We start from the raw sequence: 72,089 nt of genomic DNA, 5'->3' as shown, positions 1-72,089 counted from the left end.
GAGCGGGGAGGAGACAGGGGCCGCAGGTAAACAGAACAACAAAATGGCGTTATGGTCGCGTGAACGAAGCAGGGGCACAGCCGGAGGGAGAGCAAAGGTACAGTGACACACAGATCAGCAACAAACAATATTCAGCCTGTAAATAAATCACCGCTATGCAGGGCCAATGAGCAGTAATAAATGCAATGCGAACGATACCACGCGCTATGTAGTGTGAGGTTCCGTGACGATTTGAACCCGTGTTTTCAAGTTTGTCGGAAATACATAATATTGGTATCAGCGAACCGCAAATGATCCATTTAGAATACCCTGGTGTTTTCGCTACGCTACAAGCAAGAGCACTCCTTTTATTAACACATTTCTGATCTACCCACGGCATCCATCTTAGATCATGGCAGCCATTTTGTGTTTCTTGCCCTCACATACGCAATAACCTCTGATCACTTCATTTCGATTAAGGACACGTAGCCTTAGCCGGAGATTCACCTCTTTCATGACACGTGCACCTTAAACCAGATCACGCTGTAGCTGCATGACTCGACAAAGGCTGCCTCCTCTGCCCGAGGCCAGTCCTGCTAAACTGGTCTTCGTGTCCATTGTCCTGATCACGATTAAGCGGCCGAAGCCGGTAGCCTTGCCCATTTACAACCCACAAGCATCTCTTATCCCGCTTTCCTATCTTCCACACCTGGCTCCGTTCCTTTCTTTCTGAAACTTTATTAGGGGGAGGTAACGAAATTTACGATGAGGCGGTCCGGCTCTTGAATGCAATATTGACAAGGGATTGTGATGAACTAGTGGGAACCCCTCTTCGTAGATGTTTCGTATCAGATTTTATCAACGGTTCCTGTGTACGCCAAATATTTATTGTTTATGACACAAAGGTTTTGGGAATGTACCAACATGTAAAGAATTCGCCTGAAGGCCAAAATGTAGTATATAAGGAGCAACCCACTTTGTACAATTTGAACAGGCTCCTAGAATCTGCCCATGTGTGGTTTCTGTGACTTCTGTGTCCCTGCAGTAATAAACCTTTGGTCTTTGACGCCACCATCGAGAAGCCCGTGTTTCTGTTTATCTGTGCACCAAGGCAGGTGGAACTCCGGGGTCTTTGGGTGTTGTTCCCTGACACCTCTGGACGGAACCAAAAAGTCCAGAACTCCAATTGGCGCCCAACGTGGGGCGACGTCATTCGGTACCGGTCCAAAAGCCTGAAGAGTTCGAGAAGCTTCGTGTGAAGATTCCTGAGGGAGGCGCCCCACTTCATCGATCCCGGCATATCGCAAAAGTGGCCCGAAGTTCTCTTCCACGAGGGTTCCCGTTCAGGACGGCTGCAGTGGGCCGTTGCCTTGACCGTCGCCCTGTCTTGGACCCGAGGTGCAGTCCTTAGTACGGCGAAACGTGACGGGTTTCTCCTTGGTGACGTCTTCAGTGACTCAGTTAAGTATTTGGTGATAGCTAGCTGGTTACTTTGTGAGGATTATTAAAATCCTTGATTGGTTCTTGGTTTGGTTTGGTTCTTGGTAGGATTATCACCGGTTGTTCTGGTTACGATAATCTATTTGGTTTAGTTTGGGTATCGATACAACAGTTCGTTTTGGTAGGCCTAAATTCTTGGTTTAAGTGCACATATCTGTTTTGTGTTTTGTTTGTTTTGTGTTCCGGACTGAAAAATAGTAAGTCGGAAAATGTTGTCTTGCTTTGGTTGCAACCGTGACTCACGATTGGAGGACTCCTGTCTGGTTCCTCCGATTGGGACTCCCCTATATGATTTATATTGTAAGCATGGTGTGGGTCCTATATCCTATAATGAGGTATGGGTCCGTTACACTGCGAAGGATGGTGTCCTTAGTTGGCCACTACATGGTAGTTTTGAACCCGAGATTCTCGACAATTTAGAGGCAAAATTGTTTAGGAAGAAAGCCCGGCCGGCAATGTTTGATTCTTTCCGTTACTGGCGAAAAGAATCCAAACAGAGAGAAATGAAAAGGTTGAAGAAAGAACAGAAAGAACAAGAAGAGTTGACTCTAGAGCAAGCGGCTAAGCAGTTGCAGGCTAACGAGTGTGAGAAGGCCATAGATGTGGCCATTAGAGAGCATAATTTAGCGATTGACAAGTGCTATCCTGCCTTGCCATCGAAAATGGCTAAGATACTGGAGGATTCCGAAAACGATCCTCTGTTGTCTTATCTGTTACGATCACCTCCACCGTACGCACAAGGTGCTACGGCTCCACTTGTCCCGAATGTTCAATTGCCGGTTGCTGGACAACCTGGTGTTCCTGCTCCTGTCCCTCCGAATCAAGTTCCCGTACCTCCTGTGATGAATGTGAATGTTCCTACAGCTCCTCCTCTTCCTGAATTGCCAACTTCGATACCTATATCTGTATCACTTGCACCTACTGTTCCACAAACTATTTTTCTCGATACTCCTACTGTTCCATTATCTATTCCTACCTCTACTGCGTTCTCTACGTCTGCGAGTGTGTTAACTCCACTTTCTGTTCGTCGAAGAATCACTGATTCTGTTACTAATATGCTGTCTCCTTTATATAAAACTTTAATTAAGACTCCTACTCCTGACTCTGTTCAGAGACGTAGTCAGCTTCCAAGTACTGAGGAACGGGGAATTTTAGATTCCACGGCTCTCAGATGGATTTCGAAGAGTAGAAGATATAGTACGAGAGATGTGCTAGATACATTTATGCAGTGGAAGGAACCAACGCAACGGTATGTCTTTGATGAGATGTGCTCGTTGCTACGTGAAGAAATAGAAGAAGATGATGTTGAATCAGATTTGGAAGATTTAATTAAAGTTCAGAAAGAGTTTGCTGCAGGAATGATAGTGGGTGATAATATAAAAGAAGCGATGGAACTTATTTTAAGTTTTAGGAATGATCCATCTCTTCGTTCGCCGAGAGATTTAGAAAAAGGTAAAACGAAGCTAAGTCGCCAATACCCTATGAGGGAGGTTCCTCCAATTTGGCGCGAAGCAGTGGCAGCTGATAATAATGCTGGTATTGCCGCTGTTCCAGCACAGTTCCAAAGAGTGTGGATACACATTCCATGGAAGCGAGCTGAAGTGCTAGCGGTGAAGCAGGCCTTGCCAGATCCACGTAAGAATCCTGCTGGATATTACAAGGAATTAACGCAGACAGTTGAGGCTTGTATAATGAACTTAGCGGACATCGATATGTTATTTGGCAATGTAGTTCCACAACCAATTTGGGCTAAAATTCGTAGAGAGGATCATCAAGCTGCCTTAGGTGGTGATTGGGCAGCTATCACTGCAGCAGATGGTCAGCAAATAGGTGGTGCAAAACCCGAACCCCTAATTGCTAATCTTCCAGGTAGAATAATTGATTTAATGAAGACTCTGATGCCAGCATTGCGTGTTAATTGGGACAAGTTGTCGCATGCAGGCAGAAGAAAGACGAAAGTGTCTCCGACTTCTTCACGAGGTTTGAAGAGACTTTTGTAGATCATAGTGGTCAGGACATGAGCACAGAAGGAGGACAAAGACTGTTTGTCGATAAATTTGTGCATAATTTGTTACCTGAATTATGCAATAAATTAAAAGACTCAGAAAGTGCGTGGGCTGTATCCACAACTGCGCAAATACTTGCGACTGCACAGTACTACGAAAATCGGGATAAAGAGGAAAAGGAGAAATCAGAGAAGAAAACGAAAGATTTAAAAACTAAAGTTCTTTTGCAGCAGGCGTATCCGCCTCGCACGAATCAATCTAATACGCAGCAAGGTTCGTACCACAGGACAGATTATAGTTCATCAAGACCTCAATATCAGTGGAATCAGTGTGCGTACTGTAAGAAAGAGGGTCACTATAAAAATGAATGTCCGATCTTAGCGCAAAATAATGCAGCAGCAGCTCAGAGAGGTCGTGGTGGTTTTGTGCAGAATTCTAGAGGTCGAGGACGAGGTACTATGCCTCCACAAACGAATGATCGTCCCTCCAATCACTTTGATCAACGAAATGGACAATCTACTCAGCAAAATAGATCTCAACAATATCTTGTTGAGGACTATTGTGAAATAGATGAGGGTTTTCAGCAAAATGGGTACTAGGACAGCCATGGACAGAGAGAGGGAGTAGTATCAGTTCCAGTGGATCAGAGTGGGCCTTATGTCGCAGTAGCAACATCAGGTGTAGTCGAACCGTTTCTGTTGGATACTGGTGCCGCAAAAAGTTCTATCATTCATGCGAAACTCCCTGGCGCACCTTTGTCCGGCTCAACAAATGTTTCCGTAGGTTTTTCAGGCGCCCCTGTTTACAACCCGATATCTGGTCCTTTGTCTATTTCTGTTGGACCGTGCCAATTGAAAGCACCCCTGATTTTAACGACAGGTTGTAATGAAAATCTGCTTGGTTTAGATTTGTTAAAACGACTATATGCGACATTGTACTGTTCTCCGGAAGGAGTACAACTCACGTTGGGTAAATATATCACCTCTCCGATGTACTTGTCAATGGATGCACTCCCGCCAGAGCTACGCTCACTCCCTGATTCTCTTTGGGCGACTGGTCCTAATGATGTAGGTCTCCTAGAAATTCCACCGTATGTGGTAACTTTGAAAGCAAATGTAAAATTTCCAAGAATTCCCCAATATAAAATATCTAGTGAAGGAGAGCGTGCACTTTTATTGATTGTGCAAGATTTGATTAAGAAAGATGTGATTGAAGAAACTAGAGGAAATGTCTGTAACAGTCCTGTACTACCGATTTTGAAACGAACTGATCCTACAAAACCTCCAGTGTACAGGTTTGTCATAGACCTCAGAGAAGTTAATAAGATTGTGGTTCCGCAGTTTCCTGTGGTTCCGGACATTACTGCCTTGCTAACATTGATTCCTGCTACAGCCACATGGTTCTCAGTTATCGACTTAAAGAATGCCTTTTTCAGCATTCCGATAGCCGAAGAAAGTAGAGATATTTTCGGCTTCTGTTTAGGAGGTCGAAGTTTCAGATTTAAACGAGCACCACAAGGCTATTGTGAAAGTCCATCTATTTATAGTCAAGCATTAAAAAGCCAGTTAGATTCCTTTGTCCTTCCTCCAGGTTCTGCCCTAGTACAGTACGTAGATGATCTTCTAGTGGCTGCCGATGACAAGGAAACTTGCAAAGCAGCTACAATTTCCTTATTGCATCATTTGTCTAATCTGAATCACAAGGTGTCGCCTTCCAAAATGCAATATTGCTGCCAAGAAGTGACCTACCTAGGTCATCTCTTGTCAAAGGAGGGAAGGAAGTTGACCCCAGAAAGAATAAAAGCAATTACACAGATGAGTGTTCCATGCACACAGAGAGAAGTACGTGCCTTTCTAGGTATTACCTCTTACTGTAGGCAGTGGATCCCAAATTTTTCTCTTTTAGCGAAACCATTGGTAGCCTTGACTGGGAAAAATGTTCCGAGTCCGGTGCCATGGTCTGATGAATGTCAAGAGAGTTTTACTGAGTTACGAAAAGCATTGTGTTCAGCTCCTGTATTGGGTACACCTGATTACAGTAAGCCATTCACGCTCTACGTTCACGAGAGAGACGGTTGCGCGTTGAGTGTTCTGACACAGAGGTTTGGTGATAAACAACGCCCTTGTGCGTATTTCTCATCAACATTAGATCCGGTAGCCAGAGCGTTGCCTAGTTGTTTGAGAGCTACAGCGGCAGCTGCGGCTTCCATTCGACAATCTGCTGGTTTGGTGATGAACAACATGCTAGTGGTCATGGTTCCTCATGCAGTGGATACACTCATGAACCGAACGAAGACACAACACCGTACCAGTGCGAGACTATCTGGTTACGAGCTGACATTACTAGCGAGTCATATTCAGATCAAAAGATGTAATGTATTGAATCCAGCAACACTGTTGCCGACTGATCAAGAGTCGAGTGATTCCGAGCCACATGATTGCTGTTTTAAAACGGAGGAAGAGACAAAAGGACGTATTGACTTGAAGGATACTCCGTTATCCGATCCAGATGGTACGCTGTATGTGGACGGGTCATGTTTTAAATTGGAGAATAGTGATGTGACTGCTGCTTACGCAGTAACTACTTTGAAGACGATTGTGGAGACTGCAAGAGTGAGTCAGAATTCTGCCCAAGCTGCAGAATTAATAGCTCTAACGAGAGCGTGTGTTTTAGCTGAGGGAAAGAGAGTGAATGTGTTTACAGACAGTCAGTACGCATTTGGCGTGGCCCATAGTTTTGGCCGTTTGTGGAGAGAAAGAGGTTTCATTACGTCCCATGGGACCAAGATCCAACATGGTCAGCTAGTTAACGACTTGTTGGAATCTCTAACCTTGCCGACTGAAGTTGCGATTGTAAAGTGCAGTGCTCATAAAGCAATCACGGATGATGTTGGTCGCGGGAATGCTTTTGCTGATGAAATTGCTAAACAGACAGCTAGAGACACGATGAGCAGAATGTATGTTGCTACGTCTGCAAGATGGATTGCTGAGTCTGGAATGTGTGAGGATACTATGGAAAGTGTGAAAGAGATTCAGAAAGAAGCAACTGAGGAAGAGAAACGTGTATGGAGAGAAAGTACGGGCAGGTTGGACTCGAATGGATGTTGGATTGATTTGACAGAACAGCAGCGTTGGATGTTGCCTGATGCGTATGTGCTTGCAGTAGTGACGATGGCGCATGGAGTAGCGCATATAAGTTCTAAAGGAATCTGTAAGATGTTGGCTCCGGTCTGGAAGAACGATGGAATCAGTAAGTGTGCAGAGAGAGTGGTGAAAAATTGCATGGTGTGCTTGATGCATAATCCTGGCAAGGGAACTCCAACTCCAGCTGGTCATTTCGCTCCTCCTTCCTGCCCTTTTGAAGTGATTCAATTAGACTTTATTCACATGGACCGCTGTAATAATTTAAAATATGTCCTAGTGGTGGTTTGTGCTTTTTCCAGGTGGATAGAAGCATACCCACTAAAGGACAACACTGCCCTATCAACTGCCAAAATTCTTCTCAAGGAATATTTCCCTAGATACGGAATGCCACGGATTGTATGGTCAGATAACGGAAGTGAGTTTATAGGGAAAGTTATGCAGAGTGTGTGTGCCGGCCTAGGGCTGAAACAAAAGTTCCACAGTGCGAACCATCCCCAGTCTGCTGGTTTAGTGGAGGGTTACAATGGCACCCTCAAGCTCAAAATAGCTAAAATACAAGCATCCACAGGTTTAGCCTGGCCAGACGCACTTCCTTTGGCCTTGTTATCAACGAGAGCAACTGTACATTCTAGAGTGGGGCTTAGCCCCTATGAAATCGTTTTTGGCCGTCCGGCAAATATTTGGGGTGTGCCGAGGCCTAAAAAGTTTTGTTCTCTAGAATATCCTATGCTGATAGACTACCTTTACGACTTGACTGCTAAATTGAGTCTTATTCATCAACAGGTTTTCGATGCTTTGCCAAAGCCTCCGGAGAGTCCAGGGCATCAGCTGAAACCGGGAGACCTCGTCGTCATCAAAAACTTTGCGAGGACGAAGAACCTTCAGCCGAGATTTGTTGGGCCCTTCCAAATCCTGCTCGCAACGAGAACAGCAGTTCGTGTGGCCGGACGCAAGCACTGGGTGCACGCGTCACATGTAAAGCGTGTACCATTGCCACTTCCTTATGACGACTGGGTGAAGAAGGGAATTGGTTCCTCCGAATTCGAAAGTACACCGAAGTTCATCCCTTTCAGCGATGCCGAATTGATCTCTGACTCTCCTTCTAAAAAACCTCCTTTGAACACTGAACATTTGTCACCTGCATCAGAAAAGACTCTGTCATCTGCGAACCTGAACACTGCAACAGCTACCAGTGAAACGCTTTTTGCCGATCAGACAGTACCTGCGAAACAGAGATATAACTTAAGAAGCCGTAAAATGGACAAATAAAGCAGGCAACTGCATACTGTGATGTTTTGAAATATTGAACTTTTGCCCTCAGCCAGGAAGTTTGCTATTGTTTTATTGTTTTAAAAATTGCCTTGCCGTCTGGGTAGCCGTAGGGTCGTGGCTGTGTGCCTAGTTGAATCTGCGGGGGTCTGACACAAGGTCGATCTTTCTGTTGGTTCTGGGAACTCCCAGGGCTGATAGAGGCATTTTCATCTACGTACACATCATCAGTGGTGGCGAGCGGATTGTAGAAGATGGAGCTTCCTGCGCTGCAACGAGAAAATCTGATTTATGTTCGCAGAAACAGACTTCATAGAATTCTTCATAGCAAATGCTTTTTGATGCAATGTGCCATTACATTCTTGATTATTTTAGCAACATTGGTGGGTGGAACTGTTTTCAGTATAAATTTGATTTTTGTGCCAGTTACTACAATACCTCCCCTTGATCCTGCTATTTCTACTGTTTCTTCTATACACTCTTTTCACTCGTTTCCCGAACATGAACAAGCCCGACGCTCAGAATTCATTAACAACACTTTTGTACAGCTCTTGCACCAACACCAACTGGTAGTTAACACTACAGACTGCTGGGTGTGTGGCTTGATACCCCACACTATGGATAAAGGTATTCCCTATCTGGTTTTGCCTTTCAGCTACAATGGATCATTTCAGGCCTTTCAAACCATCTTTGCTTATGCCCTTGAAACCTATCCTCCACGTCCACCGCGTTCCACTAAATATAACTCTGCCAACAAAGCCTTAGTCCAGGGAATTATTGACATGGTCAAGGACGTCAATAATACTCCATCATACCCTAGAGACGAATTGCGAGTATATTTAAGTTGGAATACTTCAGAGTATCGCCTTAGTTTAGGAGAAAGCAAGCGTAAAAGCTCAACTCCAATCTGGGTCGTACCTCACCGAGGTCAGGTCTGTTTGCAAGGTAATGGGAGAAATCCGAGAGCTCAGCTAGGGAGGAGTGAGTGCGTAGAGACTTATGTGTTTCCGGCTAACTCTTCCCCTGCCTTCCTCACTGCTAGGGGTACCTACTTCATTTGTCGAGACAGAGCTTATACATGGTTGCCTGCCGACTTTTCCGGATCATGTTATATTGCTCGATTGTTGCCTCCGACATACACTGCTTCATCTGATTATCACAAAACCAGAGTAGCGAGAGGTGTCTTCAGCAAGGAAGGTACCGCTGGTCAGGAAGCTGGAGACTTCTTCAAAGGCTTCCTTCCGTTCTGGGGGCCTATGGCCAATAGTAGAAACATACGTCAGCTAACACGGGTAGTTGAATCTACTATTACCGAAACTGCTGGTGCCCTTAGCAATCTGACAGCTGAGCTTCAGGCGGATAGACTCATGACGTTGCAGAATCGTATGGTTCTAGACGTTATACTTGCAGATCGAGGTGGGGTATGCAGAATGATCCAATCGAGCTGCTGTGTCTTTATTCCTAATAATGCTCCAACAGTCTATGAGGCGATCTCTAAGCTACACAAGATTTCCGACTCTATTCACGTAGATAAGGGAAACTGGTCCTTCATGGAGTGGTTTTGGACTCTGATCTCAGCGTGGGGATGGAAGGTTCTAATGGTCATTGGTGTCATCTTAGTATTCCTATTCTCATGCTGTCTGATTATCCAGTGTGGTCCTGCTCTGTGTAGTCTTTGTGCTGCAACTTGTCTCAGAAAACCACCTGCGTTTGGAGAAAAGGCACGAGAAAGGATGATGATACAACAGCATGTCACTGACCTGATGAGCATAGAGTTAGACTCTGACATAGATAAAGTAATTGCCTATGTAAGGGCAAAAGGAGGGTCTGAGGTTCCGTGACGATTTGAACCCGTGTTTTCAAGTTTGTTGGAAATACATAATATTGGTATCAGCGAACCGCAAATGATCCATTTAGCATACCCTGGTGTTTTCGCTACGCTACAAGCAAGAGCACTCCTTTTATTAACACATTTCTGATCTACCCACGGCATCCATCTTAGATCATGGCAGCCATTTTGTGTTTCTTGCCCTCACATACGCAATAACCTCTGATCACTTCATTTCGATTAAGGACACGTAGCCTTAGCCGGAGATTCACCTCTTTCATGACACGTGCACCTTAAACCAGATCACGCTGTAGCTGCATGACTCGACAAAGGCTGCCTCCTCTGCCCGAGGCCAGTCCTGCTAAACTGGTCTTCGTGTCCATTGTCCTGATCACGATTAAGCGGCCGAAGCCGGTAGCCTTGCCCATTTACAACCCACAATCATCTCTTATCCCGCTTTCCTATCTTCCACACCTGGCTCCGTTCCTTTCTTTCTGAAACTTTATTAGGGGGAGGTAACGAAATTTACGATGAGGCGGTCCGGCTCTTGAATGCAATATTGACAAGGGATTGTGATGAACTAGTGGGAACCCCTCTTCGTAGATGTTTCGTATCAGATTTTATCAACGGTTCCTGTGTACGCCAAATATTTATTGTTTATGACACAAAGGTTTTGGGAATGTACCAACATGTAAAGAATTCGCCTGAAGGCCAAAATGTAGTATATAAGGAGCAACCCACTTTGTACAATTTGAACAGGCTCCTAGAATCTGCCCATGTGTGGTTTCTGTGACTTCTGTGTCCCTGCAGTAATAAACCTTTGGTCTTTGACGCCACCATCGAGAAGCCCGTGTTTCTGTTTATCTGTGCACCAAGGCAGGTGGAACTCCGGGGTCTTTGGGTGTTGTTCCCTGACACCTCTGGACGGAACCAAAAAGTCCAGAACTCCAAGTGGTCGAAGCGCTCTGTGTTGTAGCCGGTGTCCGGGTAGCCAGGAGTTCATTCAGGGCAGGCGGTGTGGTCAGCAAGCGTCGCAAGGGCAGGCAGTGGGTCAGGGGAGCAACCGCTGTGGAACAAGTCCTAATTCTTGGAGAGAAAGAGGACCTAGGTACTGATGCGCATTTTCAGATACAGTTGCTTAACAGATGCTTTTTCAGAATAAGATTATAAAGCCCACCATAGTTTTGCACCTTGTTACCTTTTACCCAGCCACCTAGTGCTTTTACTCAGAAGTCAACATCTGACTCAAGGATTTACAAATATCCCAGAACCTGATACTGTACTCCTCAGTGATGAGTTCAAAGCCCTCAATATGGGTGTACTTCATGAGGTCATAGGAGTCAACATCTGTCTCATCCAGTGTCAGGAGCATATCCTTGCACTTTCCTGAAAACAGCTCCCAGAGTAGAGAGCCCTAATACCCCTGGATATGTTTCCTCATTCTACAAGCCATCTCAAAGACTGTAAACCATTTGGTGCTATCATCACCCACTGTATATATCGGAGCAATCCCTTTGGGGATCTTAGGGTCAAAAGCTTCTTTTTTCTCACGATTTTTGCTGCCACCAAAGATGAGTTCTAGGCCTATCTCAGCTGTTTTCTTTTTCTATTGCTAAGAGTTTAGTCCTCTTTGCTAGTTTTTGAAGATCAGCATCTTCACTGTCTATGTCTTCTGTGGTGCTACTAGTAGTGCTCCCAGTGGCTTTTCTATCAGTAGGGTTGCTGATGGACTCATCATCCTCTTCAGCATCTGCTTCTCCTGACTCTTCAGGGGTTTCATTTCGTGCCATGGTTCTATCATTTTCTGCAAGCAACCTTTGCAAATGTGCTTTATTGGGCTTAGACCCAATTGCTAGGTTCCATGCTTGGCAGAGGGCCTGAAGGTGGGTCAACTTAAGTCTTTTGGAAGGGCCCCAGTTGAGCTCACGGAATGGACCCTGCTACCGCAGTCATGGTTTTAAAGTAGTTGGGACCTTTTAAGTAATAAAAAATAAAAAATAAACTAAATAGGCTCTCTAAAAAAGCCTAACTAAATTGTTTTTAAATTCTAATCAGTTTAGACTGGGGGATTTAACACAAGGTCCTTACAGTTAGTTAAAACAATTTAGGATAAGTTGAAATCGATAAAAAATATTTTAAGCTAAGAGCAATTTTGGATTCCTTAGTGGAATCACTTATTAACTGAGTGGTACAGCAAATGTCAAGTCTTGTATCCCACCTCTGCACCACCAATGTAGGAAGCTGGCTCTTTATTTAGTGTACCAAAAAGTAGGTATACTGTGCAAATAATCTAGGTATCCCCTATGAGTGGACAGGGGCTTGTTTTAGCAATCCCAAAGTGCTCTCTTAGGGGGTTGTGTGGTCGAGCAGCCTTAGTTTTATCAGATAGAAATGTTAGACATCTGAAGTATACACACAATATATAACTAATACACATGACTCAATAATTAGATCCATACCAATTTTTAAAAATAAGACGTATCTTTATATGAGTTTTAGCATCAAGATCATCAAAATCAGGTACGTTAGTTTCACCATAGAAATGTTCGTAGAGCTTTAAAATTCCGACTGCAGTTTTCAGAAGCGATAATGCAATCCTATGGAGGAAAAACAAATACTGCATTCAAGTACTTCACAGCGACTTACAATACCAATCACTTGGACGTAAGGTGAGTATGGGGGCAAGGTCCAAGGCAACACAAGTAGTTCGGGCAGCCAGGTGCAGAAGTTCAAAGCAGCATTGGGTGCCTATATAAGTTAATTGGGATCGGTCCGGTCGGGTAAGGTGAGCCTGGGGAACCAGTAAGACTGAACCAACAAGGGAACTCCGGTCTCACCAACAAGGGGACTCAAGTCTCACTACGCTCTGGCTTGTGGGGACACCTTTGGTCCTCTTCTCTTCAGTCCAGGGTGGCCGGCTGCACAGGTGTTCTGAAACACTGAGTTTCTGTCACCAAAGACACTTGTGCTAGAGGGGACCTGCACAAAGAATCTTCAAGCAGCATCTGAGAGCCCACTGTAATCAAACTCAAGGTGGGCTTCATCTCTGAAGGCTCTGTGGACCACGCTGGCACTGTTGGCCCATTTCAGTTAGGGGTGGGAGGCATGGGTGCTTTCCTGGGTGCAGTGGTGCTTTCCAGTGTCAGGTTAGTGGCTGTCCGGAGTCCTCAGAGGTTTCCTGGGGTGCTTACAGGATGTAGGGAAGCAGCGCTACTGCTATCTTGGATCTTGAGTGAAGGCTGGAAATCCTCCCAGGCTTTCAAAGGTACAGATAGCTGCAGGATGAATTGTCTTAGGCGTAATTGTCCAGTACAGCAGACAGGACGGACGGGGTGCTGCCAAGTTAGTTGCTGGTCTTCTGTCCTTGCTTTTGCAACTCTTCAGCATCCGTCTTCTTCTTTCAGGTTAGCAGGATCTGATTTTCTGGTGCCAGGGGCTTCTCTGAATATTACATTTAGGCATTTTAGGGGTTTGCAGGGTAGTAGCCAATGGGCTACTTGCCCCTGGGGTCACTATGCCGCCTGCATGACACATTCCTCATGGAAGTAGGCATAACCCTGTCCCAGAGTTCCTAATTCTGCCATCACAAAATGTTGTGTCCACATCAGGTTGCCCACCTTAGGGGTGGAACTAGTCTGAAGGTGAACATGCCCCTCTGGCACCAAGCCAAATGGTCCCTGGTCAGGTGGGTGGCCTCCCTCTGAGGGAAGCTAAACTCACATAACAGAGGTGGCAAGCTCTTTGAAGCTCTTGGCCTTGAATGCTAATTTACAGGTCATCCTGCTGTAGGGGGTGTTAAAACGCTCTCTAATAGAGGAGGCTTTGTTTCTGACCTCTTGAAAGCATGGGCCTTCCCCCCTGTGGGTCAGAAACTCATCTGTGATTGTACCCTAGTCAGAACCAGTCAGCACACAAGTAGTCGGTAGGGTTTCAGGGGGGCACCTATAATGTGCCCCCTGGACGCATCTATTAATAAATTCATCAGTTAAATCAGTGTTGGCTTATTAATACAAGATGTTTAATACCAAACATCTTTTATTTCAGTGCAGCCATCATGTAACTGGGGAGCTCCTTTTACATCACTGTTCGGCACATGTATTTAAAATGGCTTCCCTAGTCACATGCACTGGCAGTAGTCGGACCACTTGCACAGGGGCACATCAGCTCATGCATATATGTCCACAAATGTCAGAGTGCACCCTGCCTTAGGGCTGTACGGCCTTCTGCAGGGGTAACTTATCTATACTTCATGCAGTGTCTGTAACCATGGCACACAGGGATGTATGCCATGACGTGTTTTCAGTTTTGTCTGCACCAAGACATGCAGCCTCCAATGGCAGTCTGCATTAGTTAGGTGAGGGGCACAATACATCCTGCAGCCCCTGGGCACCCTCTTTAGTACCCTTGCCCTAGGTACCTGATGCACCATTTACTAGAGGCTGACAGAGCTGCTAAAGGTATTGCTGACTGGAGGAACAATTGTACAGTTTTAGGGAAAGATCTGGCACTGGGGCCTTGGATAGCAGGAACCCAGTGTGCTTTCTGTCAAAATTGCATTGAATCCCAGGCAAAAAGTGGGGGTGACCATGCCAAAAAGGCACTTTCCGACAGCCGTGTTTACAGGTTGTGAGCCATCACTAATTCAGTGAATATAAACAAGCACTTCATAAACATTAATGACGCTTCTGCATTCCAAACATAGATACAATCAAGGAAGTCATCATTTTGAATCAGGGCTACAGTCGATCAATAACAAAGGTGAAATATGCACAAGAAACTAAAAACAAAAATAATATTTTAAATATTTCAAGTTCAACAACCCTGATGCAAAACTTATAATTACCAGATTTCATAATATGCATTCCATCCATCACTTTATTTGTTGATGCCCTAGAGCCACCTGGTATGCCTAGATGTGGGTCCAGGGCACACTATGCTCTGGAACCAAGCTCTACCTGACTGGAAAGCCATAATAAGGGTGAAACCGGTCCTGGGTTGCTCTTAGTCCGGTTCAGAGAAGATCTGGGCTGGCAGTTCTTGTTTGTCGGTTACCATGAGAAGGATCATGACTGATTTGCATATGGCTGGAAAGAGACATCTTAAGGATTTAGGGGGTTGCTGGGCCAAATGTATTTTGGGGGCCCCTGTTCCGATCAGATTTGAGTTTATGATCCAATTTCAGCTCTTTCGTGCCCTCTGTGGCCTGGTCTCTGACAGTTAACTGTTATACTTGTCCACATTCTTAATGTTTTTACATCTAATATTCAGGGACAATTACATGTGTTTTTGTTATTGTAACACAGCAGCAGCTCTCTAATATTACTGCAAGTAATCTCTGTGACACCCTCCCATTTCTCATATGTGGCGGCCTGTTTGATTAAAAAGAATTTTTTTTATGGATGTTGCACGTGTTTATGTTGCATGAAACATAAACACATTTTTCATCAAAATGTCTGTGATAAATTCTCACTCATCATCCCCATTAACAATAATTTAACATAAAATGGTATTTAAACAATCTGTTTAAGGATAATGGGAGGTCATTAGGGCAAGATTCACTGCAGAGCAGAGCTGTCTAAATCAGGGGGACCCCTGAAAGGCTGGGGCCCTGGGCCAGAGCCGGTTTTGCCCATGGCTTAAAACAACTCTGTGGCTGAATCCAAACATGAGGTGGCATGGGTTGGTGAAAAACTATGTATCGGGATGCAGCCAAGAGTGATAGCCAGTGGCTGAGAGTAATTCAATCATTCCATTCATCACCTTTTTGTTTTGCTTCTTCTTAAGGCACCGAGGAAGAAAATGTGCAACTTTTTGAAGCTGCTCTGGTATCTTCTGGGAAGCATTTTGGGCCTGATTCACAGAATTAACTTAAGACAAAATCCTAAAGTTACTACTTTTGGTATTCACAGAATGCACTTACTACTTTTGTTATTCACAGAATGCACTTACTACTTTTGGTATTTACAGAATGGATTTACGACTACTAACTTTACGACTGCACGGAGCTTCTGGCTTGGAGGCGGGGCTTCTGGCCCAGAGGCGGAGCTTCCGGTTTGGAGGTGGAGCTTCTGGCCCAGAGGTGGAGATTTCGGCCATGGCTAAATCTCCAAGGATTGCCCGCCTCCAAGCCAGAAGCTCCGCCTCCAGGTCGGAAGCTCTGCCTCCATGACGGAAGCTCCTTCTCTGGGCAGGGAGCTCCGCCTCCAGGCCGGAATCTCTGGCCCTAGTGGGGATGTAAAGTTAGTGGTCGTAAATCCATTCTGTGAATACCAAAAGTACTAGGTGCATTCTGTGAATACCAAAAGTAGTAAGTGCATTCTGAGAATACCAAAAGTAGAAAGTTTAGGATTTTGTCTTAAGTTAATTCTGTGAATCGGGCCCACTACCTTTTTTTCTTGCCGTTAAATGCAGGTGGGGATTCCTGTTGCTCTCTTCTCCCCGCTCCCCGCAGACAAATGCACGGGGAAAAGGAGTCGGGCACCCTAGTGCTCTTAGAACCCTGATCCTTCCTGAGAGAGATATGGACATGCCCACAGCACAGCATTTTGAGACTTTTCAAAAAGCAATTTCAAGTAAGCTCTGGTAAGAACTCTTGGCCGCCATAAGTGTGGCAGAGTATGCTCAGATGTGAGTCCCTTGCTCACTTTGCCTCTAGATTCATATAGCAATGTCTGAATTGGGGTGGCAGAGTGGGCTAAAGAAGGGTGATGGATTAAAACCAGATCTTTTGACTGGGTGTGAGTGTTTGATTGATTCAGATGCTCCGTCCATCACCACCCTCTTTTGTACCGCTTTTGGCCGCCATAAGTGTGGCAGGGTATGCTCAGACGTGAGTCCCTTGCTCACTTTGCCACTGAATTCAAGCAAGCCGGGCTGAAGACGGCTGGAATGCCAGAAACCGGTCCTCGGAAGCTTGTTGCCGGTCCAGGAAAGACATGGCTTGGCAGTTCGGGCTGGACTGTTCCCATGAGGCACAAGGTCAGACTGATTTGCATATAGCCATGTCTGAACTGGGGTGGCAGAGTGGGCTAAAGAACGGTGATAGATTAAACCCAGATCTTTTGACTGGGTGTGAGTGTTTGATTGATTTAGATGCTCCGTCCATCACCACCCTCTTTTGTACCGCTTTTGGCCGCCATAAGTGTGGCAGGGTATGCTCAGACGGGAGTCCCTTCCTTACTTTGCCACTGGATTCAAGCAAGCTGGGCTGAAGACGGCTGGAATGCCAGAAACCGGTCCTCGGAAGCTTGTTTCCGGTCCAGGGAAGACATGGCTTGGCAGTTTGGGCTGGACTGTTCCCATGAGGCACAGGGTCAGACTGATTTGCATATAGCCATGTCTGAACTGGGGTGGCAGAGTGGGCTAAAGAACGGTGATGGATTAAACCCAGATCTTTTGACTGGGTGTGAGTGTTTAATTGATTCAGATGCTCCGTCCATCACCACCCTCTTTCATACCGCTTTTGGCCACCATAAGTGTGGCAGGGTATGCTCAGACGTGAGTCCCTTGCTCACTTTGCCACTGGATTCAAGCAAGCCGGGCTGAAGACGGCTGGAATGCCAGAAACCGGTCCTCGAAAGCTTGTTTCCGGTCCAGGGAAGACATGGCTTGGCAGTTCGGGCTGGACTGTTCCCATGAGGCACAGGGTCAGACTGATTTGCATATGGCCATGTCTGAACTGGGGTGGCAGAGTGGGCTAAAGAAGGGTGATGGATTAAACCCAGATCTTTTGACTGGGTGTGAGTGTTTGATTGATTCAGATGCTCCGTCCATCACCACCCTCTTTTGTACCGCTTTTGGCCGCCATAAGTGTGGCAGGGTATTCTCAGACGTGAGTCCCTTGCTCACTTTCCCACTGGATTCAAGCAAGCGGGGCTGAAGACGGCTGGAATGCCAGAAACCGGTCCTCGGAAGCTTGTTTCCGGTCCAGGGAAGACATGGCTTGGCAGTTCGGGCTGAACTGTTCCCATGAGGCACAGGGTCAGACTGATTTGCATATAGCCATGTCTGAATTGGGGTGGCAGAGTGGGCTAAAGAAGGGTGATGGATTAAACCCAGATCTTTTGACTGGGTGTGAGTGTTTGATTGATTCAGATGCTCCGTCCATCACCACCCTCTTTTGTACCGCTTTTGGCCGCCATAAGTGTGGCAGGGTATTCTCAGACATGAGTCCCTTGCTCACTTTCCCACTGGATTCAAGCAAGCGGGGCTGAAGACGGCTGGAATGCCAGAAACCAGTCCTCGGAAGCTTGTTTCCGGTCCAGGGAAGACATGGCTTGGCAGTTCGGACTGGACTGTTCCCATGAGGCACAGTGTCAGACTGATTTGCATATAGCCATGTCTGAATTGGGGTGGCAGAGTGGGCTGAAGAACGGTGATGGATTAAACCCAGATCTTTTGACTGGGTGTGAGTGTTTGATTGATTCAGATGCTCCGTCCATCACCACCCTCTTTTGTACCGCTTTTGGCCGCCATAAGTGTGGCAGGGTATTCTCAGACATGAGTCCCTTGCTCACTTTCCCACTGGATTCAAGCAAGCGGGGCTGAAGACGGCTGGAATGCCAGAAACCAGTCCTCGGAAGCTTGTTTCCGGTCCAGGGAAGACATGGCTTGGCAGTTCGGGCTGGACTGTTCCCATGAGGCACAGGGTAGGCTGATTTGCATATAGCCATGTCTGAACTGGGGTGGCAGAGTGGGCTAAAGAATGGTGATGGATTAAACCCAGATCTTTTGACTGGGTGTGAGTGTTTGATTGATTCAGATGCTCCCTCCATCACCACCCTCTTTTGTACCACTTTTGGCCGCCATAAGTGTGGCAGGCTATGCTCAGACGTGAGTCCCTTGCTCACTTTGCCACTGGATTCAAGCAAGCCAGGCTGAAGACGGCTGGAATGCCAGAAACCGGTCCTCGGAAGCTTGTTTCCGGTCCAGGGAAGACATGGCTTGGCAGTTCGGGCTGGACTGTTCCCATGAGGCACAGGGTCAGACTGCTTTGCATATAGCCATGTCTGAAATGGGGTGGCAGAGTGGGCTAAAGAAGGGTGATGGATTAAACCCAGATCTTTTGACTGGGTGTGAGTGTTTAATTGATTGAGATGCTCCGTCCATCACCACCCTCTTTTGTACCGCTTTTGGCCGCCATAAGTGTGGCAGGGTATGCTCAGACGTGAGTCCCTTGCTCACTTTGCCACTAGATTCAAGCAAGCCGGGCTGAAGACGGCTGGAATGCCAGAAACCGGTCCTCGGAAGCTTGTTTCCGGTCCAGGGAAGACATGGCTTGGCAGTTCGGGCTGGACTGTTCCCATGAGGCACAGGGTAGGCTGATTTGCATATAGCCATGTCTGAACTAGGGTGGCAGAGTGGGCTAAAGAATGGTGATGGATTAAACCCAGATCTTTTGACTGGGTGTGAGTGTTTGATTGATTCAGATGCTCCCTCCATCACCACCCTCTTTTGTACCACTTTTGGCCGCCATAAGTGTGGCAGGCTATGCTCAGACGTGAGTCCCTTGCTCACTTTGCCACTGGATTCAAGCAAGCCAGGCTGAAGACGGCTGGAATGCCAGAAACCGGTCCTCGGAAGCTTGTTTCCGGTCCAGGGAAGACATGGCTTGGCAGTTTGGGCTGGACTGTTCCCATGAGGCACAGGGTCAGACTGCTTTGCATATAGCCATGTCTGAAATGGGGTGGCAGAGTGGGCTAAAGAAGGGTGATGGATTAAACCCAGATCTTTTGACTGGGTGTGAGTGTTTAATTGATTCAGATGCTCCGTCCATCACCACCCTCTTTTGTACCGCTTTTGGCCGCCATAAGTGTGGCAGGGTATGCTCAGACGTGAGTCCCTTGCTCACTTTGCCACTAGATTCAAGCAAGCCGGGCTGAAGACGGCTGGAATGCCAGAAACCGGTCCTCGGAAGCTTGTTTCCGGTCCAGGGAAGACATGGCTTGGCAGTTCGGGCTGGACTGTTCCCATGAGGCACAGGGTCAGACTGATTTGCATATAGCCATGTCTGAATTGGGGTGGCAGAGTGGGCTAAAGAAGGGTGATGGATTAAACCCAGATCTTTTGACTGGGTGTGAGTGTTTGATTGATTCAGATGCTCCGTCCATCACCACCCTCTTTTGTACCACTTTTGGCCGCCAAAAGTGTGGCAGGGTATGCTCAGACGTGAGTCCCTTGCTCACTTTGCCACTGGATTCAAGCAAGCCGGGCTGAAGACGGCTGGAATGCCAGAAACCAGTCCTCGGAAGCTTGTTTCCGGTCCAGGGAAGACATGACTTGGCAGTTCGGACTGGACTGTTTCCATGAGGCACAGGGTCAGACTGATTTGCATATAGCCATGTCTGAATTGGGGTGGCAGAGTGGGCTAAAGAAGGGTGATGGATTAAACCCAGATCTTTTGACTGGGTGTGAGTGTTTGATTGATTCAGATGCTCCGTCCATCACCACCCTCTTTTGTACCGCTTTTGGCCACCATAAGTGTGGCAGGGTATGCTCAGACGTGAGTCCCTTGCTCACTTTGTCACTGGATTCAAGCAAGCCGGGCTGAAGACGGCTGGAATGCCAGAAACCGGTCCTCGGAAGCTTGTTTCCGGTCCAGGGAAGACATGGCTTGGCAGTTCGGGCTGGACTGTTCCCATGATGCACAGGGTAGGCTGATTTGCATATAGCCATGTCTGAACTGGGGTGGCAGAGTGGGCTAAAGAATGGTGATGGATTAAACCCAGATCTTTTGACTGGGTGTGAGTGTTTGATTGATTCAGATGCTCCCTCCATCACCACCTTCTTTTGTACCGCTTTTGGCCACCATAAGTGTGGCAGGCTATGCTCAGACGTGAGTCCCTTGCTCACTTTGCCACTGTATTCAAGCAAGCCGGGCTGAAGATGGCTGGAATGCCAGAAACCAGTCCTCGGAAGCTTGTTTCCGGTCCAGGGAAGACATGGCTTGGCAGTTCGGGCTGGACTGTTCCCATGAGGCACAAGGTCAGACTGATTTGCATATAGCCATGTCTGAACTGGGGTGGCAGAGTGGGCTAAAGAACGGTGATGGATTAAACCCAGATCTTTTGACTGGGTGTGAGTGTTTGATTGATTCAGATGCTCCGTCCATCACCACCCTCTTTTGTACCGCTTTTGGCTGCCATAAGTGTGGCAGGGTATGCTCAGACGTGAGTCCCTTGCTCACTTTGCCACTGGACTCAAGCAAGCCGGGCTGAAGACGTCTGGAATGCCAGAAACCGGTCCTCGGAAGCTTGTTTCCGGTCCAGGGAAGACATGGCTTGGCAGTTCGGGCTGGACTGTTCCCATGAGGCACAGGGTCAGACTGATTTGCATATAGCAATGTCTGAATTGGGGTGGCAGAGTGGGCTAAAGAAGGGTGATGGATTAAACCCAGATCTTTTTACTGGGTGTGAGTGTTTGATTGATTCAGATGCTCCGTCCATCACCACCCTCTTTTGTACCGCTTTTGGCCGCCATAAGTGTGGCAGGGTATGCTCAGACGTGAGTCCCTTGCTCACTTTGCCACTGAATTCAAGCAAGCCGGGCTGAAGACGGCTGGAATGCCAGAAACCAGTCCTCGGAAGCTTGTTTCCGGTCCAGGGAAGACATGGCTTGGCAGTTCGGACTGGACTGTTTCCATGAGGCACAGGGTCAGACTGATTTGCATATAGCCATGTCTGAATTGGGGTGGCAGAGTGGGCTAAAGAAGGGTGATGGATTAAACTCAGATCTTTTGACTGGGTGTGAGTGTTTGATTGATTCAGATGCTCCGTCCATCACCACCCTCTTTTGTACCGCTTTTGGCCACAATAAGTGTGGCAGGGTATGCTCAGACGTGAGTCCCTTGCTCACTTTGTCACTGGATTCCAGCAAGCCGGGCTGAAGACGGCTGGAATGCCGGAAACCGGTCCTCGGAAGCTTGTTTCCGGTCCAGGGAAGACATGGCTTGGCAGTTCGGGCTGGACTGTTCCCATGATGCACAGGGTAGGCCCTCCCCTTGCAAGATCTTCTGACACAATATGAGCCTGTGCGTTCCCTCAGATCATCTGGCACGCGACGCCTGGCCATTCCTAAGGTTTCCAAAGCCAGGATGGGTGGCAGGTCCTTTAGGTACCTGGCAGCGTCCAGTTGGAATGAACTCCCTGTGGCGCTCCGCCTGGAACCCTCAGAGTCCACCTTTAGAGCTAAACTGAAAACACTTCTCTACTCCCAATAGTGTTCCTCCTCCCTCCCCTCCAGCCTGCACTAGGATCTCAGCGCGGGGACAAGCCGTCGGCGTCACCATGCGCTCTACAAATCTCCCTATTATTATTATTTATTATTATTATTATTATTATTATTATTATTATTATTATTATTTTATTATTATTATTATTATTATTATAGGCTGATTTGCATATAGCCATGTCTGAACTGGGGTGGCAGAGTGGGCTAAAGAATGGTGATGGATTAAACCCAGATCTTTTGACTGGGTGTGAGTGTTTGATTGATTCAGATGCTCCCTCCATCACCACCCTCTTTTGTACCGCTTTTGGTCACCATAAGTGTGGCAGGCTATACTCAGACGTGAGTCCCTTGCTCACTTTGCCACTGTATTCAAGTAAGCCGGGCTGAAGATGGCTGGAATGCCAGAAACCAGTCCTCGGAAGCTTGTTTCCGGTCCAGGGAAGACATGGCTTGACAGTTCGGGCTGGACTGTTCCCATGAGGCACAAGATCAGACTGATTTGCATATAGCCATGTCTGAACTGGGTGGCAGAGTGGGCTAAAGAATGGTGATGGATTAAACCTAGATCTTTTGACTGGGTGTGAGTGTTTGATTGATTCAGATGCTCCGTCCATCACCACCCTCTTTTGTACCGCTTTTGGCTGCCATAAGTGTGGCAGGGTATGCTCAGACGTGAGTCCCTTGCTCACTTTGCCACTGGATTCAAGCAAGCCGGGCTGAAGACAGCTGGAATGCCAGAAACCGGTCCTCCGAAGCTTGTTTCCGGTCCAGGGAAGACATGGCTTGGCAGTTCGGGCTGGACTGTTCCCATGAGGCACAGGGTCAGACTGCTTTGCATATAGCAATGTCTGAACTGGGGTGGCAGAGTGGGCTAAAGAAAGGTGATGGATTAAACCCAGATCTTTTGTCTGGGTGTGAGTGTTTGATTGATTCAGATGCTCCATCCAACACCACCCTCTTTTGTACCGCTTTTGGCCGCCATAAGTGTGGCAGGGTATGCTCAGACGTGAGTCCCTTGCTCACTTTGCCACTGGATTCAAGCAAGCCGGGCTGAAGACGGCTGGAATGCCAGACACCAGTCCTCAGAAGCTTGTTTCCGGTCCAGGGAAGACATGGCTTGGCAGTTCGGACTGGACTGTTCCCATGAGGCACAGGGTCAGACTGATTTGCATATAGCCATGTCTGAACTGGGGTGGCAGAGTGGGCTAAAGAAGGGTGATGGATTAAACCCAGATCTTTTGACTGGGTGTGAGTGTTTAATTGATTCAGATGCTCCGTCCATCACCACCCTCTTTTGTACCGCTTTTGGCCGCCATAAGTGTGGCAGGGTATGCTCAGACGTGAGTCCCTTGCTCACTTTGCAACTAGATTCAAGCAAGCCGGGCTGAAGACGGCTGGAATGCCAGAAACCGGTCCTCGGAAGCTTGTTTCCGGTCCAGGGAAGACATGGCTTGGCAGTTCGGGCTGGACTGTTCCCATGAGGCACAGGGTCAGACTGATTTGCATATAGCCATGTCTGAATTGGGGTGGCAGAGTGGGCTAAAGAAGGGTGATGGATTAAACCCAGATCTTTTGACTGGGTGTGAGTGTTTGATTGATTCAGATGCTCCGTCCATCACCACCCTCTTTTGTACCGCTTTTGGCCGCCATAAGTGTGGCAGGGTATTCTCAGACATGAGTCCCTTGCTCACTTTCCCACTGGATTCAAGCAAGCGGGGCTGAAGACGGCTGGAATGCCAGAAACCAGTCCTCGGAAGCTTGTTTCCGGTCCAGGGAAGACATGGCTTGGCAGTTCGGACTGGACTGTTCCCATGAGGCACAGGGTCAGACTGATTTGCATATAGCCATGTCTGAATTGGGGTGGCAGAGTGGGCTGAAGAACGGTGATGGATTAAACCCAGATCTTTTGACTGGGTGTGAGTGTTTGATTGATTCAGATGCTCCAACCATCACCACCCTCTTTTGTACCGCTTTTGGCCACCATAAATGTGGCAGGGTATGCTCAGACGTGAGTCCCTTGCTCACTTTGTCACTGGATTCAAGCAAGCCGGGCTGAAGACGGCTGGAATGCCAGAAACCGGTCCTCGGAAGCTTGTTTCCGGTCCAGGGAAGACATGGCTTGGCAGTTCGGGCAGGACTGTTCCCATGAGGCACAGGGTAGGCTGATTTGCATATAGCCATGTCTGAACTGGGGTGGCAGAGTGGGCTAAAGAATGGTGATGGATTAAACCCAGATATTTTGACTGGGTGTGAGTGTTTGATTGATTCAGATGCTCCCTCCATCACCACCCTCTTTTGTACCACTTTTGGCCGCCATAAGTGTGGCAGGCTATGCTCAGACGTGAGTCCCTTGCTCACTTTGCCACTGGATTCAAGCATGCCAGGCTGAAGACGGCTGGAATGCCAGAAACCGGTCCTCGGAAGCTTGTTTCCGGTCTAGGGAAGACATGGCTTGGCAGTTCGGGCTGGACTGTTCCCATGAGGCACAGGGTCAGACTGCTTTGCATATAGCCATGTCTGAAATGGGGTGGCAGAGTGGGCTAAAGAAGGGTGATGGATTAAACCCAGATCTTTTGACTGGGTGTGAGTGTTTAATTGATTCAGATGCTCCGTCCATCACCACCCTCTTTTGTACCGCTTTTGGCCGCCATAAGTGTGGCAGGGTATGCTCAGACGTGAGTCCCTTGCTCACTTTGCCACTAGATTCAAGCAAGCCGGGCTGAAGACGGCTGGAATGCCAGAAACCGGTCCTCGGAAGCTTGTTTCCGGTCCAGGGAAGACATGGCTTGGCAGTTCGGACTGGACTGTTTCCATGAGGCACAGGGTCAGACTGATTTGCATATAGCCATGTCTGAATTGGGGTGGCAGAGTGGGCTAAAGAAGGGTGATGGATTAAACTCAGATCTTTTGACTGGGTGTGAGTGTTTGATTGATTCAGATGCTCCGTCCATCACCACCCTCTTTTGTACCGCTTTTGGCCACAATAAGTGTGGCAGGGTATGCTCAGACGTGAGTCCCTTGCTCACTTTGTCACTGGATTCCAGCAAGCCGGGCTGAAGACGGCTGGAATGCCAGAAACCGGTCCTCGGAAGCTTGTTTCCGGTCCAGGGAAGACATGGCTTGGCAGTTCGGGCTGGACTGTTCCCATGATGCACAGGGTAGGCCCTCCCCTTGCAAGATCTTCTGACACAATATGAGCCTGTGCGTTCCCTCAGATCATCTGGCACGCGACGCCTGGCCATTCCTAAGGTTTCCAAAGCCAGGATGGGTGGCAGGTCCTTTAGGTACCTGGCAGCGTCCAGTTGGAATGAACTCCCTGTGGCGCTCCGCCTGGAACCCTCAGAGTCCACCTTTAGAGCTAAACTGAAAACACTTCTCTACTCCCAATAGTGTTCCTCCTCCCTCCCCTCCAGCCTGCACTAGGATCTCAGCGCGGGGACAAGCCGTCGGCGTCACCATGCGCTCTACAAATCTCCCTATTATTATTATTTATTATTATTATTATTATTATTATTATTATTATTATTATTATTATTATTATTTTATTATTATTATTATTATTATTATAGGCTGATTTGCATATAGCCATGTCTGAACTGGGGTGGCAGAGTGGGCTAAAGAATGGTGATGGATTAAACCCAGATCTTTTGACTGGGTGTGAGTGTTTGATTGATTCAGATGCTCCCTCCATCACCACCCTCTTTTGTACCGCTTTTGGTCACCATAAGTGTGGCAGGCTATACTCAGACGTGAGTCCCTTGCTCACTTTGCCACTGTATTCAAGTAAGCCGGGCTGAAGATGGCTGGAATGCCAGAAACCAGTCCTCGGAAGCTTGTTTCCGGTCCAGGGAAGACATGGCTTGACAGTTCGGGCTGGACTGTTCCCATGAGGCACAAGATCAGACTGATTTGCATATAGCCATGTCTGAACTGGGTGGCAGAGTGGGCTAAAGAATGGTGATGGATTAAACCTAGATCTTTTGACTGGGTGTGAGTGTTTGATTGATTCAGATGCTCCGTCCATCACCACCCTCTTTTGTACCGCTTTTGGCTGCCATAAGTGTGGCAGGGTATGCTCAGACGTGAGTCCCTTGCTCACTTTGCCACTGGATTCAAGCAAGCCGGGCTGAAGACAGCTGGAATGCCAGAAACCGGTCCTCCGAAGCTTGTTTCCGGTCCAGGGAAGACATGGCTTGGCAGTTCGGGCTGGACTGTTCCCATGAGGCACAGGGTCAGACTGCTTTGCATATAGCAATGTCTGAACTGGGGTGGCAGAGTGGGCTAAAGAAAGGTGATGGATTAAACCCAGATCTTTTGTCTGGGTGTGAGTGTTTGATTGATTCAGATGCTCCATCCAACACCACCCTCTTTTGTACCGCTTTTGGCCGCCATAAGTGTGGCAGGGTATGCTCAGACGTGAGTCCCTTGCTCACTTTGCCACTGGATTCAAGCAAGCCGGGCTGAAGACGGCTGGAATGCCAGACACCAGTCCTCAGAAGCTTGTTTCCGGTCCAGGGAAGACATGGCTTGGCAGTTCGGACTGGACTGTTCCCATGAGGCACAGGGTCAGACTGATTTGCATATAGCCATGTCTGAACTGGGGTGGCAGAGTGGGCTAAAGAATGGTGATGGATTAAACCCAGATCTTTTGACTGGGTGTGAGTGTTTGATTGATTCAGATGCTCCCTCCATCACCACCCTCTTTTGTACCACTTTTGGCTGCCATAAGTGTGGCAGGCTATGCTCAGACGTGAGTCCCTTGCTCACTTTGCCACTGGATTCAAGCAAGCCAGGCTGAAGACGGCTGGAATGCCAGAAACCGGTCCTCGGAAGCTTGTTTCCGGTCCGGGGAAGACATGGCTTGGCAGTTCGGGCTGGACTGTTCCCATGAGGCACAGGGTCAGACTGCTTTGCATATAGCCATGTCTGAAATGGGGTGGCAGAGTGGGCTAAAGAAGGGTGATGGATTAAACCCAGATCTTTTGACTGGGTGTGAGTGTTTAATTGATTCAGATGCTCCGTCCATCACCACCCTCTTTTGTACCGCTTTTGGCCGCCATAAGTGTGGCAGGGTATGCTCAGACGTGAGTCCCTTGCTCACTTTGCAACTAGATTCAAGCAAGCCGGGCTGAAGACGGCTGGAATGCCAGAAACCGGTCCTCGGAAGCTTGTTTCCGGTCCAGGGAAGACATGGCTTGGCAGTTCGGTCTGGACTGTTCCCATGAGGCACAGGGTCAGACTGATTTGCATATAGCCATGTCTGAATTGGGGTGGCAGAGTGGGCTAAAGAAGGGTGATGGATTAAACCCAGATCTTTTGACTGGGTGTGAGTGTTTGATTGATTCAGATGCTCCGTCCATCACCACCCTCTTTTGTACCGCTTTTGGCCGCCATAAGTGTGGCAGGGTATTCTCAGACATGAGTCCCTTGCTCACTTTCCCACTGGATTCAAGCAAGCGGGGCTGAAGACGGCTGGAATGCCAGAAACCAGTCCTCGGAAGCTTGTTTCCGGTCCAGGGAAGACATGGCTTGGCAGTTCGGACTGGACTGTTCCCATGAGGCACAGGGTCAGACTGATTTGCATATAGCCATGTCTGAATTGGGGTGGCAGAGTGGGCTGAAGAACGGTGATGGATTAAACCCAGATCTTTTGACTGGGTGTGAGTGTTTGATTGATTCAGATGCTCCAACCATCACCACCCTCTTTTGTACCGCTTTTGGCCACCATAAATGTGGCAGGGTATGCTCAGACGTGAGTCCCTTGCTCACTTTGTCACTGGATTCAAGCAAGCCGGGCTGAAGACGGCTGGAATGCCAGAAACCGGTCCTCGGAAGCTTGTTTCCGGTCCAGGGAAGACATGGCTTGGCAGTTCGGGCAGGACTGTTCCCATGAGGCACAGGGTAGGCTGATTTGCATATAGCCATGTCTGAACTGGGGTGGCAGAGTGGGCTAAAGAATGGTGATGGATTAAACCCAGATATTTTGACTGGGTGTGAGTGTTTGATTGATTCAGATGCTCCCTCCATCACCACCCTCTTTTGTACCACTTTTGGCCGCCATAAGTGTGGCAGGCTATGCTCAGACGTGAGTCCCTTGCTCACTTTGCCACTGGATTCAAGCATGCCAGGCTGAAGACGGCTGGAATGCCAGAAACCGGTCCTCGGAAGCTTGTTTCCGGTCTAGGGAAGACATGGCTTGGCAGTTCGGGCTGGACTGTTCCCATGAGGCACAGGGTCAGACTGCTTTGCATATAGCCATGTCTGAAATGGGGTGGCAGAGTGGGCTAAAGAAGGGTGATGGATTAAACCCAGATCTTTTGACTGGGTGTGAGTGTTTAATTGATTCAGATGCTCCGTCCATCACCACCCTCTTTTGTACCGCTTTTGGCCGCCATAAGTGTGGCAGGGTATGCTCAGACGTGAGTCCCTTGCTCACTTTGCCACTAGATTCAAGCAAGCCGGGCTGAAGACGGCTGGAATGCCAGAAACCGGTCCTCGGAAGCTTGTTTCCGGTCCAGGGAAGACATGGCTTGGCAGTTCGGGCTGGACTGTTCCCATGAGGCACAGGGTCAGACTGATTTGCATATAGCCATGTCTGAATTGGGGTGGCAGAGTGGGCTAAAGAAGGGTGATGGATTAAACCCAGATCTTTTGACTGGGTGTGAGTGTTTGATTGATTCAGATGCTCCGTCCATCACCACCCTCTTTTGTACCACTTTTGGCCGCCAAAAGTGTGGCAGGGTATGCTCAGACGTGAGTCCCTTGCTCACTTTGCCACTGGATTCAAGCAAGCCGGGCTGAAGACGGCTGGAATGCCAGAAACCAGTCCTCGGAAGCTTGTTTCCGGTCCAGGGAAGACATGACTTGGCAGTTCGGACTGGACTGTTTCCATGAGGCACAGGGTCAGACTGATTTGCATATAGCCATGTCTGAATTGGGGTGGCAGAGTGGGCTAAAGAAGGGTGATTGATTAAACCCAGATCTTTTGACTGGGTGTGAGTGTTTGATTGATTCAGATGCTCCGTCCATCACCACCCTCTTTTGTACCGCTTTTGGCCACCATAAGTGTGGCAGGGTATGCTCAGACGTGAGTCCCTTGCTCACTTTGTCACTGGATTCAAGCAAGCCGGGCTGAAGACGGCTGGAATGCCAGAAACCGGTCCTCGGAAGCTTGTTTCCGGTCCAGGATAGACATGGCTTGGCAGTTCGGGCTGGACTGTTCCCATGATGCACAGGGTAGGCTGATTTGCATATAGCCATGTCTGAACTGGGGTGGCAGAGTGGGCTAAAGAATGGTGATGGATTAAACCCAGATCTTTTGACTGGGTGTGAGTGTTTGATTGATTCAGATGCTCCCTCCATCACCACCTTCTTTTGTACCGCTTTTGGCCACCATAAGTGTGGCAGGCTATGCTCAGACGTGAGTCCCTTGCTCACTTTGCCACTGTATTCAAGCAAGCCGGGCTGAAGATGGCTGGAATGCCAGAAACCAGTCCTCGGAAGCTTGTTTCCGGTCCAGGGAAGACATGGCTTGGCAGTTCGGGCTGGACTGTTCCCATGAGGCACAAGGTCAGACTGATTTGCATATAGCCATGTCTGAACTGGGGTGGCAGAGTGGGCTAAAGAACGGTGATGGATTAAACCCAGATCTTTTGACTGGGTGTGAGTGTTTGATTGATTCAGATGCTCCGTCCATCACCACCCTCTTTTGTACCGCTTTTGGCTGCCATAAGTGTGGCAGGGTATGCTCAGACGTGAGTCCCTTGCTCACTTTGCCACTGGATTCAAGCAAGCCGGGCTGAAGACGTCTGGAATGCCAGAAACCGGTCCTCGGAAGCTTGTTTCCGGTCCAGGGAAGACATGGCTTGGCAGTTCGGGCTGGACTGTTCCCATGAGACACAGGGTCAGACTGATTTGCATATAGCAATGTCTGAATTGGGGTGGCAGAGTGGGCTAAAGAAGGGTGATGGATTAAACCCAGATCTTTTTACTGGGTGTGAGTGTTTGATTGATTCAGATGCTCCGTCCATCACCACCCTCTTTTGTACCGCTTTTGGCCGCCATAAGTGTGGCAGGGTATGCTCAGACGTGAGTCCCTTGCTCACTTTGCCACTGAATTCAAGCAAGCCGGGCTGAAGACGGCTGGAATGCCAGAAACCAGTCCTCGGAAGCTTGTTTCCGGTCCAGGGAAGACATGGCTTGGCAGTTCGGACTGGACTGTTTCCATGAGGCACAGGGTCAGACTGATTTGCATATAGCCATGTCTGAATTGGGGTGGCAGAGTGGGCTAAAGAAGGGTGATGGATTAAACTCAGATCTTTTGACTGGGTGTGAGTGTTTGATTGATTCAGATGCTCCGTCCATCACCACCCTCTTTTGTACCGCTTTTGGCCACAATAAGTGTGGCAGGGTATGCTCAGACGTGAGTCCCTTGCTCACTTTGTCACTGGATTCCAGCAAGCCGGGCTGAAGACGGCTGGAATGCCAGAAACCGGTCCTCGGAAGCTTGTTTCCGGTCCAGGGAAGACATGGCTTGGCAGTTCGGGCTGGACTGTTCCCATGATGCACAGGGTAGGCCCTCCCCTTGCAAGATCTTCTGACACAATATGAGCCTGTGCGTTCCCTCAGATCATCTGGCACGCGACGCCTGGCCATTCCTAAGGTGTCCAAAGCCAGGATGGGTGGCAGGTCCTTTAGGTACCTGGCAGCGTCCAGTTGGAATGAACTCCCTGTGGCGCTCCGCCTGGAACCCTCAGAGTCCACCTTTAGAGCTAAACTGAAAACACTTCTCTACTCCCAATAGTGTTCCTCCTCCCTCCCCTCCAGCCTGCACTAGGATCTCAGCGCGGGGACACGCCGTCGGCGTGACCATGCGCTCTACAAATCTCCCTATTATTATTATTTATTATTATTATTATTATTATTATTATTATTATTATTATTATTATTATTATAGGCTGATTTGCATATAGCCATGTCTGAACTGGGGTGGCAGAGTGGGCTAAAGAATGGTGATGGATTAAACCCAGATCTTTTGACTGGGTGTGAGTGTTTGATTGATTCAGATGCTCCCTCCATCACCACCCTCTTTTGTACCGCTTTTGGGCACCATAAGTGAGGCAGGCTATGCTCAGACGTGAGTCCCTTGCTCACTTTGCCACTGTATTCAGGTAAGCCGGGCTGAAGATGGCTGGAATGCCAGAAACCAGTCCTCGGAAGCTTGTTTCCGGTCCAGGGAAGACATGGCTTGACAGTTCGGGCTGGACTGTTCCCATGAGGCACAAGATCAGACTGATTTGCATATAGCCATGTCTGAACTGGGTGGCAGAGTGGGCTAAAGAACGGTGATGGATTAAACCTAGATCTTTTGACTGGGTGTGAGTGTTTGATTGATTCAGATGCTCCGTCCATCACCACCCTCTTTTGTACCGCTTTTGGCTGCCATAAGTGTGGCAGGGTATGCTCAGACGTGAGTCCCTTGCTCACTTTGCCACTGGATTCAAGCAAGCCGGGCTGAAGACAGCTGGAATGCCAGAAACGGGTCCTCCGAAGCTTGTTTCCGGTCCAGGGAAGACATGGCTTGGCAGTTCGGGCTGGACTGTTCCCATGATGCACAGGGTAGGCTGAATTGCATATAGCCATGTCTGAACTGGGGTGGCAGAGTGAGCTAAAGAATGGTGATGGATTAAACCCAGATCTTTTGACTGGGTGTGAGTGTTTGATTGATTCAGATGCTCCCTCCATCACCACCTTCTTTTTTACCGCTTTTGGCCACCATAAGTGTGGCAGGCTATGCTCAGACGTTAGTCCCTTGCTCACTTTGCCACTGTATTCAAGCAAGCCGGGCTGAAGATGGCTGGAATGCCAGAAACCAGTCCTCGGAAGCTTGTTTCCGGTCCAGGGAAGACATGGCTTGGCAGTTCGGGCTGGACTGTTCCCATGAGGCACAAGGTCAGACTGATTTGCATATAGCCATGTCTGAACTGGGGTGGCAGAGTGGGCTAAAGAACGGTGATGGATTAAACCCAGATCTTTTGACTGGGTGTGAGTGTTTGATTGATTCAGATGCTCCGTCCATCACCACCCTCTTTTGTACCGCTTTTGGCCGCCATAAGTGTGGCAGGGTATGCTCAGACGTGAGTCCCTTGCTCACTTTGCCACTGGATTCAAGCAAGCCGGGCTGAAGACGGCTGGAATGCCAGACACCAGTCCTCAGAAGCTTGTTTCCGGTCCAGGGAAGACATGGCTTGGCAGTTCGGACTGGACTGTTCCCATGAGGCACAGGGTCAGACTGATTTGCATATAGCCATGTCTGAACTGGGGTGGCAGAGTGGGCTAAAGAATGGTGATGGATTAAACCCAGATCTTTTGACTGGGTGTGAGTGTTTGATTGATTCTGATGCTCCCTCCATCACCACCCTCTTTTGTACCACTTTTGGCCGCCATAAGTGTGGCAGGCTATGCTCAGACGTGAGTCCCTTGCTCACTTTGCCACTGGATTCAAGCAAGCCAGGCTGAAGACGGCTGGAATGCCAGAAACCGGTCCTCGGAAGCTTGTTTCCGGTCCAGGGAAGACATGGGTTGGCAGTTCGGGCTGGACTGTTCCCATGAGGCACAGGGTCAGACTGCTTTGCATATAGCCATGTCTGAACTGGGGTGGCAGAGTGGGCTAAAGAAGGGTGATAGATTAAACCCAGATCTTTTGACTGGGTGTGAGTATTTAATTGATTCAGATGCTCCGTCCATCACCACCCTCTTTTGTACCGCTTTTGGCCGCCATAAGTGTGGCAGGGTATGCTCAGACGTGAGTCCCTTGCTCACTTTGCCACTAGATTCAAGCAAGCCGGGCTGAAGACGGCTGGAATGCCAGAAACCGGTCCTCGGAAGCTTGTTTCCGGTCCAGGCAAGACATGGCTTGGCAGTTCGGGCTGGACTGTTCCCATGAGGCACAGGGTCAGACTGATTTGCATATAGCCATGTCTGAATTGGGGTGGCAGAGTGGGCTAAAGAAGGGTGATGGATTAAACCCAGATCTTTTGACTGGGTGTGAGTGTTTGATTGATTCAGATGCTCCATTCATCACCACCCTCTTTTGTACCACTTTTGGCTTCCAAAAGTGTGGCAGGGTATGCTCAGACGTGAGTCCCTTGCTCACTTTGCCACTGGATTCAAGCAAGCCGGGCTGAAGACGGCTGGAATGCCAGAAACCAGTCCTCGGAAGCTTGTTTCCGGTCCAGGGAAGACATGGCTTGGCAGTTCGGACTGGACTGTTTCCATGAGGCACAGGGTCAGACTGATTTGCATATAGCCATGTCTGAATTGGGGTGGCAGAGTGGGCTAAAGAAGGGTGATGGATTAAACCCAGATCTTTTGACTGGGTGTGAGTGTTTGATTGATTCAGATGCTCCGTCCATCACCACCCTCTTTTGTACCTCTTTTGGCCACCATAAGTGTGGCAGGGTATGCTCAGACGTGAGTCCCTTGCTCACTTTGTCACTGGATTCAAGCAAGCCGGGCTGAAGACGGCTGGAATGCCAGAAACCGGTCCTCGGAAGCTTGTTTCCGGTCCAGGGAAGACATGGCTTGGCAGTTCGGGCTGGACTGTTCCCATGATGCACAGGGTAGGCTGATTTGCATATAGCCATGTCTGAACTGGGGTGGCAGAGTGGGCTAAAGAATGGTGATGGATTAAACCCAGATCTTTTGACTGGGTGTGAGTGTTTGATTAATTCAGATGCTCCCTCCATCACCACCTTCTTTTGTACCGCTTTTGGCCACCATAAGTGTGGCAGGCTATGCTCAGACGTGAGTCCCTTGCTCACTTTGCCACTGTATTCAAGCAAGCCGGGCTGAAGATGGCTGGAATGCCAGAAACCAGTCCTCGGAAGCTTGTTTCCGGTCCAGGGAAGACATGGCTTGGCAGTTCGGGCTGGACTGTTCCCATGAGGCACAAGGTCAGACTGATTTGCATATAGCCATGTCTGAACTGGGGTGGCAGAGTGGGCTAAAGAACGGTGATGGATTAAACCCAGATCTTTTGACTGGGTGTGAGTGTTTGATTGATTCAGATGCTCCGTCCATCACCACCCTCTTTTGTACCGCTTTTGGCTGCCATAAGTGTGGCAGGGTATGCTCAGACGTGAGTCCCTTGCTCACTTTGCCACTGGATTCAAGCAAGCCGGGCTGAAGACGTCTGGAATGCCAGAAACCGGTCTTCGGAAGCTTGTTTCCGGTCCAGGGAAGACATGGCTTGGCAGTTCGGGCTGGACTGTTCCCATGAGGCACAGGGTCAGACTGATTTGCATATAGCAATGTCTGAATTGGGGTGGCAGAGTGGGCTAAAGAAGGGTGATGGATTAAACCCAGATCTTTTGACTGGGTGTGAGTGTTTGATTGATTCAGATGCTCCGTCCATCACCACCCTCTTTTGTACCGCTTTTGGCCGCCATAAGTGTGGCAGGGTATGCTCAGACGTGAGTCCCTTGCTCACTTTGCCACTGAATTCAAGCAAGCCGGGCTGAAGACGGCTGGAATGCCAGAAACCAGTCCTCGGAAGCTTGTTTCCGGTCCAGGGAAGACATGGCTTGGCAGTTCGGACTGGACTGTTTCCATGAGGCACAGGGTCAGACTGATTTGCATATAGCCATGTCTGAATTGGGGTGGCAGAGTGGGCTAAAGAAGGGTGATGGATTAAACTCAGATCTTTTGACTGGGTGTGAGTGTTTGATTGATTCAGATGCTCCGTCCATCACCACCCTCTTTTGTACCGCTTTTGCCCACCATAAGTGTGGCAGGGTATGCTCAGACGTGAGTCCCTTGCTCACTTTGCCACTGGATTCCAGCAAGCCGGGCTGAAGACGGCTGGAATGCCAGAAACCGGTCCTCGGAAGCTTGTTTCCGGTCCAGGGAAGACATGGCTTGGCAGTTCGGGCTGGACTGTTCCCATGATGCACAGGGTAGGCCCTCCCCTTGCAAGATCTTCTGACACAATATGAGCCTGTGCGTTCCCTCAGATCATCTGGCACGCGACGCCTGGCCATTCCTAAGGTGTCCAAAGCCAGGATGGGTGGCAGGTCCTTTAGGTACCTGGCAGGGTCCAGTTGGAATGAACTCCCTGTGGCGCTCCGCCTGGAACCCTCAGAGTCCACCTTTAGAGCTAAACTGAAAACACTTCTCTACTCCCAATAGTGTTCCTCCTCCCTCCCCTCCAGCCTGCACTAGGATCTCAGCGCGGGGACACGCCGTCGGCGTCACCATGCGCTCTACAAATCTCCCTATTATTATTATTTATTATTATTATTATTATTATTATTATTATTATTATTATTATTATTATTATTATAGGCTGATTTGCATATAGCCATGTCTGAACTGGGGTGGCAGAGTGGGCTAAAGAATGGTGATGGATTAAACCCAGATCTTTTGACTGGGTGTGAGTGTTTGATTGATTCAGATGCTCCCTCCATCACCACCCTCTTTTGTACCGCTTTTGGTCACCATAAGTGTGGCAGGCTATGCTCAGACGTGAGTCCCTTGCTCACTTTGCCACTGTATTCAAGTAAGCCGGGCTGAAGATGGCTGGAATGCCAGAAACCAGTCCTCGGAAGCTTGTTTCCGGTCCAGGGAAGACATGGCTTGACAGTTCGGGCTGGACGGTTCCCATGAGGCACAAGATCAGACTGATTTGCATATAGCCATGTCTGAACTGGGTGGCAGAGTGGGCTAAAGAACGGTGATGGATTAAACCTAGATCTTTTGACTGGGTGTGAGTGTTTGATTGATTCAGATGCTCCGTCCATCACCACCCTCTTTTGTACCGCTTTTGGCTGCCATAAGTGTGGCAGGGTATGCTCAGACGTGAGTCCCTTGCTCACTTTGCCACTGTATTCAAGCAAGCCGGGCTGAAGACGGCTGGAATGCCAGAAACCGGTCCTCGGAAGCTTGTTTCCGGTCCAGGGAAGACATGGCTTGGCAGTTCAGGCTGGACTGTTCCCATGAGGCACAGGGTCAGACTGATTTGCATATAGCCATGTCTGAACTGGGGTGGCAGAGTGGGCTAAAGAACGGTGATGGATTAAAACCAGATATTTTGACTGGGTGTGAGTGTTTGATTGATTCAGATGCTCCGTCCATCACCACCCTCTTTTGTACCGCTTTTGGCCGCCATAAGTGTGGCAGGGTATGCTCAGAGGTGAGTCCCTTGCTTACTTTGCCACTGGATTCAAGCAAGCCGGGCTGAAGACGGCTGGAATGCCAGAAACCTGTCCTCGGAGGCTTGTTTCCGGTCCAGGGAAGATATGGCTTAGCAGTTTGGGCTGGACTGTTCCCATGAGGCACAGGGTCAGACTGCTTTGCATATAGCAATGTCTGAACTGGGGTGGCAGAGTGGGCTAAAGAACTGTGATAGATTAAACCCAGATCTTTTGACTGGGTGTGAGTGTTTGATTGATTCATATGCTCCGTCCATCACCACCCTCTTAAGAACTCTGTGAGAGCCTTTAGCCATGTCTCTTGCTGACACATCTATCGGGTCCCTTCCCTCCAAATCTTCCAATAAGAGACACTGCAATAACTGGCTCCAGAGATCTGGCTGCCTCCATTTGTATACCTAGGGTTAAACTTTCCCAAGACTGAGGCAGTGTGAAATGTCAGTAACAATTGCTGCACATCCCTTCGTCTCCTAGGAACAGACTTAGGGCCTTATTTATGAACACATTATAAGGCACACAATGGGCAAAACCTTTTGATACATCTGGCCCTTAATTGCTTCCAAGTGGTCTTACTGTGTGTGGAGGGCTTTGGTCCCCTGCTGGCCAGCAAAGTAATTGGCTTGATTTAGCTTGGAGATTCAAAGCCAGAATCTAATTAAGAACTCACTCTGAGAATAATTATATAACATGAATTACCTGATGAAATGTTGATATGTAGAAAATGATGCTATATCTGGACTCTAGCTCTTGTTTAACTTTCTTTAACATGGTTATCGTGCCTCAGGCACTGTTCTGGGCTCCACTAATGCAGAACCTTAGTGGTTAGCATTTGCAATCCATTTTAACAAATCTCAAAGTAAGTGAGACATAGTGAAACTCACCAAGAATAGAGGTCCAAAATGTAGGTGGTCAAAAAGCAAAAAAACTAGGGGAACTAAATGTGTTAAAAACCACCATAGCACCGCTTAATACTAGTAAGAGATCTCCAATGAATAATGCATCTGCTTGGAAGTGCTGTATGCATTCTCTGGTTGAGTAATTGCAAGAAATGTGCACATTTTGCAGCGTCACTCCTCCTTTTTGCTGGACCTTATATTTTTGATGGCTTTAGAACTGTATGCACTTTCCCCCTGCTAACTTGTGGTAAAGTGCCTACGCCCTCCTTTCAACATGATGAAATTATCATACCAATATTTGTCATATTCGCCATATCTATAAGTCCCTAGTATATGACACAAGAGTGTACCATGGACCTGCAAGTTAAATGTCACAAGTGGGCTGCTGCACCAAGTGTGCCACCCACTACTGTGACAGTGCAAACATGATAGTAGGGCTACCAATGTAGTCTGACTGTGCAGTGTTAAAAATAGATGGGGATCTCTTTCTCTCTGCTGTTTATTTTAAAGGTCCCAGTTTTGTATTTCATTCTTGGCTCTCGATTTAAAAAAAAAAAGCAACTGACACAGAGATAGAAGGCCCTAATCAGGGACCCAGACCCACCCACCAAGCCAAGAATGCATTTATTAGGGTGGTGTCTCACCTCATACATCCCACCTGTAACTAAGTCCCTGACTACTCATAAAGTAGGGTGCATGGTATTTAAAAGTAGGTTATGCAAAAGCTTCATGCTTAACCTGTCTTTGCAGTGAAAACGGCCCATAAGCAATTTTCTCTGCTGTAGGATTGGCTTTTTCATAGTGAAGCATTGGGATATAATGCTAAATTTAATAATGTGATCTACAGCTAGGAAACCGCTACGAATTTCATTCTTGGACTTTTTAAAATATGTATTACTAGTCAAATTCACAGATTAAGTCAGATTTGAAATACAGATTTTGGATAAGGTACTTTTAGAAAGCCTCTGGGGCCCATTTGCACGATATCTGTCACTTGGCAGCTGAATAGCCTGCTTTGATGAGGTGTGAAAACTGCTCCCAGAGCAGAACAGAAGACTTGAGTGCAGGGAGGTGTACTCCTCTTTTGGCAGGATCATCATATGGGCAATGCTCAGTAATTTGAGGGACTTCTCCCTGTTATTGAAATTGGACATACTGTCATTCAGAGGTAAAGTGGGGAGTCCTTCAGAGTAGCCCATCCTATGAGATAAGTTAATCTGTAGCTTTCAATATAACTTAAGAGCAAACAGCATTTTAAGCATTCCAAATCTGAGCTGCTACTTCATGTTGAATATGGACAATCACCCAGAAGCATATACCCTGGAATTACCAGAAATCACAGCACTATCCATACCAATTTATGGCGACCACTTCTTTACTTGTGAATCAATGAAAATATTACAAATTGCAATCACCACAATTCAATGGTAAATGTGTGCTGCTATGGCAAAAATGTGCTTATTATCCACCTGCCCGTGACCCAGTATTTTTAAAACTCTTCAGGGAGTGAAAAGGCCCAGCGAGCAGTGAGTTATCATTCAGTAAAGTGAGAAAATCCAAGAGCATCTTATCAGGAGAACATGCTGTGCATAAATAAGATCTTTCACCCAGTTAAAGGCACATTGCAGTGCTAAGTCAAGTCAAGGTGCAAAATCACTCCTTGTCCAACCTCAGCAGGATTGCAGAAGCACCTTTAATAGCACAAATGTGCCTCCATTGTAATAAATGGACACTCTCCTTCACAGTACATGGCCTGGAACAGGATGAACTCCTAACAGCTATTATGTTACGGCGAGGAAGACTTACTTCTTTGGCCTGATGCAAATATGAATGGCACTTTATTAATTCAATGGCTTAAGGAGGCTGACCCAGTGAGCAAATGACTGAAGGTGGGTGGGCCAAAGTCCGTCTCTGTAAATGCGTTTTGTGCTGATGACATGAATTATGGCATACATCTAAAGTTCTCTGTTATAAGACCTAAAAGCTGGGGCCATCCTTTAATAAAAGCTTGTTGCAATCGTTTAACAATTCCACAGCACTGCTTTAATAGCAGATAGGTAAAAGGCTGATTGTTCAGGCAGAATGCAAATCTGTTATCTGCAGGTTGCATATAAATCTTGAAGGCAAGCACTTACCTCTCTGATTTCTCTTACCAGCCACAGTATTGACTTCTCTGCATTACACTATGCATTAATGTGCATGTATTGTTTCTAATCCTAATAAATGTTCAGATAAATGCTTTAAAATTAACAGAAAAGCTATATACATTCATGCAACCATTTAAATTAGTTATTTGCTTCATTATTCTCTATTTTTATGAAAGGATGCATGTTCTGTAGATTAGTTATAAATAAATGCTGGACATAATATATGACTACTAAATATTTAAACATAAAGTTCTATATTGGTAGTGTTTAATAAATATGATCACATCTATTACCTTCCGAGATCACTACAATGTCTAATCATTTATAGCAGAGTAAGAGTAGTTTTTAGGTCGAGCTTAGGCAACACTTGTGCTGTCTCTTTAAGACATGTTATTTGCACTTTGTGGGCTTACAGCTTGCCCATTGCCTTTTTATTCATTACTTTGATTGTCCTTTAAAAAAGCTTACTTGCTAGTGGTTAATCTTTCCTCTTTGTCCCTCCTTGTTGCCATTTGTTTCTTTTCACAGAGCAGTGCCTAACTACTGGTATCTTTCCACTTTGATGCTTATCTGCTCATTTTGGGGCACTATTTTCTTAGTAGTTTCCTGCTCATGTTTATTTTATTTATTTATTTATACATTTTTATATAGCACAAACAAGATCCCGAAGGATATCATAGCGCTTTACTAAGAATGGAAGGCAGGACATAAATCTAATAACAACATCAAATAAGAATACACCACAAGAATAATAGCATAATTCCCAGAAAGATGAATCAAGGAGAGTAGTACAAAAAAAGGTATAAGGCAGGCTACGAGTGGGGGCGCATAATGAGGAAAAGAAGAGCATAGATCCAATATCGACATCAAGTAGGAATACACTACAGGAATAATGGCATGATTCCCATACAAATGAATCCAGGAGATAAATATAATAAACAGGAAGGTAGCAGGCACATAATAGGGTATGGTACGATGAAGCTTCCCTTTTCATTTGCAGAGCATTCTTGCTTCAAGCTCCACTACATGTTTGTAAACCAGCCTGCACTCCAGCTGCCTGCTGTCCATCTTCTTTCCTCATCGGTGCTATTTTTTTCCTTGGCCCTTTTGTAAAGCGCCGCGTTGCAGTGTGTTTCCCATTATTAATTTTCTTTGTTCTTCGTGCTTAAGTGGCATCTTAATTATATATAAATTTGCCCAATGTTTAAATATATGGTTCTTCGCTCTATCTGTCTCCTGTAGCCTCTTTGTCTCTTTCCCCCTTCCATCTGCCCTACCCCAACCCAGCCAGATGGCCCTCATATTTGAACGTTGCTTTATCTGCCAGGAAATCGATCATACAGCAATAAACAAGATCCCACTCTTTCTCCCTCCGCTCGCCCAGACAATCCACTTTGCTGTGTAAAAGGCTGACATGTTCTGAACCAGTCCTATAGCAATTGACAATAATCTTTCAAAAGATATATATTTTATCTGCATGGCCAAATGCTGTACAGCAATAAATGGCATTACTTAAACAATTGCAAGAATTATATTTCCGAAAATTATGGTTCTAAGGGGATGGCGTGTTACAATGCTCGACTGTATAAACATATTTTTTGAGAAACCAGTGTTCTCCATCAGAAAGCACGGCCGTCGGGTGTGCACGCATCGTGTCGCAACAAAGAGAAGGTGCCATTTTTGTTTCATTGCACCAGATTTTCATTGTATCATGGAAGTGCAGTAAGAAACCGAGGCATCACCTCCCTACGGCGAGAAGAAACAACGCATCCCATAGGCAGCAGTAGGGACCCGACTCACCGCCGTTCTTTCTTGTAAGGAACCGACTCATCACCTTTACTGCAACACGTTCTTTGTATGGCGTTTTGCATCCAAAGGTACACTGAACTTAAAGAGTTGCATTAACCATCTAAAGAGAACTAAGCTATTTGTACCATTTTTAAAGTACAGTATTATGGATTTTTGTTGTTTGTGGTCTTGTGTTGTCTATATAAAAATACTTATTTTTATACTACAACTTGTGTGGTGTCCATCTGTAGTGTTGTCACTGGGTTATTGTATGTGTTTACAAATGCTTTTCACACTGCCTCTAAGATAAGCGTGCCTGCTCATGCCAAGCTACCAAGGTGGTCAGAAGGGGTCATTTTAGGAGTGTACCCCTTACCCTGACTAGACGCAAGGGTCCCTATTTGGTCAAAGGTACATACCTCTGCCAACAATCTACCACAAACAAAGAAAATATTTCATCCAGCCGAAATAAACCACTACACACTCAAAAATATAAAAAAAAAGCAAGTGAGTGGTGGGGGAGTTCATCATGCTCACTGTCTTTTCCAGTTTGGTTCTTGTCCATGTTATGTAAGTCTCCCTGAAATACTTGTATCAGATTTATCAAATGCAATTAAGATCATGAGAAGGGTGGTTTTGAAACAAAATGCTGCAATAGAATTTCATGTCAGCAAGGTTGTTTTTTTGGTTTTGACATGTTTTCCTTGCTTAATATGACTATGGTGCCAGAACAAATCAGAAGATAAATTGACAATATTTTTGGGAAATGCTATGTATGAGTTGTCTGGATTTTTGTAGTATTTTGAGTGTGAGTTACTAGCCAGTCCAATGTATTTACTCCAGCAGCAGATTTTTAGCCAAGGTCACCCCTCAATCACTGTTTTTCAAAGTGTGGTATGCGTCTCTGTCAAAAGTGGAAAGATCACAGTGCCAAAACTATCCTAAGGAGCCTGTGTTACAGGTTAACACAAACTGGTGGTGCGGGAAGCTAGTCATCAAGCCATACCAACAACTAAGAATGAAGTTCTTGGAAATCATGCCCTGTTCCTGATATTCTATTTCTGCTGTGGCTGAGAGGCACCACTGGCCTGATATTGGGTTCTCAGCCAGCGCTAAATAAAACTTTTAAAATAAAATAAAATGGAAGAAAAAAAGTGGCCAAAAGAAAAAAGATACATACAATTCAGGTTAAAAAATTAAAGGAAGAACAAGATAAAACATGCAAGACAGGCAAAATAGCCGAAAACAGAGAGAAATGGACAAAGCTCCCTGCCTCCTTAACCATCCACAGGTATATCGAATGGGGCAATACTGTAAATACAAGACCCAGGAGAAAATATTTCAAATTTTTATTGGCGGCAGATGCACCTTTGTAAATTGCACAACCTCTATGTTTGCAGCAGGACCAATAAATGCACATGCTCTCTGTATATATATACAAAAACTGCAAATATCACGGCCTAATATCGTCTCCAAAAATGTTGCTACATTGTGAAACAATTCTATTAAGCTTCAAAAATAATGCTACATTGGGATACTTCTCTATTATAGGCTTGAAAAATATTGCTACAATGTGATACATTTCAAATATTAGCTCCAAAGGGGCGACCTAAAAGACATGTAGGAAACAACATTTTTGCAGACAAAATCAAACAGCGATAATCTGGTAGAATACCCGCAAGGGTTGGTTTCAGAATGTAACTCAGAATTTAATAGTTAAACAAAAAGAGCTACATACATGCCCAAGATTACAGGCTCCATGGGGTGGGATGGGAGTGGGGGGGGGGGGGGGGAAGGCGGTAACTGAAAAGTTGTTAACCACATACATTCAGTGGTAGAAGTGGGCGGGGACAGAAGGGCACGGCGTGCCCCTACTTCTAAAAATTATTCCAGTTCTTTCCCCTACTTCTTACTTTCAAAAAAGCATCCAGGGACAGCAAGAATAGTCCTCCTTAAAAACAATCACTTATTTTTTTCTTTCTGCTTCCAGGGGCTGCTCATACTTCTCTGTGAACTCCAGAGGCTGCAGCAGCCCCTCCCTGAGCTCGCACAGACTGAGGGCAGGCCCATTGTCATTCCGATTGAGGCCGATTAGCCCCTTTCGAATGACAATGTACCAGCCGTGCTCACTTAAAACTTGGCTCTGACACATAATGTCTGCTCTTACCGGAGAATTAGCGCCATGATACCTTCGAGTGAAAGTGCACTCTATAATTTTCAGGACTGTAACCATATTTAATGACTACCAATGGGAAAATACGTGCCTACTTCCACTCTTGTTTAGAAAGGTATGTTTTTCCCACAATTACTTGGCACCTTTGTGAGTTTAAAGTTCCCTTTCAAACTCCCCCTAGAAGATCTAGTAGTGAAGCGAGCATCTGCTTCTGTTAGTCAGTAGAAGACTTGTGAACCTGAAAATTGTGGTGGTAGAGCGACAGGACCCCCTTTTGCCCTCTGTGGCTGTCCAGGAAAGCATCATTTCTGCAACAGCAGGAATGAGTGGCAGCAGGTTGTAATTCCTGTTCACTCTTTGACTCCGGGCAGAGACCTCTTGCAAATGTTTGGCATCTTTTGGCACCTGTTACACAATGACAAAAGCGCGAGGTTCTGGGGCACTTTGATAAGAAGAAAGCCTACTTGTACTACACAAAAACATAGAATTATTGCAGAAACAGCCTGGAGTGGCAGGATGATAGAAAAGCAAAGGGGAAGCATCCCTGATATACCTTTCAGTAGATACTGTGCAGAGCAGTGACGGGACAGAAGAGGCAACAGGAAAGGAGAAGTAATAGGGCAGGAGAGGTGACCGGAGCAGGAGAAGTGATGGGCAGGAGAGGTGACAGGAAAGGAGAGGTGACGGGAAAGGAGAGGTGACAGGGCAGGAGAGGTGATGGGGCAGGAGAAGTGAAGGGGCAGGAGCAGTGATAAGGCAAGGGCAGGAGTGGAAAATGGCAGGAGCAGTGAACGGACAGGAGCAGTGAATGGGGCAGCAGCAGTGAACGGGGCAGGAGCAGTGAACAGGGCAGGAGCAGTGAACAGGGCAGAAGTGATGGGGCAAGAGAAGTGATGGGTCAGAAGAAGTGACAGGGCAGGAGAGGTGACAGGACAGGAAAGGTGACAGGGCAGGAGAGGTGACAGGAAAGGAGAGGTGACGGGGCAGGACAAGAGATGGGGCAGGAGAAGTGAAGGAGCAGGAGCGGTGATTAGGCATGGGCAGGAGCAGTGAACGGATAAGAGAAGTGAACTGGGCAGGAGAAGTGATGGGACAGGATAAGTGATGGGGCTGGAGCGGTGATTGGGCAGGAGTGCTGACCGGGCAGGAGCAGTGAACGGGCAGGAGCGGTGACGGGGCCGGAAAAGTGACGGGTCAGGAAATATGATGAGGCAGGAAAATTGACAGGCCAGGAGCAGTGACGGGGCAGGAGAGGCAACAGGAAAGGAAAGGTGACTGGGCAGGAGAGGTGATGGGGCAGGAGAGGTGACGGGGCAGGAGAAGTGATGAAGCAGATAAGTGATGGGGCAGGGGCGGTCATTAGGCATGAGCAAGAGCGGTAACCGGACAGGAGCGGTGAACGGACAGGAGCAGTAAACGGGGCAGGGGCAGTGAACAGGGCAGGAGAAGTGACGAGCAGGAGAAGTGAAGCGCCAGGAGAAGTGACGGGGCAGGAGAAGGGAGGGGGTCGGGGAATTGACGAAGCAGGAGTGTTGATCGAGCATGAGCAGGAGTACTGACTGGACAGGAGCAGTGAAAGGGCAGGAGCAGGCATTTCCCAGGGCGACTGGAAGGGTAGGGGGCTAGTTTAGTTTGGGGACCGGTTTTGTACAAGTGCAGGAGTTTTAAAAACACTACAAAGTTCTTCGTATATTCAACAGGTTTCGGTCAACAATACAAGTGCCAAGATAACTCTGGTGATCAATGTACCTGCTGGAGAGAGATGGGAGCATGTTTTGTCAAGTGGCTGTTTTACTCATCTAAGGTAGCGCAGAGGGGTAATATGCCTGCTGCAAAGAACATGTACCATGCATATCAAAGAGCAATATTTTATGTGCATAGTTCATTGGGTACTGCTTTTGTTCACTTCCCGAATGAAAGGACACTTGAATACATATGGCCTGGCAGTTCGGGCTGGACTGTTCACATTGGGTGCAGGATCAAGACTGATTTGCAAATGGCTGGGTCCAAACTGGAATGTCATGGTGGGCAGAAAACGATGGATTTAAGCCCAGGTATGCTCAGACGTGAGTCCTGTGCTCTCCATGCCACTGGAATCAAGCTAGCCTGTCTGATGAGGGCTGAAAGCCCAAAACCCATCCCAGCATGCTTGTTTCCAGTCCAGGGAGGTTCTGGCCTGGCAGTTCGGGCTGGACTGTTCCCATGTTGCACAGAGTCAAGACTGATTTGCATATGGCTTGGGCCAGACTGGAATGGCGAGCAAAGAAACGATGGATTTAGGCCCAGATCTTTGTACTGGGGTGAATGTATGACATTGTTCTGCATTCTGTCCACTACTTATTATTTTTGCTATATTATAATTGAGCTGCTACTTGGCTGACATGAATGTGAAGGAACCTTTGTGGGTTTCCATGAGTCTAGATTCTCCTGCAGAGTCCCTTTCTCTTCTGAGCCCTGCTTAACACATGTGTACAGAGGGAGCCCAGTATTCATGACCTCAATGTTTGAGACAAAAAATAATCATGGATTTCTGAACAATGAGAGTGAAAGCATTAAGGTAACATGTTGTTCCTGCTTATATTTCGCAAGCTTTACATAAACCTGTATTCCCTATGAGTGTTTGCTTTTTCGTGAATTAAACCTCAAATAAACATGTTTATCCATTGTTTGAATTAAATAACGTTATAAGCTGTAACTGGTCAGTGAAATGCTAAACGTACTAAAAATTGGTATGTTTTGCTAATTCTAGCCACACCACTGACTCCGCCCACTGATTCAATCTTCGGTTATTTGGCCCCCTGATCTCCACCCACAGTTCCCCTACTTTTTTTTCCCACTTCGACCACTGCATACATTCAATCCAAATCCATGTACACTGAGCACCTATGTAGAACTCCTCGCGGGCGCAGAGGTGCTGCTTTAATTATGCATTAGTATTCCTGACTGTCTACATTTTATTCAAAAAGAAATGCGCATACTTAAGCGAAGGAGCGGAATGATTAATCGAGGCCTGACCAGGCCGAGCAACATTAAACTGTCCTGTCTCCTTCACCTGCTCTTCTCTCGCGCCGATTAACCTTTGAGTTTATGAGTATTTCTTGCACTTGCTTCAGATAAAGTATTTTATTAGTTCTTACCTCCCAGGCAACTCAGATTAAAAACTTATCAAGTCAGGAGCGAGATAGAGTGCCCCGTAATGGCTGAGAACTCTGAAAATGATATCGCTCTTTCTTTCCCTCGCTCCCCCTCCGCCATTATCAGAGCATCCTTCAAGCACAGCAGGCTGAAGCATGGCAGGTGGAGGCACGACAGCTTTGTTAAGGTCACATTCCATCCCTGCCTACATAATTCATGACTTAATCGATGCGCGGGCCCACCTTTCGACAGCCTGCAGGGCTCGCCGCGGCAGAATATTTGGAAAGATGGCCTGGCTCCAACTGCTCCAATTTTCCACACAAAATGCCTGAATGCTGAAACGTTTTAGGTCTGGTGTTTGCCAAATATTTTTGCCTTAACTAAATGTATATGTCCATAGAAACATATTCATTTTTCGTGTATTCTCGACTTCTCACGATATATTGCTATTTTTCACCAGTATTCTAAACCTTGTTGAGTTCAGGAAAACTGCAGGTTAGAGTCAGGTAGCAGGCAGGGAAAATAGCGCTGTGTGTGCGCCTGTGGAAAGACACACCAGCACCCGTGGGACAGGCCATTAGAACCTTATTGCCAATTTATTGCTAGCCCTTAATAATGTGCGGAGCGGAGGGCGCTCAAGCCACTCACTGGGCTGCCATACTTATATATGAATGGATTTCTCTTGTCCCTTAGCTTTAATTTTTGCGTTCTGGGCCAGTGGGGAATACATTGTTCCAGGAGATTTATAGTGTATTAAAATTATAATTCCACGAGTGAGAAATGAGTCAATGTTTTTTGTCATCAAATAATAAGACATCTGTTATCACTGAGACTGCAAATGTCTCAATGCGCTTTTGACAAAGCCAGTAGGTCTGGCATTGCCTGCAAACCTTTTGGCTTTGTTAGAGCTTGCTGTATTTTGTCATTGTTTTTGTATAAATTATTGTTTAGGGAACTGTGGGGCATATTACCAAGCAATAGCGATAATTATCGCTATTGCTTGGTTAGAGACAAGAATTTACCGCTAAGCTGCGGCGATTTTTATCGCAAATAAACCTTGGTATTACCAAGGTTTATCCCAAATGCGAAAAAAATCGGCCGCAATGCATGAATATCGCTGAAAAGTCGGCCATATTCATGCATTACCGAGCTAATGCTCTTAGCCATGTTATCCACCTCCCATTGGATAACATGGCTAAGAACTGCTTAGGGCAGGTGTTAGCTTTTGGAGATATTCGCGCTTAGCGCAAATATCTCCAAAAGTTGGTAATAGGAGATAGCGATGTTAGCGACTGTTTCCAGTCGCTAACATCTTGGCACGCCCACTTTGCATGTCATTAGTAATAAATATCCCTGATATGCAAAGTGGAGCCCAAGATGGTCACTATCTCCTACTAGCTGTCGCTAACTGGTGTTAGCGACAGCTAGGTAATAGGGAGATAATTTTATCTCCGCTTTCTTGGCTTTTAAAGCCAAAAAAGCGGAGATAAACCCCCTTGATAATATGCCCCTGTCTCCCTTGTCAATGCAAAAAAAACAAGTTTAAATGCAAAAATTCTTTGTTTAAAAAGAACCTATTGCTTTATTCGCCGCTGCTAACACTGAAGAAATGTTTGTGTATGGATGAGCTCCTTGTGAAACGGTAAAATGTCAATACTCACAGTGAAGTCAGACAATGGCTGAATTGAGCAGCAACTGCCTCAGGCTGTATGCTGTACTGGGCAGAAGAAAATGTGAATGACAGACCTATGGATGAAAAGAGCTGCCTGAAAGTATTTTTAAATAAGTATGCTGTGCATATATAGGTTTATGGGATCTTTACATTAAAGACATAGGGGCATATGTACAAGGGAAGTGGCGGAGCATGTCGTTAGCCTCCTTGAGTAATGACATGTTCCACCACTTCTTAAACACAGGGATGCACCATGTTTACAAGAAAATGGTGCAGCCCTGCGTTCCCCCAAGCGCCAACTCAGGTACCTTTGCGCCATAGTGCAAGAGTGTCTGCATGCAGGAGAAGATTGTTTATGTGCAGGAAGGTCCCCCTTCCTGCACATAAACAATCTTTAAATGGCGTTTTGTAACTACTGGGTGTGCTTCTTAATGCAGCACACACAGAAGATGCAAAACAGCATTTTTATAAATTATTGTTTATGTGCAGGAAGGTGGACCTTCCTGTACATAAACAATCATTGGTGTATTGCTGTTTTCATGTGTGCTGCACAATGCAGCACGCATGAAAACTGCAAAACAAGGAAAAAATAAACATTTCTCCATGCTTCACCAGGTTAAGACCAGGTTTTCCCTGGATTAACACTGCCCTGTAAATAAGGCAAAGCCCCTATCACCACAGGAAAGTGAAGTTCTCATTGCAATAGGGGCTGGTACATATGCCCCATAGTTTGTTCAGTGTTATTCAGCCGATTGGCTATCCACTAGAGATAGAAGACAAAAAGAAAAGGCAGAAAAATTAGAGATTCAAGAAAGGAAGAAGCTAATTTAAATGAATTCAAGACTGGGATGTCATGAATTGGAGCAATTGTATAGACCACTCATGATAACATTATTAACACACTGTTAGAAACAGGGTTTCTAGTTGGTAATGGTTTGCACCCTGTCAAAGTAGGACTCTCACTCAAGTCAGGGTAAGGGAGTCAAACAGCTAACATGACCCCTGCTCACCCCTTGTTAGCTTGGCACGAGCAGTCAAGCTTATCTCAGAATGAGTAAATATTACAATTTATAAATTTGATAACAGTGCCCCAAAGGAAAGGAGTGAAATAGCGTGATGCTGTGAAATGGAAAGAAAGATTGAGAAATGATAATAGTCGTGACAAATAAGTATATCCAATTTCATTAAGAATTAAACACAATAATCGGCTTCAGATCCCTGAGCCAAAGAAAGGGTTCATAACATATCCCATTATTTATAAAAATTGTCTATATTGACACTGGTATGTAAATATCCAAAGAAATGTGGGCGGTGTCAACTGAGGAAGAAAGGAGGTAGCCGTTGACGTTTCGACCCCACGCTACAGCAGTAGGCGTACTTGTGGCCTTACATCGGGGTCTTCATCAGGACAAGAGTGTAAACGGGGTGCACTATAATTTCTGTAGAAATGTAAATAATATAATATAAGTGAGAGATCCCATTTGAATATAGGGAAAAACGATAGTGAATATCAAAGACCGTAGTGAGCGGTAAAGTAACTGAATCAGAAATTACCATGGTACGTAGAGGTATTTTCATACGGTAATCAATTTGGGAAATCCACTTTACATTCATCAAAATCTAGAAAATGAACAATCATTAGCTAAGTGCTGTTATTTCATATCTTAATCAGGAAAATACTATTATATAGCATCTCTCTATCAGTAAATGATAGCTCTTATCAACATTAAAACACACACACACACGCTCCTGCGCAGACCAGGAGAAACCAAGATTCTATCGCAACCAATACTTATGGTCATGAATGTCATACTGAGTATGAAAAATTATACAGAGTGCAATGCACCAGACTACAATGAGTGCGCCTTTATGATGGTATTAATCAGCAAATGATGAGGCTCAAACCAGGAAATACATCGGACCCTGTCGGTTAAAAACAAATTCCCTGTCTCTAATTATAGTGGACGTATATAGCAATAAATCTCATGTGGCATTCGTCATAAGTCAAAATCTAATAGAGCTATCATGTAGCATTCATCATATAATTAGAAGACATACCTGCAGGTGAAGCACAAGAAGGGTCTAATAGTCTCAGCGTATTGTCAATCAATGATAGGTAAACGAAAAACGAAACAACCCCCCGACCTACGGAAAATAAGAAACAAGGACTGTGTGGCTCGGGTCTTATTATCTAAAAACTTTAGACATTACCATCGTTATGGCACGCTTTGTAACCACATACCTAATCGGGTCACTTGGAATGCGTCGTTCGCATCAACGGTATCTGTAAACAGGAAAAAGGGGCTATCAGTGTTAAGGAACCCCGGGCCTCAGTAAGAATAATGTAGCATTCTAAACCGTGTCTCACCTAATACCGGCGTGGATTTCTACAAAACGGGAAAGGTAGCCTCTCGGTGCTTGCATTCGAAGCCGAGTGAGCATACTGCCGATATAAAGAAGGGACTACCCGTATGTTGTTTCTGGGTTGTTACCATGGGCAACAGCAAAAGGCACATTAGTATTCACCGATACAAAGAAGGGACTACCCGCAGGATGCTTCCAGGTCGTTTCTAAGGGCAACGGTGTAAACCGTGGATTATCATTATATCTATAGCCCTGGTTCCAAGTTGTTAAAAGCTTTGATGAGATCCGTTTGAGCCGATAGAGCGGACTTATTAACACAGCAGCATGGCCACTTGCAAAATAACACGAACGATCAAGGGAACAGAGGTTGGCCCTCACAATGTATCGTTGTAAAATTAGTATTATAGAGAACAGTGTTCAACAGATAATGGTGATCATGATTTGCAGAGATACACAGAGGGAGGTTGCCACGCACCTCTCACACAGGAGGGTGAGGTAGCAGTATAAGTCATGTTAAAAGAACTTTTAATTATCGATCATTTAAAAACAAACCTAGAGAATTATGAAAATACTCTTTACAGGCTTATCAGAAAATATTCAAAGGGACAACTTCTATTACAGAAGGAAATGGTCAGTGTAACAAGGAACACATTACCTAAGGTTGAATTATCGATGATTAGATCTGAGTCTTGCACAAAACGGTAAAATAGCAGTGCACATCATGTTAATAGACATAGCCTAGAAAAAGGTGAGGTCACTCATTATAGACGTGTCAAAATTACTCAAAAGAACAGTTTCTATTACTAGAGAAAATATTCAGTGTATCCAAGGACACATTGTTTGATAGATGATTAGGTCTAGTATTGCCAAATCCACAATACAGTAATCCAATTATACAGATGCACCTCTCAAACATGAGGGTGAAGATCTTACAGTCACGTTCTCAATGGCCAAATCTGGCTAACTGTGCATGACTACTTTCAGCCTCATTTAGTCCATTACGGATGGTATCTAAAGTTGTCATCCATTTTGATTCTCTCAGAGTGAGGATCTGTGTGATATCGCCCCCTCTGGGTCCCAGGTTAATCTTCTCTAGGACTACCCACTGCAAAGTATCTGGAGTGTGGCCTTTCCTAGTGCAATGATCTACCAAGGGGGCCCCCTGTACTCCACATCTAATCCGGCTGCCATGCTGTAATATGTGGGCCTTAACTTTTTTTGAGTTTGGCCTACATATGCCAAATCACATGGGCATTTGATCCAATAAATTACGTTAGACGTATTGCAGTTAGTATGGGATTTGAGTGTATAGGTCCTCCTCTGTATGTCAAATCTTTTGTCTGGATCGTTGTGTCGCATGCTGCACAGGAGCCACATCTAGTGTGACCCACAATCGGTGGGAGGTGCCATAATGATTGAATTGTAGGGTTCTTTGGTATGGGTAAGAATGATTGTACCACTTGATCTTTAATATTGCGTGCTCTTTTAAAAGAGTGCAAGGGTAAAGCATTCTGTCCAATGTCATCTGCCACTAAATTCCAGTGATGATTGATAATTTTCTTGATGTCATTGCTGTGGGTGGAGAATGTGGCAACACATATAATGCGTTCCATGGCAGAGTCCTCTTTCGATTCAGGATTCAAGAGACTTTCCTGGGGGCTATACCAAGCCCTTTTCCGAGCACATTTGACTAAACATGCTGGGTACCTACGTGCTAATAAGCGACTTAAGAGATCTTGTGACTCAGTCATGTAATTCTCTTTACAGGAGCAATTGCGTCGGATTCTGAAGAATTGGCCAACAGGAAGGTTGTCACGTAAACCCCTCGGATGGTGGCTGTTGTACTCTAATAGGGAGTTTCGTTCTGATGGTTTACGATATAAGTTTGTTTCCAACAGGTTAGTCTCAGGATTGACATAGATCGTGATATCCAAAAAGGGGATGCTTTCATTGCTGGCTTCCAGAGTGAACTGAATGTCTGTGCTGTTGGTGTTGAGCCAAGTGTTGAACAATGTGAGGTCTTCTTTAGTGCCATCCCAAATGCACAGCACGTCATCTATGTAGCGGACCCACATAGCCATGTGGTGTCCGAATGGATTGGTATTATTGAAGATGAATTTGTTCTCATAGTTATCCATGTATAGCACTGCCAGATTGGGGGCAAAAGTAGCCCACATCGCTACTCCTTTCGTTTGAAGGAAAAAATCTTGTTGGAACATGAAGAAATTACTCATCATCGCAATTTTCAAAAGTTCTAAGATGAAGTAGGTCGGAACTGGAACTGGTGCAGTCCTGGTGTCTAAGGCCTTTTCCATTACCGCAATAGCGTCCATTTGAGGGACACTAGTATACAGTGACACAATGTCACATGTTACTAATAACTGGGTATTAGGATTAAATGGTCTTTGATCAATCAGATTAATGACTTGGGTGGTATCGTGGAGGTACGCCCTGGTTTTGATGGTGAGGGGTTTTAGAAAGAAATCAATATACTGGCAGAGAGGTTCCAGCATGGATCCGCATCCAGACACAATTAGGCGTCCGGGAGGGTTGTCTAAGCCTTTATGCACCTTGGGCAAGGTGTAAATTGTCGCAAGGCGGGGATGACTCTGATTCAGGAATTTAAATTCTTGCTCAGACAAAAAACCTTCATCAAGGCCTTTTTGTGTTGTTTGTAAAATCACTGAGGCCAGGTCTTTCGAAGGGTCACTATTGATCTGCTTGTTGCTAATTCCATCTCTTAATTGTCTGTAAATTTTGTTTTTATAGGAGGTAGTATCCAGGATCACCAGAATGCAGGCAGAGGGCGTGCACAGAAGCAAGTAACATTCCGCCCAGAAACCCATGGGGAAATTTCCACGAGGAGAAATACCTATCGGTGGTGACTACAGTACCAGTAATGACTAAAACTGTCAATAACCCGATAGTAAATATCTCCAAACACAAGTTATCCGAAGAAGAACAAAAGGTGTTAAGCAAAGGACTCTCCTATGTTCCAACCACTCCCCCTAACAGGTTCCAATTGAAAACAGAACTATATAACTTTTTCAGAAAGATCCGTTTAAGATACTTTTTCAGACATTCGACTGCCCAACTAAGATCATCTGTGACTGGATTGAGGGAACCATCTAATTTCTTTCCACCATCTTACGCCATGAGCCACAAAATCCTCACTTTTGAAGATCTGGTCATCCAAGATGTAGAAAACGCTGTTAATAAACCTAAATACATCAGGTTTAACTTGAGTAAAAATCAAAAGATGGCATTAAAAGGTTTGAAGGAGAATGCTGAAATAGTTATCAAGCCCGCCGACAAGGGCGGGGCAATTGTGATCCAGGATTCTGCCTCCTATAAAAACGAAATTTACAGACAATTAAGAGATGGAATTAGCTACAAGCAGATCAATAGTGACCCTTCGAAAGACCTGGCCTCAGTGATTTTACAAACAACACAAAACGGCCTTGATGAAGGTTTTTTGTGTGAGCAAGAATTTAAATTCCTGAATCAGAGTCATCTCCGCCTTCCGACAATTTACACCTTGCCCAAGGTGCATAGAGTCTTAGACAACCCTCCCGGATGCCCAATTGTGTCTGGATGCGGATCCATGCTGGAACCTCTCTGCCAGTATATTGATTTCTTTCTAAAACCCCTCACCATCAAAACCAGGGCGTACCTCCGCGATACCACCCAAGTCATTAATCTGATTGATCAAAGACCATTTAATCCTAATACCCAGTTATTAGTAACATGTGACATTGTGTCACTGTATACTAGCATCCCTCAAATGAACGCTATTGCGGTAATGGAAAAGGCCTTAGACACCAGGACTGCACCAGTTCCAGTTCCGACCTACTTCATCTTAGAACTTTTGAAAATTGCGATGATGAGTAATTTCTTCATGTTCCAACAAGATGTTTTCCTTCAAACGAAAGGAGTAGTGATGGGGGCTACTTTTGCCTCCAATCTGGCAGTGCTATACATGGATAACTATGAGAACAAATTCATCTTCAATAATACCAATCCATTCGGACACCACATGGCTATGTGGGTCCGCTACATAGATGACGTGCTGTGCATTTGGGATGGCACTAAAGAAGACCTCACATTGTTCCACACTTGGCTCAACACCAACAGCACAGACATTCAGTTCACTCTGGAAGCCAGCAATGAAAGGATCCCCTTTTTGGATATCACGATCTATGTCAATCCTGAGACTAACCTGTTGGAAACAATCTTATTTCATAAACCATCAGAACAAAACTCCCTGATAGAGTACAACAGCCACCATCCGAGGGGTTTACGTGACAACCTTCCTGTTGGCCAATTCTTCAGAATCCGCCGCAATTGCTCCTGTAAAGAGAATTACATGACTGAGTCACAAGATCTCTCAAGTCGCTTATTAGCACGTGGGTACCCAGCACGTTTAGTCAAACGTGTTCGGAAAAGGGCTTGGTATAGCTCCCGAGAAAGTCTCTTGAATCCTGAATCGAAAGAGGACTCTGCCATGGAACGCATTATATGTGTTACCACATTCTGCGCCCGCAGCAATGACATCAAGAAAATTATCAATCAACACTGGAATTTAGTGGCAGATGACATTGGACAGAATGCTTTACCCTTGCACTCTTTTAAAAGTGCACGCAATATTAGAGATCAAGTGGTACAATCATTCTTACCCATACCAAAGAACCCTACAATTCAATCATTATGGCACCTCCCACCTATTGTGGGTCACACTAGATGTGGCTCCTGTGCAGCATGCGACACAACGATCCAGACAAAAGATTTGACATACAGAGGGAGGACCTATACACTCAAATCCCATACTAACTGCAATACGTCTAACGTAATTTATTGGATCAAATGCCCATGTGATTTGGCATATGTAGGCCAAACTCAACAAAATGTTAAGGCCCGCATATTACAGCATGGCAGCCGGATTAGATGTGGAGTACAGAGGGCCCCCTTGGTAGATCATTGCACTAGGAAAGGCCACACTCCAGATACTTTGCAGTGGGTAGTCCTAGAGAAGATTAACCTGGGACCCAGAGGGGGCGATATCACACAGATCCTCACTTTGAGAGAATCAAAATGGATGACAACTTTAGATACCATCCGTAATGGACTAAATGAGGCTGAAAGTAGTCATGCACAGTTGGCCAGATTTGGCCGTTGAGAATGTGACTGTAAGACCTTCACCCTCATGTTTGAGAGGTGCATCTGTATAATTGGACTACTGTTAAGCATGGGTGAATTTTGCGAATCTGGCGTTCGCGAATTTTGCGAATTTGCGAACTCGAAATCCGCAAAATCCGCGAATTCTCGCAAATTTGCGGATTTTTTTTGTGTGTTCGCAAGGGTTTCTGCCAGTTCGCGAGGATTTTGTACCAGTTCGCGATTGCGAACTTACTTGTCGGCACGCAATGGTCGTGACTATGTTGTTTCTACGTCTGGTTCATCATCACAGGTTCACAGCACCCTCTGTTTCAACACTGCCACCCTCTGTTTCACCCATGCCGCCCTCTGGTACATCAATGCCACCCTTTGGTTCATCATCATCTCTGTAGATTATGGGGGGAAAAAGCAAGCACACCTGCCCTGCTTCAACTGACATGAATTAATTTGGGGATGATTTATTAATGTGTCACTGTTTTAAAATTCCAGTCTGGCACCTGCTTTCTTATCTGTAATTTGCTCTCTGTTGCAGTGCAATTTTTTTTTCCAGGACCTTTGTGGCCTACTTGTAGCTATTCTATGATCCGGCTGTGAGGGTCAGAGCAGGGTCATACAATTGTTGCAACTAGCAACTGAACTCTGGAGGGGCCCCAGTCAGGAAGCACTACAGGGAATGGTTACTAATGATGAATTTGAACTTTTGCACCTGCTGCTGAGTGCTTTCAGTTTAGCAAAACTCGTTTTTCTGCAGAACAGCAAATGTAATGCCCCAAACAAACTTACTTGTGAAAGTTTATTTCTAAACCAAAAGTGATCCAAAGAAAGTCAAAAGGCCTCAAATCCAAAAAAGGGCGGGCAAATGTCAACCTGAGGAGTTATTCTGATAAAAATCATCATTTTCAGAAGGTCTATGCTGCTTGCTAGTGGATTTCTTGTGCAGAATTGCAAATTTTGTAATTTCGCGAGTGCGAGATTGTTGCTGCCCGCGGCACCTACATGTTCGCAATTGCGAACTTACACCGCACGCCGCAAAATTGTATCACCAAGAAAAAAAAATCTGCTGCGTGCGAATTTGCGGATTTTTGGTAAATTCGCGAGCGTTCGCGGATCGCGAATTTACCGAAAATCCGCAAAATCCGCGAGCGTAACGGATTTTCCGCCCACCCTTAATTACTGTATTGTGGATTTGGCAATACTAGACCTAATCATCTATCAAACAATGTGTCCTTGGATACACTGATTATTTTCTCTTGTAATAGAAACTGTTCTTTTGAGTAATTTTGACACGTCTATAATGAGTGACCGCACCTTTTTCTAGACTAGGTCTATTAACATGATGTGCACTGCTACTTTACCGTTTTGTGCAAGACTCAGATCTAATCATCGATAATTCAACCTTAGGTAATGTGTTCCTTGTTACACTGACCATTTCCTTCTGTAATAGAAGTTGTCCCTTTGAATATTTTCTGATAAGCCTGTAAAGAGTATTTTCATAATTCTCTAGGTTTGTTTTAAATGATCGATAATTAAAAGTTCTTTTAACATGACTTATACTGCTACCTCACCCTTCTGTATGAGAGGTGCATGGCAACCTTCCTCTGTGTATCTCTGCAAATCATGATCACCATTATCTGTTGAATGCTGTTCTGTATAATACTAATTTTACAACGATACATTGTGAGGGCCAACCTCTGTTCCCTTGATCGTTCGTGTTATTTTGCAAGTGGCCATGCTGCTGTGTTAATAAGTCCGCTCTATCGGCTCAAACAGATATCACCAAAGCTTTTAACAACTTGGAACCAGGGCTATAGATATGATGATAATCCACAGTTTACACCGTTGCCCTTAGAAACGACTTGGAAGCATCCTGCCGGTAGTCCCTTCTTTGTATCGGTGAATACTAATGTGGCTTTTGCTGTTGCCCATGGTAACAACCCGGAAACAACATACGGGTAGTTCCTTCTTTATATCGGCAGTATGCTCACTCGGCTTCGAATGCAAGCACTGAGAGGCTACCTTTCCCGTTTTGTAGAAATCCACGCCGGTATTAGGTGAGACACGGTTTAGAATGCTACATTATTCTTACTGAGGCCCGGGGTTCCTTAACACTGATAGCCCCTTTTTCCTGTTTACAGATACCGTTGATGCGAACGATGCATTCCAAGTGACCCGATTAGGTATGTCGTTACAAAGCGTGCCATAACGATGGTAATGTCTAAAGTTTTTAGATAATAAGACCCGAGCCACACAGCCCTTGTTTCTTATTTTCCGTAGGTCGGGGGGTTGTTTCGTTTTTCGTTTACCTATCATTGATTGACAATACGCTGAGACTATTAAACGCTTCTTGTGCTTCACCTGCAGGTATGTCTTCTAATTATATGATGAATGCTACATGATAGCTCTATTAGATTTTGACTTATGACGAATGCCACGTGAGATTTATTGCGATCTACGTCCACTATAATTAGAGACAGGGAATTTGTTTTTAACCGACAGGGTCCGATGTATTTCCTGGTTTGAGCCTCATCATAGAGTCATTTGCCGATTAATACCATCATAAAGGCGCACTCATTGTAGTCTGGTGCATTGCACTCTGTATAATTTTTCATACTCAGTATGACATTCATGACCATAAGTATTGGTTGCGATAGAATCTTGGTTTCTCCTGGTCCACGCAGGAGTGTGTGTGTGTGTTTTTAATGTTGATAAGAGCCATCATTTACTGATAGAGAGATGCTATATAATCGTATTTTCCTGATTAAGATATGAAATAACAGCACTTAGCTAATGATTGTTCATTTTCTAGATTTTGATGAATGTAAAGTGGATTTCCCTAATTGATTACAGTATGAAAATACCTCTACGTACCATGGTAATTTCTGATTCAGTTACTTTACCGCTCACTACGGTCTTTGATATTCACTATCGTTTTTCCCTAAATTCCAATGGGATCTCTCACTTATATTATATTATTTACATTTCTACAGAAATTATAGTGCACCCCGTTTACACTCTTGTCCTGATGAAGACCCCGATATAAGGCCACAAGTACGCCTACTGCTGTAGCGTGGGGTCGAAACGTCGACGGCTACCTCCTTTCTTCCTCAGTTGACACCGCCCGCATTTCTTTGTATATCTACATACCAGTGTCAAAATAGACAATTTTTATAAATAATGGGATATGTTATCAACCCTTTCTTTGGCTCAGGGATCTGAAGCCGATTATTGTGTTTAATTCTTCATGAAATTGGATATACTTATTTGTCACGACTATTATCATTTCTCAATCTTTCTTTCCTTTTCACAGCATCACGCTATTTCACTCCTTTCCTTTGGGGCACTGTTATCAAATTCATCAATTGTAATATTTACTCATTGTGATTAATTTACAGTGTGTTGATTGTCTTATTACTATTGCTTTAATAAATGTTAATAATGATTATGTAGTTCTCAGGGACCCTCATTTTGTACATTACATAGCACCCAGGTCCCTTGTGGATTTTCTTGGGTAAACCCCCCCTTTATTAATTAATAAGCTTATCTCAGAGGCAATTTGTAAAACATTTGTACATACACACAGTAACATAGTGAAAACACTGCAAATGGAGTCCACACCTGTTTAGACAAATGCTAAATAGCCAATATTTATCTGAATAAAACAAGACCAAAATGACTAAAATCCAACATACACAAATCGAGATATCACTTTTAAAAAGATTACTGTAAAAATATAGCTTGTAGAACAATAGCTCCAACCGGGGCTTTCTCAATGTCGTGACAGGTACTAATCCAACTATTAAAATCGCGGACTGGCTATGGAGTCACATGAACCCCCGGTAACAGTACATTGAAAATAAAGATGTTTCACGCCATTGGGGAGGTGAGGCGTCACTGGGCCAGTGCGGCATCAGTTACTTACTGCCACATGGAAGGTGAGGCTTTGGTTCCTTACAGGGGAGGTGAGACACCAGGGGAGGTGAAGCGTCCATTCCTTACTGTTGTAGGGGAGGTGAGACACCATCAGCAGCGATGTGCCGGTTTCTTACGACGGTGCGTTGTCTGAGTTTGGGAGATCAACCACATCAGTTATCTACTCCACGATGATGTGGTTGAGGCACTGGCATCGACAGGGGTCAGGGCTGTGGTGTAAGTCGGGCGGTGCATCATACTCTTTATGAGTGGTGCCAACTGCTCCTGTGCAGGCAGTGGCACAGCATCTCTTTGGATCTCTGTCATCAGTAGGCAGTTATAGTTAAGACCTAGTTTCCATAAGAAAAGGTTTTTTTGACTGGCCTATAACTGTGGCATCGTTTAACCAATCTTCATAAATTTGTTTTTAAAAAAGTGTAAAAATAGGTTCTGTGTGTCTTGGAAAGTTTGTGGGTGATCCTTGCTTTGGTAATGTTATTTCCCATAGGAACGTGCTATTGAAATTACAGCTCAAACCGCTGGACCAAATTACACCAAATTTGTCATAAAGATAGATGTTGTTACTCAGATTGTGCTTTTTGATATTTGGTGTAAATCCATTTGGTAATTTTTCATAAATTTAAGAAGAAAAAAATAGATGTATCTCCAGTTGTGAAGCCTTCGCGAAAAAAGACAAGCTCGTGCAGGGAAATGCACCGCTCTGATTGGCTGCCAACACTTCAACCAGGAAGTGTTGGAAGCCATCTTGGGACTGGCTTCATCAAATCCCACAAAAAAGTGAAAATAAAGAAAAGGCGGTAGGGTAGGAATACCCTGACTCCCAACCCATGGTGTTGGGGTCCCCTGGGACACTGCAATGGCATAAAAGCATTTGTTTTTAAAAACAAAATTGTTGCAAAATCGCGATATATGCAAGTTTGCTGAAAAAAGCGCGTGTGGGCTCTCGATGGAAGACGTGGTTAGTTAGGAGGAGGTGGAAGACAGTACTTGTTTTTTGGAGCTATAGGAGGAATTAAGAGCGAATGATGAGAAGATGCCAATTTGAAAGGTGAAGTAAAAAGTGGTCAGTATGGAGGGAATAGCAGTAGATATAGGTCCCAGGATATTAGCTCAAAGTTAAAAGGGTGGGCATGGGAGAACTGGGGGGCCAGGTAGTGAGCTGCTGATTGTAACTGTGCTCTAAAGGAAGAGATGGAGGGGAGGAGTGGACAGCACTGAAAAAAGAGGAAGGAAATGTTTACATCTTTCTGAAGTTCCCCACAAGTTAAATTCCGAATATTGTGGTTTGATTGTAAATTTACTAGGTATTGTGACCCTATACTGATCAAGAACAGACTATTAGCACCTTAAGCTTTGTCTACTTAATACAGCATTTAGATGTCCTCCTGTGAGATAACAATAGTCTATTTTTGCATTTGAAAGGGGATTTCATTGTGGTTCACATACTGTGAAGGGTGTTTTCTGGTCTCTGTTGTGATCACCACTAGTAAAATGGGAGTGAGAACTTTTGCTGAGAGGATCAGTTGTTATATCTCTTTGCTTTGGATAGTATTGGTCTTCATTTACTATGACAGAGTATTCCAGCCCTATTGATTGTGCTGGACCATAAATAACTGAATGATCACAAGTATTTTAATGATTACAAACAATATAGTTTAATTTTAAATTGGAAACCCAGTGTTTCTCAACAAGAACTTTCTTCTTCTTTTGGAATTTCTTGAGTTGAAAAATGTGTGAGATATAATCCTTCAAGAGGCTCATTATGATTTATGAGAATATCACTGGTAGTCTCTCCTGCTAGACCCTTAATTTCATGCAACTTTTCTTCAAATGGCGTCCAAGAGCTACCCCTTTTCAGCATTTCGATTATGGTGAATCTCTTAAATTATGACAATTGCATGATTATCTGCACAAAAAAATAAATCTAATTTTTTTCTATTAAATATCCACAACACATATCTTAAATCTGAACGATACTTAATTTCAAAATTACAAGACGGTGTGTTTGTCATGATATTTTTACAGGCTACAAAAGTATTTTTAGTTTTTGGATTCGAGTGCACACTTTTTGGCACCTCCCACCAGTCGACAAACGATGTCAACAACTACTGACTATGTAAATAATGCCTCGCCATCTTGAGCAAACATTAAAAGGTTGGTTCTCCACAACTGCGACAGCTTCGCACAGTTAGCACAGTTATCCAGAGAAGGATAAAAGCAATTCTCAATGTGCAAGTTATCAATTAGATATAAACTGTTTGAGCTGCACCTCTGCGTGGAGCACATCGCAGAGATGCGCAAAGGTCACAATGAAGATGCAAAACGCAGCCGCAAAATCTTTCTTTCTATTCCCCTGCTGGGCAAAGTGAGGTTGAAATGCCAGTGTGGTCCTGCTGCTTCCCGACAGCAGCAGATGGCAGGCGGCGCGCGCCTTGTGTTTACTTCCATTCTGTAAATTGCAGGTCACATCTGGCCTGGCCTCTGCTCTCTTTGAGCAGATGTGGGTTCAAGATCTTCTCTCATAGCGGTAAAGGAGACCGGAAGGTATTGAACCGCAGTGGACAGTGCAAGTAAACACCGTCAAGCCTGTACTTATAATAATAATAATACCAAAGCACATGTACCAGGTCCATGGTATTTTACAGTTCTTACTCACTTTCAAAAGACTTTCAAAGTAAGTTAAAACTTAATTTTAAAAAATATATATTTCAACGAGAAACTACTGCAGTGACAGTAACCAGATTTCAAACTGCAAAATAAGTGCATCCCAATTTTGAACGCCTTTTTTACCGCCTTTGCGGGGCAAAAATGACATTTTCAGTTTCCTTGTTTTGCGTTGTTACAGCAAAGTAAACTAGTTTGGCTTTAGCAGTTGTGGCGCGTGATGCCACAATCTTTGTTGGTGCCCTCCTTTTGACCTTCTTCTTAACGGATTCCCTTGCTACCACTAGTGTCGAGTGTCGTGCGACAATAGGCTCTTGCTTGCACTCGGAATTAGCCCCGGTAGCGCGTTCGGTGCTGAAAAATCAGCATAAAGGGCATCAAGTGGAGCCCATAAGGCGCAGCTACCGCTTTCCGGCCTCGGATGGTCGTCCTACCTTGTGTAGCCCCTCGTTCACATTTATTTATTTTATAGTACTACTCATCCAAATGTAGAGTGTAAGAGCACTTTACATCGCAGGCATGTAAAACCAGAGCCCATGAGTCATTCAAATGTGTGAATCAATGTATAGCAAGGCTTACTTGAGACAGTGAGGACTACACGGTGTAGGAGTCACACACCATCCATACTGATAGGCATCATGAGTTAAGAGTGCTTGGTCTGGAGAAACGAAGGGGCAGAATAACTACGATTTTATGTTGCCAGCATGCGGATCTGGAATCCAAGGTTAGTGTTAAGGCCCACAACAGCACTTTCCACCAGGTATGCATCACTTTTGTGATTCACACCAGATGCAAATTGTTAATAAATCGGCACCATAAATGCAACACAATTAATTGGGGATTCAAACTAATAAAATTGTAGTGCTACCCAAAGGAATCCTTTCTAGCAACCTTATAACAATGAAAGATTCAGGCGAATAAACAATGAGGTTCGTAACCGATGCCTCTCATTTTTCATGCAGGACTGTGATGCCAGCTCATAGCTCAATGACCTATATTAGAAGGATTGGTTACTTATGAATTCCAATTAACAATAGGATATCTGTGACAAAAACAATAACAGATTAAACTACCTGCATAATATACTAATCTGTGAAATGAAACGAAATTAAATGAAAAGAAAAGGGGATTTGTAAAGCGCGTCTGCTGCCCGAGGGCATCCAAGCGCTGAAATAAAAGGCGTAGTACTCTGAGGGAAGAGGGTAGATAGTTTCTGAAGAGGAAGGTTTTTAGCTCTTTGCGGAAGGACGAGAGGATTCGGTTGGCTCTTAGTGAGGGGGGAGGGTGTTCCAGAGTTTGGCGGCATTGAGTATGAAGGACCTGCCTCCTGCCCTGGACCTTTTGATTCGGGGGACAACGGCAAGGCATGCATTCGTTGATCGAAGCTGTTTGCCGGGGCAGTAGGGGGTAAGAAGAGAGTGGTTGATCTCGGGCCGGCTCTGTGGAAGGCTTGATGGGAAATACAGAGGGCCTTAAATTTTATTCTTTCCCTAACAGGGAGCCAGTGGAGTGATCGAATTCTGCTTTGGCCGATTCTCTGTGAGGAATTTGTAGTAGGGTACGAGCTGCGCAGTTCTGGATCCGCTGAAGCTTTTGTAATACGTATTCTGGGGCTCCTAGGTAGAGGAAGTTGTTAAAGTCAAGCCGGGACTGAATGAGGCCTTGAATGACAACTTGTTTGGCTTCAAGGGGCAGGAACGGTAAGATTTTTCTTAGCATCCGAATAATCCCGAAACAGGTTGCTGATGTTTTTGTTGCCTGGGTATTGAGGGTAAGAGATTTATCAAGCCATACTCCTAGGCTTTTGATGTGTTCCTTCGGGGATGGAGGTGGACCTAAGCTGGAGGGCCATAGCTTATCGATGGTGGTAGGAGAGGGAGGACCGAGAAGCATGATCTCGTTTTTTTCACCATTCAGTTTTAAAGAGGATGCCGTCATGCATCTTTTTACCTCTTCCATACAGGCAGCCAGGTTGACTTGCGGAAGCCCGCTGTTCTTCTGTGCCAGGGAGACCACGAGCTGAGTGTCGTCCGCATATGAGATGATCTTGATGCCATATTTACGGACAACCTCAGCCAGCGGTCTTATGTACACATTGAACAGCGTGGGGCTTAAGGAAGAGCCCTGTGGTACCCCACAACTCAGAGGTCTACTGGTGGAACAGGAGTCACCGTCGAAGACCTGGAAGGTCCTTCCGCTCAAAAAAGATCCTAGTCAGGCAAGTGCATCTCCGAGACTCCCAGATCGGATAGTCGTTGTAACAGAGTTTTGTGGCACACCGTGTCAAATGCGGGGCTGAGATCGAGGAGGACCACTGCCAATGATCCCACTCGATCCAAGATCCTCCTAGATTCTTCCATTATGGCTAGAAGAGCCGTTTCTGTGCCATGTTTTGGGCGGAATCCTGTTTGGGTGGCGTCCAGTAGAAGGTTTTCTTGGAGGAATTTTGTGAGGTGGAGATTGACATGTTTCTCCAGAATCTTGCTTGTCCATGGTAGCAGGGAGATGGGACGGTAGTTGTTAGGGTCGTTTGGGTTGAACTTGGGCTTTTTCAATAGTGCTTTCACCATCGCCTGTTTCCAGATGGGAGGTACAACTCCTTTTTGCATGGAGCTATTCAATAGCTCCATGATAGTAGGGAAAATAACTTGACTAGCCATGGTCATCGTACGGGGGGGTGCTGGGTCGGAGGGGGAACCCTATTTTATCTGTTGCGTGAGGGATTGAAGTGATTCTAGGTCTAATGGTGGAAAGTTGCTCAAGGTTACTCGGCGGGGAAGTTCTGTAGCTGTAGAAGGCTGGGGCTCACTGATGCTGGGCTCGGCCGCGGAGTCATGAAAGATGAGTATATTTTGTTGATTTTCTGATAGAAAAAATCGGCTAGGTCGTTGCAGCGAGCCGTGGGGTTATCGGCTGGGACTGCAAGAGGGGAGATTTTTGAGAGGCTTTTGACAATTTGATCAATTTCTCTAGGCTTGGATCTAGCGGACATGATTTTCTCTTTATAGTAAGTGGATTGGGCTATAGTAATTCCAAGTTTATATGCCCTTATGGCTTCCCTATATCTGATTTTATCAGTGGTGGTATATTCCAGGCGCCATTTCCTTTCAAACCTTCTGCACTGACGTTTTTGTTCCCTAAGCTCTTCCGAGTACCAAGGGGCGGTCTCTCGTGATCTTTTTAACACGGTTTTCCTGCTGGGGAGAGTAGAGTCGAGAGAGTCCTTGATCCATTTGTTGCATTTCCCGCTATTGAGTAGGGGGTCCTGGGAAAACGAGGGGTTCGTGGCAGTCAGTAGGTTCCCCCACTGCTCTAGAGGAAGTTTTGACCAGTTTCTCATATTTTGTGGGGTGGGGTACGGAGAGTGACTTTGTGGGTGACCAAGTGAGGGGAATAACAAAGTGATCAGTCTAGGGAAGGGGTGTGATGGTGCCAACCGAGAGGTTGGGACAGTTGCCAAAGACAGGGTCGAGCAAATGACCTTTGTTGTGAGTAGAGGACCGAATTAGTTGTTCCAGTTGGATGGCGGCCAGGCTGGAGACTAGCTCATTAGCGATGCTGTCGGTGCAGTTGTCAAAGTGCATTTTCAGATCGCCAAGTACTGTAAAGTTGGAGGAGGATATGGCAGATTCGGATGCTTGCGAAGGTAGTGAAGAGTGGAAGTGGTTCAGAGGGCCTGGGGGGGTGATACACGAGTATCCCTGTTTGGTTGTCGTTGGGGGTACATATGAGGCAGAAAGTAGAAAATCTGAGATCTGCTTGTCACAATTGTGCTTTGCAGCAGGAACATTAACCCTCTATGCTACTATTTAATGAGTTAAAACTGTCTCTAGGCAAATTACAGCTCTCCCTTTTGAATGTATTTTCTACTATGCCAATTATTCGTGGCACAATGTGACAATGCAGCTGTAAGCATAAGACTATGGCAGGGATGGAGAGCTGAGTGGAAATTCCGGAATTTGTATCCCTATTTTTGATTTCTGCCCTTTAATCTCCAGTCCTGCCTAGAACTCTGATAATATGAATTAATGAAGAAAATGTGCAGCAACTCGTTTAAACTATATTTTTGTCCTTTCCATATTTTAAAGTCCTTTGCTGCTGTGGCATGGAGTGTTTACTTAAAATACTCATGTCTACAACGCTGGAGCAGATTCTCCCTGCTTGTGATGTAATGGAGTTGCGGGTGGCATGTTTTTACATAGATGATTTGCCAAACATTTTTTTCCTCATAAATGCATTTTAAAGATGCAATGTCATTGTTTAGCCTTCGAGTTTATGGCCGCCAGCCCTTTCGTGACATTTGCAATTCTGAATTGGGTGGGCATGCTGCCACTGTTAAGCTGCCAGTCATGTACCTGTTGGACTCCTGTAAATTGACTTCTGAGAGAAGAGCTGAGTCTCCGTAATTGGAAGTCAAGTGGTTCTTCACCTTCACTTGTGGTAGGGAAAGTGAGGTGGGTGAACATTGCCTACGCCAACCCTTAACTGATTACTCGCTTCTACCCATGCCTAATTAGGTTCATACAACTGGAGTTAAGAGTCAGCAGCAATGTTATTTTAACTTCCATAATTACCTAGAAATTCATTACAGAACTCTGCATGACACTGAAGATTCCATAAAAGGTTGGCATATTGTGAAAACTAGCAATAGAATGCACCAATATTGTAGGTCACCAAGGAGTTTTCTGATGATTTAGAACCTCAACGCGACAATATGAGTTTTTTTATAAAATCACACACCTCCAAGACATTTTTTTCTTTACATATTAAGCACTAAGTGCGAGGGCCCTCATCAGGAGGCTACTGCTGCTTCCACCACCCATTGTCCTTACCAGTGCTGCCAACGACAGTACCAACACAACTACTAACCATGATGATGATGATTATTACACATTTCTATAGCGCATGGTTACCCTGAGGCATCCCAGCGCTTACGTGGACCAGTCATCTCCATTAATTTTAGCAGAATAGGAAGGTTTTCAGCATTTTTCTAAACCTGAGATGGTTCTCCTCCAAGCGGATAGCATCTGGAAGATTATTCCAAAGCTTAGCAGCCTGTAGAGAGAAACGTCTGCCCCCGGTGCGCGATCTCCTGATCCTGGGGATTGCCAGTAGATTCTTATTACTGGATCTCAGGGTTCTGAATGTTTGATAAGGAGTAAACAGGGGTGCAAGAATGTCTGCTCCGGAGTTATGCAGGGCTTTATGAGCAATAGTCATTGCTTTAAATTAAATTCGTTGTTGCACAGGCAACCAGTGTAGTTGCTTCAATGCTGGTTTGGCAGAGGTTCTGCGTGGGATATTTAGTAGCAATCGGGCAGCACAGTTTTGGATGGTCTGAAGGATCTTGATTGTCCCTTTAGGGGCCCCTAGATAGACTGCGTTGGCATAGTCTAATCGTGATACTATAAGGGATTGTACTAGGATCCTTCTAGCCTCAAAGGGAAGTAGTCCTAGGATCTTTCTGAGTGCTCTCATGAGGGCATAACCAGTCCCTGCTACCTTCCGGGCTCGGACCTGAAAGTTAAGGGCTGGATCCAGCCACACTCCCAGGCTTTTAATTTGCTCCTTGGGGGTTGGAGGCTGCCCCAGGGAGTCCGGCCACCACATATCCACAGAGGTAGGTGGTTTATGTCCTAGCATCATGACCTCTGTTTTAGCTCCATTAAGCTTCAAAAAAGAGTCATTCATCCATTCCTGGACTTTGCTAAGACAGGAGGAGAGATTGTTATAAGTCGTCTCCTGCCCAGACAAGGAGATGATAAGCTGAGTGTCATCAGCATATGTTACCAATTGTACTCCCCAAGGTTGCACCACCTAAGCCAAAGGTCTCATGTAAATATTAAATAGAGTAGGGCTGAGGGATGACCCCTGGGGAACACCACATTGGAGCTGTATTGGGGCTGAAACTATATCATCCTCAAACACTGAGAAAGTCCGATTGGAAAGGAAAGAGCTAAGCCAGTTCAGAGCGGTCCCAGTGATACCTACATCTCTCAATCTCTGGATGAGAATCGTGTGATTAACGGTATCAAAGGCCGCACTGAGGTCTAATAATAGTATGGCGGCACATTTCCCTTCGTCCAGAATCTTCCTGGTTTCCTCAATTACTGCCACAAGGGACGTTTCAGTACCCTGTTTACATCTAAACCCAGTCTGGGTGTAGTGGAGCAGATTATTAGCTTCAATGAAGGTGGATAGAAGAGAGTTGAGATGTTTTTCAGCAATCTTGCTAACAGTTGGCAACAAGGAAATAGGACGATAGTTGGAACAATCGTCGGGATTGAGGTTGGGCTTTTTTAATAACGCTCTTACTCTTGCTTGTTTCCACATAGGTGGAACTACCCCAGTGGTCAAGGATGTATTAATCACATCCTGTATCACGGCAGCCACTGTGTCTGAGACAAGCTTGAGGATGGTTGGTGGGGCTACATCACTAGGTGATCCAGATTTCAGATTGCCCAGAAGCATATGGGCCTTGTCGCCATCCAGGGAAGAGAATTCATTAAGCGTAGGTAGGTCTTGTACCAGGGGGGGGTTGGACCTATTGCAGTCACCTGTGGCCGTCACCTGAAAAGATGCATAGATGTTTGCAACCTTTGTGGAAAAGAAATTCGCCAAGTCCCTGCAGCGCGGGAGTGCCATAGTTGAGTCCATAACGGGGGTGGGAGGGGTAACCAAAGCTTTAAAAATTTTGAAAATTTCCCTGGAGGAGCTGGCAGCTAAAGAGATTTTTTCCTGGTAATAGTTAGATTGAGTCGCTTTTATAGCCTGCTTATAATTGCGTAAGGCTAGTCTATAAACATTTTTACTATCTTCACCGTAGTCTTTCCTCCACTTTCTCTCCTTCTGTTTACATATCTGTTTAAGAGTTCTCAACTCAGGTGTGTACCAAGTTTTTTTATTCGCCCCTTTCCGATGGGAAAGTTCAGTTTTGGGCAGAGTCGCCTCAAGAGATTCCTCTAGCCAGTGATTAAATCGCGCATTTGCCTCTATACGATCTATAGGGTCATTAGTATACTCTGGCTTAGTTTTCCTAAGTTCTGATGTCCATTTGTCCACAGGCAGTTTGGACCAGACCCTACACATTTTTTTGAGACCTTGGTCTGTATTGATTGCTTATGGTGGGTCAAGGAGAAGGACAAAAGGGTGTGATCCGACCAAGGAACCACTGTTGAGTTTTCGAAGAGAGGTTGATAGCACAGCTCACGAGCTCTTCACAAAATTGGCCGAGGGGTCCAGGGGGCCTATACACAAGGAGCCCTGTGCATGTACAGGTCGAGGACAATGTAATGGAGAAGGACAGACTTTCTGACCCTTCTATGGAAACCTTCTCCTGTCTGCAAATCGCTGATGTTTTGTAAATTATAGCAATCCCTCCACCCCTTCCATCAGTACGATCTTGTCTCATAATTGCATAATTAGGCGGTAAAGCTCTTACGATATCTGGGTCGGAGCTCTCGTTGGTCCATGTCTCCATTAGGAAGAGTACCTCTAGGTCTCGTTCTTCCAGGAGTAATGAGATTTCCAGCGCATGCTTGCGAAGGGATCTGCAGTTTATTAGTGCCAGTGAGTATGAACCAACAGCAGGGGTAACAATATCAGGAGTAAACTTAAAGTTACAGCCGTTACAGGGCATATGGTCAATGACGTATGGAGATAGGAGATTACAGGTGGGCTTGTGCTCCCTTCTAATTGCCAGGAGTTGGTTCCTATCATATGTAATGGATGGGTTATTGAGGGTCCTAGATGTTAGGGGGGTAGCCCCTAGTCCCGTACAGGCCCGGACGGGCACAGATGGGCTAGTCTTTGGCGTGTCTTCGGCGTGCTGATGGTGTGCCCGCTGCGCTCGACCCCTGCGCTGTCGAGTAGTGAGCATGGTTAAAAGGTGGGAGGGGAGTGGGCGTGGCAACAGGTGCTGGGCGTGGCCCCGAGTCACGTGGGTGGGATGACGCGGAGTAGGGATTTACAGCTTCCCCCTCGAGCGCTCCGATTAGTGCTACGAACACTTTCACGGTTTTCAATTTTAAAATCAACAGAAAACAATTGTGCACGCAGACAGTTTTAAAAATCAAGTATGCTGCAAACACACCCCGGCTTCCGCCTCAGGGTAGCGAGCTGGTCAACACCGGCTGAGAGGTCAGCGTGGCGTTTTTAACTTCCTGGAGTGGGCGTGGCAACAGGTGCTGGGCGTGGCCCCGAGTCACGTGGGTGGGATGACGCGGAGTAGGGATTTACAGCTTCCCCCTCGAGCGCTCCGATTAGTGCAACGAACACTTTCAGGGTTTTCAATTTTAAAATCAACAGAAAACAATTGTGCACGCAGACAGTTTTAAAAATCAAGTATGCTGCAAACACACCCCGGCTTCCGCCTCAGGGTAGCGAGCTGGTCAACACCGGCTGAGAGGTCAGCGTGGCGTTATTAACTTCCTGGAGTGGGCGTGGCAACAGGTGCTTGGCGTGGCCCCGAGTCACGTGGGTGGGATGACGCGGAGTAGGGATTTACAGCTTCCCCCTCGAGCGCTCCGATTAGTGCTACGAACACTTTCAGGGTTTTCAATTTTAAAATCAACAGAAAACAATTGTGCACGCAGACAGTTTTAAAAATCAAGTATGCTGCAAACACACCCCGGCTTCCGCCTCAGGGTAGTCACACACCTACAAGTATAACAAGTCAGACTATTGCAGGCCCCCAAAGTTAGAAGAATAGATTGGTCGTCAATTATCAGTCATCATTAACCCTTTTAGTGTGGGTGTCGGCCAATGACTGACACCCACACTACCACCCCAGTGCGTCTGTCAGGCATTAGATGACCCTGTGGAGGTATATAAAGACCCCTCCGTTGCTCTGCACCAGGAGGAATCCTTTATTTTTAGCTTGGGCTGCTTGGGGAGAGCTTCCAGAGCAGCCTGAGTGTTTTTATGTTTTAGGTCGAGCCTAAGCAACTCGCATGCACTGTATGGAAGACCTGCCGTAACATCTTTACGGAGTGGAATCCCTCCTGCAGCTTGCCAGTGGTTCACTCCTGCATTGCTCTGTTTTCCTGCCTGCTTATTAGTTGGTTCTTCCCATAAATCATTTCCTTTTGATGCCAAGTAGCACCGGCCAACTACAGTTTACTTACACTGTAGGTGGCTATGTGTTCCTTTAGGGACTACTTGTGTCGACTTGCCACTGCTCCATTCCCAACAACTCACTGTGGGATGTCTGTTTCCCCAGTATTTCGAGTCTGACATTGTTTAATTTTAGTGTAAAAAATGGCATTTTCTTTCTGCATATAATTGTTAGTAATTAAATGGAGTTCAAAAAGTCTGCCATTTTATAATTTGATTTTTACATTCAGCTTTTTTCTTTTTTTTAGCAGGCGCAGGCCGAGCCGAGACACAAACCTGCTTCCCCAGAACGTAAGTCGGCAGCTCTGTATGTTATACCACATCCTCCCTGGCTGGTAAACTGCCTTTGTTTTAATAATAATGTTTTGGGGATGGGCTCGTTTCGGGTTCACTTTCTTAGGCTGGGCATATTGTATACTTCTTTTTACAAACTTTTGTGCTTTTTGGAGTGTGTCACCACTATTAATGTGCAAACAGCTCACTGGTGTCTGGGTAAGTGAGACTGGTCCTGCTAATTGAACTACGCTTGGATTTATCAAAAGGAACTTTGTTCTACGTTAACCAACCTCGTGGCAGAATGTGGTCTGCCTCATCTGTGCAGAAATACATACTACACTTTCCACTTAGGGCCAGATGTAGGTGGCCCAATACCGGTCAGTAACGGCCGAAATTACCAAATTTCGGCCATTACCGACCAGTATTGGGCATTTGAGATGTAGGGGGCCTAAAATGCAAATTCGGTAATTCACCGATTCGGTATTTTAAGGAATCAGTAAATTACCGATTCCTTAAAATACAGAATAGGTAAAATAACGAATTTGCAATGTAGGGAGCATTCAAATGAGTGCTTTTCCCATTTTAGGATTCG

The sequence above is a fragment of the Lissotriton vulgaris genome, chromosome 9, assembly GCF_964263255.1.
Source record: "Lissotriton vulgaris chromosome 9, aLisVul1.2, whole genome shotgun sequence".
In the NCBI taxonomy this organism is placed as follows: domain Eukaryota; kingdom Metazoa; phylum Chordata; class Amphibia; order Caudata; family Salamandridae; genus Lissotriton; species Lissotriton vulgaris.
This window is presented reverse-complemented; position numbering follows the sequence as displayed.